The sequence below is a fragment of the Benincasa hispida genome, chromosome 1 (genome assembly GCF_009727055.1).
Source record: "Benincasa hispida cultivar B227 chromosome 1, ASM972705v1, whole genome shotgun sequence".
NCBI classification, from domain to species: domain Eukaryota; kingdom Viridiplantae; phylum Streptophyta; class Magnoliopsida; order Cucurbitales; family Cucurbitaceae; genus Benincasa; species Benincasa hispida.
Window position 1 is genome coordinate 2,745,526 of NC_052349.1, and position 72,089 is coordinate 2,817,614.

General features: G+C 30.9%; 2 protein-coding genes across 2 annotated transcripts; both read left to right on the plus strand.

Annotated features, from left to right (window-relative positions):
* The first annotated feature begins 39,280 nt into the window (after positions 1-39,280).
* LOC120076462 (protein ALP1-like) lies at positions 39,281-39,854 on the plus strand. Its single transcript, XM_039030334.1, has 2 exons — positions 39,281-39,362; positions 39,466-39,854. Exons 1-2 carry the CDS (start codon positions 39,281-39,283, stop codon positions 39,852-39,854), a joined length of 471 nt encoding a protein of 156 aa, XP_038886262.1.
* Positions 39,855-44,256: 4,402 nt separating this feature from the next.
* Positions 44,257-54,383, plus strand: LOC120067038 (very-long-chain aldehyde decarbonylase CER1-like). Its single transcript, XM_039018415.1, has 10 exons — positions 44,257-44,411; positions 44,809-45,032; positions 45,169-45,401; positions 45,505-45,724; positions 49,692-50,067; positions 50,369-50,476; positions 50,555-50,755; positions 51,187-51,285; positions 51,413-51,586; positions 53,991-54,383. The coding sequence occupies exons 1-10, from the start codon at positions 44,352-44,354 to the stop codon at positions 54,168-54,170; spliced, it is 1,875 nt and encodes a 624-aa protein (XP_038874343.1). The 5' UTR covers positions 44,257-44,351; the 3' UTR covers positions 54,171-54,383.
* The last annotated feature ends 17,706 nt before the right edge of the window (positions 54,384-72,089 follow it).

A 72,089-nucleotide genomic window follows, 5' to 3' on the forward strand; every position in this document is an offset into this window, starting at 1 on the left:
ATGACATTTAATATAAATCATATTTATATTAAATTTAACAACTATGAATCTTATTCATAGAAAAAATATTATAATCATATTCAAATATTTATTCCTCCAATCAAACATTAATGTATCAAATACATTATGTCAATTATATCATATATAATTGAATCAATTTAATTATATCATATATAATTAAATTCCAACTAAATCCTTTGAGCTACCAAGGGGACCTTATGGACTTATAGCTTGAAGCTCAAATGGTACGTGAATAATTGATTAAATTCTTTAATCACATTATCCACCATCCATTAACTGTTGGGCACTCCACTAAAAACCGGCAACTGTACTCTTCGCACTACAGATATATTTTTGTGTCCATTGGATATGACCAATCAATAGTATGATGACCCTTCACAAATTGCTCGTAAGTACAGCTGGGCCAAATTACTGTTTTGGTCCTGAAGTTACATATAACTCCTTAAGTACCGTTGATCCCTCTAATGAACAATAGATCATAGTCCCACTATGACTAAAGCCTTCTCTGGCCAACAGAGGGTGTGGCGCCACATTATTCAAGACCCAGAATCAACACTTAAGGAAGAAATTTATCTACTTACCCCTACTTCGAGGAAGGAGTGAATTCCATCTTGTGTAGCTGAGTTCCCAGCTCCCCAATTTGACGAATCTCCAAAATGGTAGGCTTATTGAGTCAGCGATCTTGCCACTCTCAACCATACAAATCAAAGAACCGGCTTCTTATATAGGAGTTCACAATCTACTCAGGATTAAGGTCATGTTACCTATGGTCATTCTAGTGAAATGAAAGTCTCTATTATGAACGACATTATATAACGAGACTAAACATTTCGTGGTCCGGTCTTATACAAACTCCTTTGTATAGAATATCCCCGCTCGCATGTCTAATACATGAATGATCAGGATTAGATTATTTGTAGCACTTTACAACATTTGTAACACGTACAAAGTGGGCCATATATGTAGTGTTACCAGGATAAAGTACCCAGCCTTATCCATATGCTATAGACCATTTAGGTTATCACTTAAACATGATCCACCTGTATGTCTTCACATATATGTTTAAGTTACAACGATAACTATGGATGTTAATTTATTGGTTTGTGGTTAATACAACTAAAATATCATATATTTCATAGACAAAGTGAATAAAATATCAAATATAATTAATCACAGAAATGTTTGTGCATACAAGGTTTACAAACTATAGGACCCTACGAGATTTAGGGTATCAACCCAAACATTTACAACAATTGTAACACCTACAAAGTAGGTCATATTCGTAGTGTTACCAAGATAAGATACCTAACCTTATCCATCTACTACGGACCATTTAGGTTATCACTTAAACATGATCCACCCATATGTCTCTACATACATGTTTAAGTTACTAGATAACCTTGGATGTTAGTTTATTGGTTTGTGGTTAATGCAAATAATATATCATATATTTTATTAAATAGACAATGAGTTTGAATAAAATATCATATATTTCATTAAATAAATAATGAGTTTGTTCAATATATTTATAGGACTCTACGAGATTTAGGGCATCAATGGCAACACTTTTTATCTACAAGAAAATCATCAACGATAAAGTAACTTTCTTAGTACTTTATGTGGATGATATCTTACTCATTGGAAATGATGTAGGGTACCTTACTAACATTGAACAGTGGCTGGAAGCCCAATTCCAAATGAAAGATTTAAGAGAGGCGCATTATGTACTTGAGATCCAAACCATTAAAGATCGCAAGAACAGAACACTGGTTCTGTCTCAAGCAACTTATATCGATAAAATGTTGACTCGATATTCGATGCATAACTCTAAGAAGGGTTTATTACCTTTCAGGCAATGAGTTCACTTGTCTAAGAAGCAGTATTTTTAAACACCTCAAGAAGTATAGGATATGAGACGTATTCCCTATGCTTCATTTGTGGGCATATTAATGTATGTTATGCTCTTCACTAGGCCAAACATTTGTTATGTAGTAGAATAGTCAGTAGGCACTAGTCCAATCCAGGGTTAGACCATTGAACTGCGGTTAAGAATATCCTCAAGTATCTTAGGAGAACGAGAGACTACAAGCTAATGTATGAAGCTAAGGATTTGATCATGACAGGATACATCAACTCCGATTTCCAAACTGAGAAGGATTATAGGAAATCCACGTCAGGATCAGTGTTTATCCTGAACGGAGGAGTTGTAGTATGGCGTAGCATCAAGAAATAATGCATTATAGATTCCACTATGGAAGCTGAGTATGTAGTGCTGGGATCGGTGCCCTAAATCTCTTATAATCTAGTAGTTTGTAAACTTTGTATAACATATTGTTGTTAATAAAATAAGTGTTATTTAATAAGCATGTAATCAATCCAATAAACTAATATTCGAGATTATTTCATGCAGTTTAAACAAGTATGTAGAGACATACAAGTGGATCTTGTTTAAATAATAACCTAAACGGTCTGTAGTAAAGGTTAAGTACCTTATACCTTATCCTGATGAAACTACGGATATGACTCGCTTTGTAGGTGTTGCAAGTGTTGTAAAGTGCTATAAATGATCTGATCTTGATCATTCATGTGGTACAAAGAGTTTGTATAAGACTGAACCACAAAATGATTAGTCTCTTTATAAAACACCGTTAATATAGAGACTTACATTACACTAGGATGACTATAGGTGACATGACCTGAATCCTGAGTGAGTTGTGAACTCCTGCTTATGAAGGCAGCCCTTTTATTTGTATGGGTGAGAATGGCCAGATTGCCAACTCAACAAGCCTACCATTTTGGGGATTCATCTAACTGGGTGCTCGGAACACAGCTACACGAGATGAAATTCACTCCTTCCCCGATGCCGGGGCAAGTAGATAAATTTCTCTCTTAAGGGCTGATTTTGGGGCTTGAACATAGTGGCCACACCCTCTTTTGGCCCGAGAGGATTTGATCATAGTTGGATAATGACTTAGTGTTCATTAGAGGGATTGGTGGTACTTAAAAAGTTAGATGTAACTATAGAGGCAAAACGGTAATTTTGGCCCAGCTGTATTTAAAAGCAATTTGTGAAGGGTCACGCACTGTTGATTGGTTATATCCAATGGACACATAAATTTATCTATAGTACGAAGAGTGCAGCTGCCGGTCTTTAGTGGAATGACCGACAATTAACGGATGTTAGGTAATATAATTAAAAGTTTAATTAATTATCCCCTCTGTAGCTTAACAGTGATTTAATTTAGAATTATTTAGAATTAATTTGAAGTGTTGAAATTAATTGAGGGAATTAATTAGATTAATTATATATGAGATATAATTAATATAATGTATTTGATACATTATAATATAAGATAATATGAGAGAAATTTGAATATGATTCAAATACGATTTATATGGATGAGATTCATGTAATTAAATTTAATATAAATATGATTTATATTAAATACCATAAATAAGTTGAGAGGAATTAAATATTTGAATATGATTCAAATATTGATTATATGAATGAGATTCATATAAGTGAATTTAATATAAATGTGATTTATATTAAATGTCATGTATTGTTGAGAGAAAATATATTTATAGGCTATATTATATTTGATACAATATCTAACAATAGATTATGTCTTATTTGTGACATAACATATAGTTTATATACATATAACAAGATTGTTATTATATGTATAATTTTATTAAATTAATATTAATTAATTAAAGGGAGGGAGTTACAACTTCCTCCTCCCATTTTCTCTCAGTCAATTACGTGGGTTCTGTGAGAGAAGAAGACGAATTTGATTTATCTTCTTCCTAAAAAAAACATTGAGAAAAACAAAAGAAAAACAGTTCTTTCTGGAAAAAACTTACAGAGAAGAAAAGTTATTCTCCTCCCTCTCTTCCTCTCCATCTCCTTTCCTCTTCCAAAGCCCTAAAGCAGAGCCCACAACTCCTGTCATTATCAATCCCTAAGGAGAATACAGGAGGCTCTGTTTGGTGGTGTTCCGTTTGGAGAAGGAGATCCGTTTGTGGCTTGTTCGAGGTATTATTGAAGAAAGTGTTTTTTAAAGGTAAGAGTTTCTGAAACCCTAAGTTTTCCTTTAGTATTGTATGTTATAATTTATGTAAATGCATATCTTGTTTTTGTTTAACTGTAAAACTTATATTCAATGAAAAATGGAAATTGGGATAATTTTACTTCTGCTCACGGATCTCTCCAGTTAGAGTTCCTTCATGTAGCTACTTGTGAAGCAGCAAAGGAAGCATTTTGGCTTAGGAAGTTTCTAAGCGATTTGGAAGTGTTTCCAAATATGAACTTTCCCATCATCTTATACTATGACAACAGTGGAGCAGTAGCCTGAAAGGATCAAATCCCATAACAGAAGTGTTTGTGTGAGCGCCTTGCATCATGCAATTTGATTTTTACATTAAAAAATTCAGTATACTAAAACAGAATATAAATATGTAATTTAGCATGCATTAGGTAAAAAGATTAGAACCACTTTTACCTTTGTAGATTCCCAAAGCTTCATGAACAATCCTCTTTTAAGTTCCAACGAATTGCTCCTCCAACGATTTTGATCACGAACCATTTCTTGAACAATCTCGAGCACTACCACGAGAGTAACATCATTATTCTCCAATATTCCAATAGAGGGATAGGTGGTATCCAACTATTGGGAGAGGAAGAGGAGAAAATGGTTTTGGAGAGTAGAGAAGATTCTCTTTGTAGCTTATGAAAAATTTTGCACAATAAGACTTGTGTGTTTTGTATTGTCATTCTCTGTGTCAGTGTCTCCCATAGGGATCATAGGGAGATCTTTATATAGAGAAGGGTCAAGTCCTTTTCCTAACCCTTTTCTATTTCCCATTTCCATAATTACTTAATTAAAAACACTTATTTAATTTATTAGCCCAATTAAATAACTATTTATACATTTAATTTAATTTAATGTATATATATTTAATTATCATAAACATTGTATGTACATGTGTAATACCCCTCTATTAATCAATTTTTTGTGAATCTAATTCACTTGAATTAATTAATTGAATCTTATTTAAATATTACTTTCCAATTTAATTTGAATTATAGATCATATCCATAATCAATTATATATTAATCACATTAATATATGGTTTCCTCAAATTAATTTGAAAAATTCAAATCATCCCTCTTAAATATTCTCTAGTGAGCTAACAAGTGGACCTGGTGGACCTTTAGATCAGAAGTTCCAATGATATGAGATTAATTGTCTAAACTCATAAACAAAATTAATCAATGTTCATTAACTATGGGTGCACTCCACTAAAGACCCACAACTGCCCTCTTCTCACTACAGATATATTTCTGTGTCCACGGATATAGACCAATAACAACAAAAGTTAGTCCTTCACGAGTGTTCATAACTCCAATTGGGTCAAATTATCGTTTTACCCTTGGGTTACCTCTGATTCCTTAAGTACCAGTTGTTCTCTAATGAACAACTTGTTTATGGCCCAACTAGTAAACATAAACTTCTTTCGGGTAAATAAAAGGGTAAAGCTAGTCCCAAAGACACCATTTAAGGGAACACTTATCTACTTACCCTTAAGGTGGAAATGAGTGAATTCCATCTTGTATTATAATGTTTTCAGCTCTTCACTTAGTTTTATCCCAAAATGGTACGCATATTGGGTCAGCAAACTAGCCACCCTCATCTATATAAATCAAAGAACAATCCCTCGTCAATAGTAGTTCATAATATACTCAAGATTAAGACTAAGTTGCCTAGGTCATCCTATTGAAATAGGAACCTAACTAGTTAACGGTGTTACATTTAGTGGTTACTATTTCGCGATCTAGTCTTATGCAAACTCAGTGCATAGGATACCCTCCCTTGCATGTCAACTACATGAACATATTGGATCAATGCATTTGTATTAAATACAAAGTGGGTCGTATCCATAGTGTTACCAAGATAAAGTATTCAACCTTATTTCTATACTATAGACACTTTAGGCTTTATCTTGAACATTGATCATTGTATGTCTCTACACATAGCTCAAGACTCAGAAGACATCATTGGATGTTAGTTTATTGGATTTATGGTTATTAAGACAAAAATAGACAAACAACACAAACAATAACATTTATTGAATTAACATATATAATTCTTTATTGATGACGGTCAATTAATAATGTTTACTATCTATGAGTTTCAGGGCATAAAACCCAACATAGCCAACTCTAAAGAATCTCGCAGTCATAAACGAGGAAAGCATATTGAAGGAAGTATAAACTGATATGGGAGATTTTGAAACAAGGAGATGTGATCGTCACAAAGATTGCCTCAGAGCATAACATTGTTGATTTATTTACGAAGGCTCTTTTAGCTAAAGTGTTCAAGGGTCATCTAGAGAATCTAGGCCTACGAGACATGTACATTGTATAATCTAAGGCAAGTGGAAGGTGTGTAATGGGTATATGGATGCCCTAGTTTATTGTATTTATTTACCATAATCCTGCCTTTTGGATTTGGATATTATGTACAACCCACTGACTAGAATTTTAGTTCAAGTGAGAGTTTGTTGGATTTTATGTCCTAAAACTTGTAAATAGTAAGTGTTATTACTTGACCGTTGATAAATTGTAGAAATATAAGTTATTTTATCTCTCTCATTAAAAGAATAAGAAAACGCTCTAAAAGTGAGACATTTTTGCTAAAGAATTCATAAAGTAATCACAGGATATGATCATACATCTTCAATGCCTCATCTATCTGAATTTTGAGCTAATGTCGCTATTTTAATGCAGAACACCCACTAATGCAGTCAACAAGAACTATAGAAAACAAACACATGATCGCATAACCAGTTAAGTCGATAACTTCAGGCGATGAAGCACGTTATGATATGGACAATGGAAGTCAAATCTCAGATTGAGTTGGTGGAAAATTAAAAGAACTTCATTGAAGATTCAATGAACTTCTGACGCATTGCAAGTGACGCGTCAGGGTATGGAATTTAATGCACCTTATCAGCATAATCGTGAGTGAGAGAAGATAGTCATCCTCAGGCACCTATAAATACCCATGCAAGATATACAAGAGACACAAAACTTCTAAGAATAAAACTCTGACAAGAATCCTTCTCGTTCAGCTATAAAAACACCCTAGCGAGAGCTTGGGTCTCTTGTGGAAGAAAAGAAGCGCCATTGTTCGATATTTGAGAAAGCAATCATCATTAGAGTTAGAGGAAAGCAAGATATTGTACTCCACGACTTGTTTCTCTATCCATTTCTTTATCTTAAAGTGTATTTATGTTGTATTGTTAACATTGAAAAGTTCAAAGTCTGCAATATGAATACATATTTATTCCATCCTTTGTTCATTTTCTCCATCATTATCGTGAGTAGATAAATTACTTTATGGGTTGAGAAGCATATAGCCAACACGAACTAAGCAAAAGAATTGTGCGATCAACTTGTTTTATGTATGCCTACTTATGTCACTTGTATGAATCGAAAGATTATTCTAAGTAAATTGAATCTAGGTTTGAAAGAACTCAGATTTAGAAATCATAAAACAAGAGGAGATGCTCCCTAGAAATAAATACATCTTTTACATATTGCACTCATCTCATGCATTCTTTAATTGGCCCGAGAGGGATTTCTTTTTATTGGTTGGACCATAAACAAGTTGTTCACTAGAGGAGCACTGTTACTTAAGGAGTTAGAGGTAATCCAAAGGTAAAACGGTAATTTAACACAATTAGAATTACAAACACTCGCAAAGGACTAACTTGCTATTATTGGTCTATATCCCCGGATACAGAAATATATCTATAATGAGAAGGGTGTAGTTGTGGGTCTTTAGTAGAGCGTACTCATAATTAACGAGTATTGATTAACTTGGTTAATGAGCTTAGCCAATTAATCTCATATCGTTGGAGCTTCTGATCTATAGATCCAACAAGTCCCCTTATTTGCCCACTAAAGGATATTGAAGATGAACGATTCAAATTGTTCAAATTAATTTGAGAAAATTGTATATTAATATGATAAATATGTAATTGATTATGGATGAGATCTATAATTCAAATTTGGAAAGAAACATTTGAATGAGATTCAAATAATTAATTAAAGTGAATTAGATTCACAAAGAATTAATTAATAAATATTGAGGTGTTGCACATAGACATACAATGTTTATGATAATTAAATATATATACACTTTAAATTGAATTTAATGTATAAATAGTTATTTAATTAATATGCTAATTAATTAAATAAGTGTTATTTAATTAATTCTGCACAAGGAAAAATTGTGTTCTTGAAGACGGGGGTTGACCATTCTCTATATATAGTCTTCCTTATGACCCTTTTGGGGCAAGCATTTATTGTGCAAATTTTTTCCTAAGCCACAAAAAGAAATCTTCTCTACTCTCCTAAAGGTTTTTCCTCCTAACTCTCTTCCAATAGTTGGATAACACCTATCCTTTTATTGGAATCCTTGATAATAACAAGGTTATTCTCGTGGTAGTGTTGAAGATTGTTCGAGGAGACATTCATGTTCAAGATCATTGGAGGAGTCATTCGTTGGAATATCGAGAGGATCGTTCTAGGAGCTTGGGAATCTACAAAGGTGAGAATGGTTCTTTCCTTTCTCTAAAGCATGCTATTTTACATGTTTATTCTACACATGTTTTGTTTTAGTTCATTGATTTTGTTTACATAAGAATCAATTTTTGAGATGCAAGGCGTTCATACGCTTCCACTCGGGATTCGAATCCCATCAAGGATAACCTGACCGACTTATTTACGAAGTCATTACTTATTGCAACCTTTGAGAAATTGGTGTACAACATTAGAATGCGAAAAATCAGAGATCTCAAGTAATGTTTCCATGAAGGGAAGCAAATATATTATACTTTTTAGAAGTATAAATTATATGAATTGTGTACGTTTTTTCCTTCATTAGGATTTTTCCCATTGAACTTTTCCAAGTAAGGTTTTAACGAGACCTATTTCATATATATAATTGTCATCTAAGTTGGAGTATTATATAACTATTACAATAAAATAGATGCACATCCTTCATGTCTCCATATGTCTTTATACATGTTGGCAATTTGTCTTACAACTACATATTATTAGTGTCCATATAAGCCCACCTCATACTTGCCAAATTTCCTATAAATAGAGGGGGAATTTGAGCATATGACAAAATTTAGGGTTCCGTTTTGAAAAATAGAAAAATCAGCCAATAATAGGATTTATGGTAACTCATGTGACATGCACATGACCACAAATTTTTAAATACATGATTTGCCGTAGTTGTTGTTATTCATGAAACTACAAATACATGGTAAGTGTAAAATCATAAACAAGTTTTAGTTTTGTATATAGGGTAATTGCTGATTTTAACTACCCTCTTGATTTTCTCATGTAGTTAACGTAATCTACATATTTTATTATTAATTTAGATTATGTTTAACCACTTTTCGATCTAATCTCACTTTAATTAAATATCAAGATTTTTCTACCAAAGTGTTTATTGACTTAGGTTTTCTTATGGTTTTTTTCACAAGTTACTGTTTTTGCTATGACTTTACAATTGATTAGACTCCTCTTTTCCTCTTTTCATCGATTTATCGATTTTTCTCTTTTTCTCTTCATTTGCTCTTGTATGATGATTCAATATTCTTTTATTTCATTATTATAATCAGCTTTTTTTTTTTTTTCGGCCAAAAAAGATGAAATCTTGTTTATTGGAGAGAATCATAGTTAAACACCACAATCAATTGGAACTTCCATGGTTACGGGGAATGCCGGAGAATTGGAGTTTGTGATTTTTGTGTGGTGGTTGACTATTTTCTAATGTACATGTGAATCTTACAAATACACTATACATTTGAATAATACTTAAGTAGAAACAGAACCTTTTCTTCAACCTTTTGAGCAAATTATTATCAATATTGGTTTATCTAACTTTTTTTTCAATTGGTTTATCTAACTCTTTTTCAATTGGTTTAATTTTTGTTACCAGATTTTGTTTTATCTAAATATTTTTTCACTAATTTAAACATGTTGTTATCTGCTTCAAGATGTAATATAAATTTAAACGTATTTCTAGTTTGCCCTTGATGGGCTCTAAAAATTAATTAATATACATTTACAATACTGTAACATGAATTTATGAGATTAACTAATCTATATTTATACATATAGTGTAATTGTAATATGAAGTTATGCGATTTTAATCTTGATTGTTATTTAAATTATAGTTTCTCCTAATTTTTCTTCAACAATATCTATTTAAATCTATCTTTTATTATCAGATTCTGTTTTATCTTTTTTTTTTTATTATTTATTTATACATTTTTTATTATATTAATTTTGTGTGTATATTATTATTATTTATATACCTATTTATTATTTTGATAAAATTTGTTTTATATTGTTTCATTTTTTTTAAAGAAAAAACTTAACCCTTATTTCCAAAATTTCAATATATTTATAATTTTCATGAAAAAAAAATAAACACTTTCTTCCCTACATATTTAAAAATATATATTTTTTTAAAAATCCTAATTCTACTTTACCTCCCTCTTACTCATCCTTTTATTTCTCTCTTTCCTATTTCCCATTTGTAGCAAGCTTGTAGTCGTAACATACCCTCCTCACCATGGTCGCATCTTGGGTCACCTTCTTTAGAGCATTCTATTCTTTCTTCTCTCACCATCACTCTTTGCTATATTTCGGTTTGCATGATTGTCAAATCTTCTTTTGCTCATTATCGATTGGTTCTCTAAGCAGCCGCATGCCACCAACAGTGACCATCACACCACAGACAAACCATCGTGGTCGCAGCAGCTAGTTGTTTCTCGGTGAGACCCATATTGGCGAGTTTTTAGATTTCGAACCGTTTCTAAGATTTTGATCATGCTATTTGTTTTTAAGTTTTTGGTTGAGATTTTGCTTCTAGAAGTTTAATAGAGTGTATTTGCTGTTTTTGAGTTGTTTTTGAAAGATTGTCTATTTGTACTCATTGTTAGTCTTTGGGGTAGTTTTGTCATTTACCAATTTGTATTTTATATTATTTAAATTCGTTTGGCTATTTTTACAATTTGGAAACCTTTTTATCATTTTTCCAAATGAAACTTTAAATTTTGTTATTTCTCTTGTTAGTCCTAAATAGAGATATTTGATGGGTTCATATAGAAGTGAATATTGGTGAGAAATTCCAACTTTTTGGAGAAAAATTAGAGAAAATTTTATAATTTCATATTTTTTTTTTATTTTCTTTTAATTAATTAATTTATATTATATTAATATTATAATATCTCGGTATTTTACAACAAATAAGAAATTTTAACTTTTTCAATCTTTTAGGTGGCCTACCTAAATCTCCAAGTTCACGTCATCTCGATTCACGAAATATACTATTTCGTCAACTTATCATCAAATCAATTAAAATGACACAATAAATACAGGAGGGACTAAATTAAGAACTCTCTTACATTTGATACTAAATGAAAAATAAATAAATCAACATTTTACCCATTTGGGTTTAGTTTTTATTAATGTCTATTTATTAATCTAAAAGATATAAAAGAATTATAATTAATTAAGATTTCCTATTTTTTTTCTTCACTATTAATTTTAATTATAAAATTTCATTTTATAAAATTATTTAAAATTAACTAATAGACATTAATACCAATGAATAATCGAGATTAAAAGTGTAAATCTTGAAATATATGAACCAAATTGGTACAAAACTCAAATCTCAATGGAAAAATTGTAAGATATCGAAACTTATGGACTAAATTAAAAGCAAATTCAAAATTTAAAAACTACAAGTATAACATTTTGAAAACTAAAAACCAAATAAAAATATATTCCCGTAATCTATGGGCCATTTAGCCCCCACTTCGATTGGGTGAGGTGGACTAATATAGTCAATGAGAGGATGTTTGGGAATTAGGCCCCCGACTTCAAGTAGGTGAAAAGAGTTATTATAACAATAGTATATAATCTTCAATTAGCTACAATATTACTATTTTAAATTCATCTTCATTACAATGTCTATTATTTCCTACGTATCATCTATTTTCCTATTTATTATCGTGTTATTATTTCTTACTTAGGCTAAAATAATTTGTATCCAAACACAGACTATTATATGCAAGACTAAAATAGTTTGTAACTCTAAAAACAGACTATTATAATCTATAAACAATTATAAATTATATGCTATAATAACTAACTCAGCATCTCAAAACCTCTCAAAACCTGGGAGGAAAATATTTTTTTCTTAAAAAGTACACTTAAAGTTTAAGAACAAAATGAAGAAATTTCTAGTATTATAGTGGTATTAAAAAAATTATATAAAAATATTTAAGAATTACGTGGAGTTGATGTAATAAAAATTTAATAATTTTCAAAATGGAACAAATATTGAAGTAATGAAATAATAAATGAAGAATGAGAATAGGGCTCAAAGAGGGCCCCTTGCTTTTCTGTTTTAGGTATTATCCCAACGCAATTGCCAATAGCTGCTCCCGATGTAGTTGGAAAGCCACCGCCTGTCAAGCCTCAATGCCTTCCAGCTTTTTGTTTTTTCCTCCAAATAAATTTATTTCTTTTTAACCCTTTAAATTCCTCTACATTTATAACTCCCACCAACCTATCGTTTAATTTCTTTATTTATTTTTTTTTCTTAAATTTCTCAAATATGGTTTTCATGGTAGAAAATGGTTCCTGCTTTTGGTTTTAGTTTTATTTAGTTTTTAGGTTTAAAATATTATATTTTTAGTTTTTAAATTTTGATTTCGTTTTGACTTAGTTCCCAAATTTTAAAATATTACTATTTTATCTTTGAAATTTAAATTTGTTTTAATTTGGTGTTTAAATTTCAAAATTTACAGTTTTAACTCCAATTTTCACTAAATAAAAATCATTTTTTGTCACTCTATTAATTAATTTAAAAGAATTAAAATTAATTCAATTTCACTATTTTTCGTCACTATTAAAATTAAATAATTTCACTTCGTATTTATTTTAAATTAATTAATAGATATTAACACCAAATATTAAAATAAATATTTAGTGAAAAATCAAAATTAAAAGCATAAATCTTGAAACTTGGAATGAAAAAGAAACAAACTTAAAGACTAAAATGGTAACGTTTTGAAACTTATGGACTAAATGAAAACTAAAACCAAAATTTAATGATAAAAAAAAGTTATTTCCTTAGTATAAATTAGTACTAAGTTATACTCATTTTAGAGTTTGGTTTCAATTCTATCTCGTTAAAATCTTTTATTTTTATTATTTAAAATTTGAAATGTATTCCTAAAAATAATATAGTATTTTTTAACTTAAAATAAATTTAAAAAATTGATGGAACGATTAATGTAGGTAAAAATTGAGAGGTAATAATTAACATTGTTTACCATATAATTTATGATATCATAAATAGGCGTGACTGTTGATGAATCAGAATTGGTTATGAAAATGAATCAAGGGATAGTAATTTGAATATTTGATTAACAAAGTATATATTTTTAGCGTTTTTATTAATAAAAAATTGTGCTTCAATTAATTAGTCCAGACATAATTTACTTCATTAAAGGTGGGACGTTTCAAAACATTAATCTACCATGTCTAATTGAATTGAACTATAAAAAGTATATGTAAAAAAATATGTAATTTCATATTTTCGTTGTCATATGTCAATATTTTGTAGAACATGATTTGATAATAATTTATTTTCCTATTACAAAGGATTAAAAGAGTGAGCAAAGTGACTACCTATACCATTATATTATTAATTTCTTTAATACAACAGTAAGGTTGGGGATTGAACCTCTGACCTCTAGAGAATGAGATCATATCAATATCATTGAACCAAGCTTACATTTGTTATAGTATCAAAATTTCTTATCAAATGATCCATTTTCTTCATTTTTTTGATAAACTTTCTGTTGTAGATCAAATTAAATTTGAGTGTTGTTGGATTAGTTAAAAAATAACCTAGGGAGATTTGATATTAAAATCTCTTTATTCATATGTAGTTATTATTATTATTTTTAAAGTATAATTAGGGTTGGAGAAATTCAAATCACTGATTTTATGATTTCTAATACACTCACATGTCAATTGAATCGTATTCGATTAGGCTACTTACCAATTATCATCGAAAAGAATTTCAACCAAAACATTAGAAATTTAAGAGGAAAAATATATAGATTTTGAATTCGGTAATGAATGTGGATAAGACAACATAAGGATGACAAAATCTTATCTGATAAATTATGTTACAGACAACCAACAGAAAAAAATTATAATTATGCACTTCAATTAAGTTTCTTAGAAATGGCCACCCAACTTTATTTAACATCGATTTCTTTGATGTAGTTTAGAAGTTTTTCTTTAGTTCAATTTAATTTAAGTTGAATGATACTCTATTAAATTTAATTAAGTACTTAATTATTAATTAATTATGTGTATATTAATTGTTGTTGGAATGACGAAGTGACAAAATCTCCCAACAATGGACCAACTTTTTTCCCCTTCAAGATTATGTCTATACCTATCTTAATTTTCTGTAGATAGTGGAGCTTGGATGGGAATAAAAAGTTTGAAAGCTCACTAATAATTAGATTTTTCAAAAATGTGTTTGGATGGTGAGAACAATAACAGATGTCGCGAAGGGTTGCTGCATCGTGGAGAAACTACTGTCCTCAAAATAATTACATCTCGACCTCAGTGTTAATCGTCGTGCTGGTTGCTCCCAAGATTAACGCAACCTCCAAATTCAGGCGTGCATTCATAAAAAAATGGACTAGAATCGAAAGAGAAGGTTGCTCAGAACAGAAAAACAAATAAAGAAAAAAGAAGAGGGAAGTAAGAACTTTCAGGTGTGTTCCTTCTCTTAGGTCTGATCCCTGTTAAATAGCAGAGGAGAAGAGAAATCAACGAGGCAAATTAATGGCCATAAACAGGAAGATGAACGTTGATACAACATTCATAAACGGATAAATGAACAGTCAACAAAAGGTTCATAAACACTAAGTGAAATATTTAATGTTTTTAATAAGTCGGGTTTTTTTTTAAAAAAATAATTAAATGAATAAGTAATAAAAATTTAGTTTTTTTTCATGCATACGTGACTACTTGAACCCACCTGTCCGACCAGACGAACAAATGGCAGTGGTGACAGCGCATGTGGTGAAAGGATTATACTTCACCTACCAACACACCTTGGACTCACATCTAGAATGTCTTGGTATTCATACCCTCTAGGCAATGCTAAAATATTTTCCCATATAGAACAAAGCTCTCACACTCCCCTTAACTTTTTCTATGGGCTTAAGTCCAAAAGTCATTTTCAACAATCCCCCACAAATGACTGTTATAGAAAAGTTAACAAATAAACAACATAAAAGTTTATTTTGAAAAAAATTGTTCTAAGAAAGTAAAGGAGATCAAACCATTTGAATTGATGCATAGTGAAGTAGGGCAACAACCTTGTTAGAGAGACTGAGTTTGTTGGAACCTGCTTGAAGGAACTCTTAACGAAGAGTATCCATGAGTACGTTTGGATCTTTCCGATTTTATTATGACCGAAATACAACATATAGATTGTAACAGACAGTTATGCAATTTACATTAATTAACGGCACGCTTTGAATACTAACAATACAAAGGAAAGAGTTCTCATACCAGTGAAGACCCTCTTCAAGCTTTGAACTCAGATGCAGTGGACGAACCTCTACCTGCACTCTATCGCCCAGCAAACAGGTCGGTTATAGCAGTACGATCGTCTACATGAACGGCAGCAACACGAACAGTCACGAATAAGTGAACAGTAGCGGGGACGACACCACTAAAAAGGAGCCCTTGGTATTCTCGGAGTGAGAATCCAAAGTGTGGTCTTTGGTGAATTTGGTAGAGATTGGAGAAAGGACAAATCGTATAGACGATAAGCAAGTGGGAGAGAAAATAGCTATCGTATAGCTATGTGCTTATTGTTTAGAAAAAGCTACACGATCGTGTAGGTTTTCTAAGCGATCGTTTAATAAATAGTAGACGACCGTTTAGAAAACACGGCACATTATGCGATCGTTTAGGAAAGCTAAGCAGTCGTTTAGGGACAAGCGTGCGATCGTTTAGGTGATGAGCGACTATCGTATAGGCTCTCAAGTTATACGATCATTACGTTTTCACACTGATTGCGATCTTTTCAAACTTTTGCAAAATGAAATAAATTTTCATTTTATTCTTCGGTTACAATAACCGACTTCGGATTCTCCCACTAATGCATGTCCGAAAGAAGTTTTAGGCTAATTATCATATAATTGATCAATTTAATAATTAATGAATATAATCATATTATATTCTTACCCTATAGTTTGATATCATATATCTACTATAGTAATTTCTCCGCCACATGATATAAATCATATTTATATCTAATTTCCTCCAAAATAATGTATCTCTTATATTTAGTCAATTATATCATATATAATGAACCAGTTCAATTATTTCATATATAATCGAACTCCCTTTTGTCAATTTGAACATTTCAAACGAACCCAAATACTAATTCTCGACTTTATCCAAGCTACCCAGGGGACCTAATGGACCTGTGGCTCGAAGCTCCAACGGTCCGTGAATAGCTAACTAAACTCTTTAGCCACGATATCTATCATTCATTAACTGTCAGACATTCCACAAAAGACCAACAGCTGAACTTTTCTTACAACAGATTTATTTCTATGAACATCAGATATAACCAATCATGAGTACGATGACCCTTCAGATATGCTCGTAAGTACAGCTAGGCCAAATTACCGTTTTGCCCCTATAGTTACATCTCACTCCTTAAGTACCACTGATTCCTCTAATGAACAATACAACATAGTCCAACTATGTCTGAACACCTCTTGGGCCAAGAGAATGTATGTGGCGCCACATCGTTCAAGCCCTGGAATCAGCCCTTAAAGGAGCTATCTATCTACTTACCCCTGCTTTAGGGAAGGAGTGAATTCCATCGTGTGTGGCTGAGTTCCTAGCTCCCAAATCAGACGAATCCTCAAAATGGTAGGTTTGAATCGGCAACCTCGCCACTCGAACCCATACAAATCAAAGGATCGCCCTCAATGGTAGGAGTTCCCAACTCACTCATGATTGAGGTCATGGTACCTATGGTTATCCTAGTGAAGTGAAGTCTTTGTCATGAATGGTGTTATATAACGAGACGTTAACACTTCATGGTCAGGTCTTATACAAACTCTTTGTATGGATGCCCCTGCTCGCATGTCCCCAACACGGATGATCAGGATCAGACCATCTGTGACAAGATACAACACTTGTGACCATTCCACAAAGCGGGCCATATCCGTAGCGTTACCAGGATAAGGTTTCCCTCCTATATCCATATATTACAGACCATTTTGGTTATCACTCAAAACATGATCCACTTGTATGTCACCACATACATGCTTAAGTTACATACTGATAACCAGAAATTTTATGTTTATTGGTTTGTGGTAAAGCAAATAAAACATACAACTGAGCAAAATCAAAATATGAAATAAATATCATATATTATACAACACAAACGTTCGTACAAATTGTTTACAAACTACAGGACACGAGACTTTAGGGCATTAACCTCAACACGACTATCCTCCGACAGTCAAAATTTGACGGCAGCGAAGAGTCACGAACGAAAATCATAAGAAAAACGCAACGTGCAAAATAAGAACTTGTTATAGGTTGACTCGCGGATCTCGCTCTCTATAAGACATTTCGCGACTCTGCCTAAGTGTGTAAGTAGTTCTACAGAAGTGCCACTTTATCTCCAGGATAAAACAACTCAGATTTACAAAAAATACTGTCTCAATCGGAGCTGCACTGGACCTAATGGGTAAATGAGAGATGCTCGAAAACAAGAGTGGAAATGAAAAGGAAGAAGAGGTCGAGAGAGAAAATTTGTGAAGAATGAAAATGAGATGTGTAGACTAATGAAAGGGCTTGCGCCTTTCATAGGCCTCAAAGGCCAATTGCGGTGCGAAATGACAGGGAGAGAGGCACGCAGAGCCATAGAACGTGCGCGTAAGACGCAGACAGAAGACTTGATCGTCGGCACGAACGGAAGACTAAGATATTTTCTTTTAAAATAAATAATATAATAATAATATTATTTTCAAATAAATAATAGTTTTTTAAAATAAATAATCGAACACAATTTTTAAAAATTAAATAATTATCAAATAAATTATATATTTGAGAACTCTTTACCATTTAAGGCCCACATTCCATGTGCATGAATTTGAATTCTTTTTTCTTTAACCAAGTTGTTATGTGTGAACATCACAAAAACACAGTTCGAGATGTCTTTGAAATAGCATTTTTATATATTTATATTTTATTTCCGAATAAAAACACAAGTAAATTGAAAAATACTTTAACTAATCATGAACAACATTTTAATCACTAGTCCCTAGGACACACAAACTATAAAGCCTACGAAATTTATAGTTTTATTATAGCACATGAAATTTTTTTTAAGAACTTTGAATTTAACTAAATAGTCTTTTACGTTGTTTTACCTAGATAATTGTAATTATTATTTAAAATAAAAATAAAATAAAATTTTATATTAATTAAAAAGACAAATGACATCTATTCAAACCTATCTCCATAGTTAGATCGTGAAACATGTTTCATACCTATATTCTAGATCACACCTATACAAGAAAAAAAAATACCATAATTTTGTCTCAAATACATAGTTGTGATGATACAGAGTTGTGACAATTCGTTCAAACATATCTTTACTGTTAGATCATGATATTTCATATTTATAGTCTATATTACACCCATACATGAAATAATATACCACTTGGTTGTGTAAGCCACTTCAATCCAAATAGTTATAACAAAAGATAAAGTACGAATTACGATAAGGGCAAAATAGAAATATAAAAATTATAGTATAGATTTTAAAGTTAAACACTTTGTAAAAGTACAATTTTCTCTGTTCAAAATTTTACTCTACATCCTGTAGAGTAAAAAGAACGTAAAACAACCTTAATTTCAAAAGAAAGATCCCATAAATATTTACTCATTTGGGTTAAAAATATCAAATAGGAGGATGAATTATTGCATTTTAAACATTTACAATCTCCATCGAAATTTGATATACGCGTCATCAACCAAAAATTATGATGGGAATATCTTTAATTATGCATATTTATTTTTGGAAAAAAAAATTAATTGAAAGCAAAAGAAGATTGAATTTGGTTGAATTAAATTTATTGATGAAACTTGGGAAGTAGAAGTTGTGGGCATTTATGAACTTGGTTGGTTTGGAGCAGACCGCTGACCGCTGACCGCCCAATGCAGGCCAAGTCACCAAAACAACCTTTCAACACCAACCCTAATTAATTCGCCATCATTAGAGTAGAGATGTTCATGGAACTAGTTAGAAATAGAAAAGGTTTCTTCGTTCTTGTTTTTACATCCTATTTTAATTCCAATCTCTATAAAATTTTTCATTTAGTTCCGTTTGATGCGAGATTTCTGGTAGGAAAAATGAATTCTTCCTTTATTTGTTTGCTTTTTAAAAAAATTTAATTGCAATCAAATAGATTTTTCAAACTTATTATGCTTTAAGTGAGTCATTTTCGAGAAGATAATATTTCATGTTAAGTAATATAATCCTACTTTCTAAAAATTAAAATTTTAATATTACAACAACATAATCTTTTGATCCACTTAAATATTATAAATTTTGTTAAGTATTATTATTATATATTATAAAAGGGACCAAAGTCGAAGGAAAATATAAACTTCATACTCGTTCCTGTTTAGGGAAAATGGGTATCTCTACCCATGAGATATGTCTTTCCTTTTTCCTTTCTTGTTTCTTCCTTTCATTTTTAAAGTTACGTTTTTTTGTGTTAAAAATGTATTTATTTTTTATAGTTATGCTAAAGTATGAGAATGGAGATTAAACCATCCACATTAAGAGATTGTTTGGAGGAAATAATATAAGATATGGGAAGTTCTGATGTCTAGAGAGTTTTGATCAAATATGAATGATCGAGTATGATCGAACATGTTTAAGCATTGAGATGATATACGATACACGGAAGGAAAATGAAGTGAAATACAAAACACGTTTCGAAAATGAAAATAGATTCATAAACAATTAAAATTAGTGAGATAGGATAATGGGCCTCCAAACAGATGATATAGGATGTGGGGATATATCATCTCATATTAACCCCCAAACAATCCTTAAAGATGGTAAAATGTATCTTATTATTAATAAGATTACGTTTTACCATTCTTATAGCATCGAAGTTAATGACTTTTTGTACTTCTTTTAGGATCGAAAATCAAACCCATCTCATTTATATGTTCATTGATGTGATTGCACCACAATTAAAATTGTTTAGTTAAGAACATTGATCATCCTTAAACTTTAATTTAATAAGTTATATAAAGTCTTGATAGCGATTTAAGCCGTACTTTTAGCAGCCTGGTAGTCTTTTTCGCACATTTATATAACATTTAATCGTATTCAAAAGCTTAAAATTGGAAATTTAATTAATATAGTAAATCAACTAAATAAATAAAGATTTAGAATAAGCTAAATATATATTAATGATTCATACTAATTGTGAAACGTCAATTTTAACTCTATTTTTTATATCAAAATATAAAATATGAATAATTATCTTTAAATATATATAATTATTCATAGTGTTTTTCAACACATGTTAAGTTATCCATTTATGCATATCTCAATAGTTAAAATATTAGTCAAATCAAATATAATTCAATTGACATACAGATATCTATAGTAATTATTGTAGGATTGTATCAATTGCAGTGTGAGAACAAAGATCATCTAAGCATTCAAATTCACTAATTTTGGCATAATATAAAATATGTTACTGCAGAAAAATGGGTTTCAAGACATACCATTAGGATCACATCATATGTAGCACTTTACAACTCTTTGTAACAACTACAAAGTAGGGCGTATCCAATGGTGTTACAAGAATAAGGTACCCAACCTCATTCATGTACCATAGATCATTTTGACTATTTACTTGAACGCGATCCACTCTTATATCTCCACATAAAGTTCAGGTACTCATACAATAGTCATGGGTCTTAGTTTATTGGATTTAGACTTTCATACAATTTATGAGATCAATAACAAGTATATTAATAATAGAAAATGTTTATCATTTTACAAACTGCAAGTTTTTAGGACATAAAACCCAACAATACTCCCACTTGGACTAAAACTCCAGTGGATCAATATATACAAATATATACAATGTTGAGTTTACATGGAGAGAATGAAATATACAAATACAATAAACTAAGGCATCACAATACCCATCAATTCTCCCACTTGCCCTAGTGATACAAAACTCGTAGACCTAGTCCTACTAGGTGACCCTCGAACACTTTAGCCGAGAGGGCCTTCGTAAATGGATCAGCTAAGTTGTCTTGGGAAGCAATTTGAGTGACAATGACGTCTTCTCTATGTACAATCTCCCTGATGAGATGGTACTTCCGTTCGATATGCTTTCCCCTTTTATGGCTTCATGGTTCCTTTGAATTTGCAACTGCTCCACTGCTGTCACAATAGAGAGTGACAGGCAGGTGCATGTTAGGAACTATTTCCAGATTTGTCAGGAACTTTCTGAGCCATACTGCTTCTTTTGCTGCTTCGATTGCAGCTACATACTTAGCTTCAATTGTGGAATCCACAATACAAATTTGCTTGATGCTCCTCCACACAAATGCTCCTCCGTTCAGAGTGAATACTAACCCCGAAGTTGATTTCCTCAAATCACTATCGCGCTGAAAGTCAGAATCAGTGTATCTAGTAAGGATCAGATCCTTAGAACCATACACGAGCATATAATCTCTCGTTCTCCGAAGATACTTGAGAATGTTTTTAACAGCAGTCTAATGGTCATGACCAGGATTAGACTGAAATCTGCAGACAGTTCCTATGGCATAACATATATCAGGACGAGTACACAACATTGCATACATCAAACTCCCAACTGCAGATGCATATTGAATTCGATTCATCTCCTCAACCTCTTGAGGTGTCTTAAGACTCTGCTCCTTAGACAAGTGAATTCCATGCCTGAAAGGTAAAGATCCTTTCTTGGAATTTTGCATTTTATATAGACAATATCTTGTCTATATAAGATGCTTGAGATAATGCCAAATGTTTTGTTCTTGTGATTCCAAACTACTTAGATTCCAAGAGCATACTGCGCTTCTCCCAAATCTTTCATTTGGAATTGTGAAACCAGCCATCTCTTAACGTCAGCTAGATATTCTACCTCATTACCAATGAGTAGAATATCATCAACATACAACACCAGAAAAACGACAGTTTTGTTGATGATTTTCTTGCAGACATAGGGTTCGTCAATATTTTGTTCAAAGCCATAAGATTTGATCGCAACGTCAAATCTCATATTCCAGGATCTAGAAGCTTGTTTTAATCCATAAATGGATTGATTAAGCTTGCAAACTTTTTACTTTTGACCCTGCTGTATAAATGTAGTGATAAAAATTTATTTCTTTTTATCTAATGCGTTGTTTATGAATGATTCAAGTTCTTGTCCCCGGCAACGACGCCAAAAACTTGATAGACGAAATTGTTTATCTTTATCTATTTCTTATATCTATAGCCCAAAAGTTGTAATGATTTAAAATGAGTGAATGAATGTTGATGGTTCTATGCGCTCATGTTCTTTGCGATAAATATATGTGATACTACGTTCTGAATGAATACGATGATGATAATATGTTTCGTAGTATGCGTTCATGTAGCGCTTGTCACAAGTTTTCTTGCGTTGGAACAAAGTATAATTCCAATGCAAGTTTCTCAGATTGACCTGAGGTCGAACACGAGGATTTTTATTATTTAAATATGATACTAATGTGGTATATGCGACCGATTAAAATAAAGAATAATGAATTGGTATGCAGAAAAGTAAATTGCGTTAAAGAATAAAATGCGATGGTAAATAAAGTGTGATAAAGTAAATTGCGATGATAAAATAAATGACTAAACTATTAATGATACACAAGATGGAGAAAAGGGATGATAAAAGTGTGGAAAAGAACATAGAGATGATAATGATTACGATAATGATATTAAATCTAAGGATAAATGTTTGTTACAAATCGTGAATGAAAGATTAAAGATAGATGAACACAATAAATGATTTGGAAAATAAGAACAAATACGGAAAGAGTGTCAATGTTTTGACACAAATCTCGATCGGAGACGTTGTGCTTGCCGGCGTATGGATGAAATGGAGTGGAAAGCTTCCCTCTCAGGTTTGCTTTCCAAGTAGAAGTGGCCTCTTGCACAGAGCTTCTTCTTCGGGAATGGAAAGAATTTCTTGCTCGGAGACTTACCTTTCAGTCTTGTCTCGTCGTTCTCTTGGATTTTCTCTTCAGACCAGCCTGTTTAAAATTGAATTTGAGGAAGCTATTTATAGACCTTGGCTCCTGTATTAGTGGTACCACTTTGTAAATCTAATAATTCCTGCAATGGCGTAGTGGAAATGTCCGCTCTGCTTCACAATCAATTTGTCGGAATCGTGCAACAGAAAAGCTGTACACTTGTCAGAAGTCTATGCGAATGCGTTGCTCTTCTCATCTTGGATCGATCGTCGCATGCGGTGTAGTTGTTTTGATCTTTTATCGATTGCTGCATGTGGTGGAAATGCGTTGATCGCTTGAATCCATGATCGATCTCGCATGCGTTGCAATTGTGTTGATCTTTTTCGTTCTTGATTGATTGCTGCATGTTGTGTGGATGTATAGATACTCTTTTCAAGATAGCCATTCAAAAAAGCTATCTTGACATCCATTTACCATATCTCATAATCATAAAATGTGGCTATGGACAAGAGTATTCTAATATACTTTATCATGGCAACTGGCGAAAATGTTTCTTCAAAATCTAAACCCTCTCTTTGGGTAAACCCTTTTGCCACAAGTCTAGCTTTGTAGGTCTGTACCTTACCAGCTTGGTCTCACTTTCTCTTGTAGATCCATTTGCAACCGATGGGTTTTACCCATTCTGGTTGATCTACAAGATCCCAAACAGAATTGAAATACATAGATTTCTTTTCAAGGTCCATGGCTTTAATCCATTAGTCTTTGTCCACATCGTTCGTTGCTTGATTAAAAGACAACAGATCCTCTAAACCATCATCTGGTATGATTACTTGAGCTTCAGTTAAACCCATGTATCGGTTAGGCTGTTGCACAAAACCCTCCTACTACGATGAGGCATTCTCAACTCTTGAGAAGGATGTGAAGTATCAATTTTATCAACAACTCTTGTTGACGGAGTTCAAGGGAGATCAACATGTTAATTTTGACAACATGTTGAATTCATCATGTTGATTTTGACAACATGTTGAATTCATCTCGATATTTTTAAATCATGCAATGTTACGCCATATATTTAGAAAATCATTCAATTTGGTCCTTATTAAGGGATGTCTTAGGCAAGCCCAAGTTCAAGGGGGATCAGGAGGCGACATTGGGAAATACACGTCTCAAAAGGAAAAAGTCATAATCTCGGGATCTTGGTTAATTAGCTAAGTTGATGAATATATACCAATCAAGAAATAATTGAGCTACGTTAGGTTTGGCTCCCTACAACCTTGAGTGCCGTAAAACACCTTGACATTGCCAAAGCTACACATAGCCACATGTGACTGTTAAATGAATGACATTATTGTTGGAACGTACCAGCACGCAGCGGAAGCGATAAGGATCCATAAGCACTCTAATTCATTAATTTTGGCAGAAACAAAAGCATGCTATAGCATAAACAAATGGGTTTCATGACATATACCTTTGTAGAACTTCCTTAAAGCTTGAATCCAGCTGTAGATCTCTCTAAATCTTGATGTAGACCACCCCAAGATCTTCCCTACTATTCTTTTGGTGCTCTAGATTGAATTGTGAAACTCAAAATAAGCTAGAATCAAGGAAATTTGGAGACAAGATCACAATAATAACCCAATGAAGAACTCTTTCTTCTCATGAATTTTTCAGCAAATTTTTGTCGGTTGCATTGTCTCAAAATCACTTCAATCTGTTCAATATATTGCAGACGATCATGCAAAGAGAATAGCTACATGAGATGCAGCTCATACTTGGAGAAAATGAAGACTTAGATGGTGGGTTTAGTGTAAGCAACTTGAAGAAGTAATGGAAAAAGCCAAATTCAATTTTGTGTATTTCTTTCTTTTTCAATTTTTCATAAATTGATTTCATAAATCAATTTTATTTTATAAAATTGAAAATATTATCAATTTTACAAAAATAATTTTCCTAATAGAATTAATAAATAATTATTTAAACAATGTAAATAATTCTAATTAATTTAATATCAAATATTAAATTAATTTTACACAATTTCATATTCAAATATTTAAATCATATTTAAATATTATATCTCCAATTCTGTTAAATTCTAATTTGAACATTTCAAATTAACTTATCACGCTACTCTAGAGCAAATCTATTTACGAGCTAGTAGGGGGACCTCGCGGATCTACAGATCATGGGCTCCAACGATCGAGATTAATCGGCTAAATTCATTAGATCGAATTAACCCCCATTCGTTAACCAATGGGTAATTCCACTAAAGCCCATAGCTGAACTCCCCCAGTGTAGATATATTTGTCCACTCGATATAACCATGATTAGTATGTTAACCCTTCACAGGTTGTTCGTAAATGGGGTTGGGTCGAATCTCTATTTTACCCCCGAAATTACCTCTTCTTGCTTAAGTTACACTGATCCTCTAATGAACAATTAATTTTTGATCCAATCAACAAATCGAATCCCTCTCGGGCCAACGAGAGGGTGAGGCCTCTTGTTCAAGACCCAAAATCAACACTTAAAGGGAACAACCTCTCTACTAACCCTAATCGGGTAGGAGTGAATTCCATCTTGCAGGGCTATGTCCCCAGTTATTTATCCGGTCTTATCCTCAAAATAGGAGGCTTATTGAGTAAAGACGTTGGTCTACTCTCACCGTTTGCAGATCAAAGGATAATCTCGGACAAACGGAGGTTCATAGTTAACTTAGAATTAAGGTCAAGTTACCTAGGTCATCGCTTTGAAATAGTCAGTCTTAAACAGTAAACAATGTTATAAAGTAAGAGTGACTGGTTTCGTGGTCTGATCTTGTACAAAACTCATTTGCATAGGACGCCCCTATTCCTCATGTCATAACATGAACAAATTAGGATCACTTCGTTTGTAGTACTTACAACTCTTTGTAACAAGTATAGAGTAGATCGCATCCAATTGTGTTACCAGAATAAGGCACCCAACCTTATTCATATACTATAGATCATTTTTACTATATACTCGAACCTGATCCATTTGTATGTCTCCACATAAAGTTCAAGTACTCATGTAATAGTTAAAAGACTTTTTGGTTTATTGGATTTCTAAAAGACAATATATTCAATAACATATTCTTGAATTTCCAGAATAACTTCTACTGTTTACAAACCACGTGTTTTAGGATATAAAACCCAACAAACTCTCATTTGGACTAAAACTCTAGTGGTAACTTATATATCCCATATATAAGATTGAGTTTCTGAGTTTTATAGAGAAATATAATAAACTAGGGCATCCCATATCCATGGTTTACCATTCGGTATCCCATACTCGATATTTCTCCCACTTACCCTAGGTTATTTAATCTGGTATTCCTAGTCTTACTAGGTGATTCTCAAACACTTTAGCCGTGAGAATCATTGTAAACGTGTTAATGTACAATATGCTTCTTATAAAACTATATGAGGAATGCATCTAATTCTCAATAATGACCAAGAAGCACATTTTCCTCCCACTACATTGAGGTACTCTCAGCTTTTTTAGTAAGACGTGTCTGACCTGTTTTAACAACTTTTGTTAATAGTCAAATCTAGAAATCTTATTAAACTTTCTATATTTTGATCTAGCTGTTTTTAAATATCAGAATATTTGCAAATGGCTTTTAACAATTTGATTCTTAACAGAAGTTGCTATAAGATAGAATGAACATATTTTTCCGATAATGAGCATTCCATTCAAGACAAAAATATGTACATTATGTTCTTTACATGATCACAAAAACAGGTAATGTCATCAAGCAACAACTTCTTCCACTGGTCAAGCTGAGTAAGCGGTCTTCAGGAACTAAGTTGCCTATTTAGCTTTGTCTGCTCTCTTTTCAGCAAGGTATTTAGGGCAATTTCTCTTCCAGTGCCCTTCTTTGTTGCAGTGGAAACATTTCCCATTGTCTGCAGCGGTTTTGTTGCATTTCTTGCCAGCAAGTTTCTTTTTCCCTTTCCCTTTGTCCTTCTTCGTGGGAATACTCTTACTCTGTGAAGATGAGGTAACATCAGGCTTGAAGGACGTTCCTCTCTTTTAAGCAGTAGCAACATTTACTTCTACTTCTAGAGCCTTAGTTCTCAACATAGTCTGGAAAGCCTGCAACTCATTCAACAGAGTAGTCAAGTTGCATTTAATTTTATTCATCAATGCATTTGTACAGAATTACAGAGAACTCTTTGGAAGAGATTCTAGAATAAAACCAACTTGACTTCACTCATCCATAACAACGTCGTTTACTTCTACGACATTAAAGTGGACTATCATGTCCAGGACATGTTCACGAATTAAGGTCCCCTCTTTCATGCGGTTGTTGTAAACGTATTTGATAGCATCGTGCCCAGGGTGAAGGGCGATTGTCCAAACATCCCTCTCAGAGATTCCATAATCTCTTTGGCAGTACTCATATCCTCGTGTTTCTTCACCAAAACATCGAATAAGCTGGCGAAGATATAAGCACGGGCTTTGTCATTCGCCCTGATCCATCTATCAAATGCTTCCCGAACATTTAGTTTTGAGTTAGAGCTTGGAACGGGAGGACATTCCTCTGTTAAGAAAAATCGCAAATCGTCTATCACAAGTATGGTGTTCAAATTTGATTTTCAGGTCACATAATTATCCCTAATGAGTTTGTCCGATGCCAACAATTGTATTATTAAACTCGTCATTCTGAAATTATAAACAAATTCTATAAGTGAATTGCTTTTAAATCCAATCAAATTTTAGTAAAGTAATAATGTACCCATAATCATTATTTTTGCGACGATACTTAAGTGATTTAGAACAATTACTACCGAGGGGCAGTCAAGAATTCCTTCACAAAAGCAAGATAATTCATGACCAAATACTATCTCCAGAATAACTCGTATTCCGATAGTTATTTAGTTATCGTTTTCGGTCAAGATTTTTATTAACACTTAGTAATTCTTGTAAGTGTAGACTCGCAATTTTTAGATCCTACAGAATAGTATGAATATGCCTCTGAAATAGAAGACAATACCCAAGATGGAACTATAAGACCTTATTCATTTTACTAAAGCCTAGGTTGTTTCGAATCCTATGTACAACCCTCCTTTGGGATCATTGCGGTCAACGATTAGCTAGTGCCGCTTAAAAACAACAACAGACGCAACATAGGAATCTCACGGTTCAAACTAATGGAGGAGACCGTAGGATAATGTTGACATATTTCTTTCACCCACTTACTATGAACAACTTCCCTCATTCACCTTGTTATTGACCCATGCAAACACTTTCCGAATGGAGCAATTGCGGTAAAAGCACGAAGCCGAGCATGGATCTCACGGTGTGAACTCTTTCGGACGTGAGAGCTAATAAATTTTAATCTCTCACTAAAGTGTTCTAAATGTTTGGGTATATTTATACTTAGGTTCTTTTCGGCTAATAAAAACAACCCTAAGTCTAAGTGGTTTATCCAAGTATAACACTTATAAATGGATTTAAACCTACGATGTCTAGGTGATAAACCGTTTTCATTACCTCACACCGCTCACGTATGCTCATAAAATCGATTACCAATGCTCAATTATTCGGACAAAATCCCTGGGTAGGAGGTGTTCCGTAGACCGTCAACTTAAGTACCCCCAGCCTTCGACAGGACTATATATTGGTTGAGTTTTGTAACCCACTTATTTTAACTATTAAAACAAGTGGTTAACCTATGTGAGCATGTAACTATTCTTTGTTATGGATTTTAAACGTCTAACCTAACAGCTTACAAAATTTTAGACATGCTAAACATCCTCAACAAACAACAAAAGCATTCAATATCTAATATAACTTGTATTAAATAAAAGAAACCCTAACATGCATACTATATATTATAACATTTTATAACATACTTTCAATACATGTAACATAGGCTACCTATTTACGAGCTAGTAGGGGGACCTCGCGGATCTACAGATCATGGGCTCCAATGATCCGAGATTAATTAGCTAAAGTCATTAGACCGAATTAACCCTCATTCGTTAACCAATGGGTGATTCCATTAAAGCCCATAGCTGAACTCCCCTCACTGTAGATATATTATGTCCACGCGATATAACCATGATTAGTAAGTTAACCCTTCACAGGTTGTTCGTAAATGGGGTTGGGTCGAATCTCTGTTTTACCCCCGAAATTACCTCTTGTTCCTTAAGTCCCACTGATCCTCTAATGAACAATTGATTTGTGATCCAATAAACAAATCGAATCCCTTTCGGGCCAATGAGAGAGTGAATTCTTTTATTCAAGACCCAAAATTAGCACTTAGGAACAACCTCTCTATTAACCCTAATCGGGTAGGAGTGAATTCCATTTTGCAGGGTATCCCCAGCTATTCATCCGGTCTTATCCCTAAAATGGGAGACTTATTGAGTAGAGACGTTGGTCTACTCTTACTGTTTGCAGATCAAAGGATAATCCCAAACAAATAGAAGTTCATAGTTAGCTCAGGATTAAGGTCAAGTTACTTTGGTCATCGCTTTGAAATAGTCAGTTTTAAATAGAAAACAACGCTATAAAGTAAGAGTGACTGGTTTCGTGGTCCGATCTTGTACAAAACTCATTTGCATAGGACGCTTCTATTCCTCATGTCATAACATGTACAAATTAGGATCACTTCGTTTGTAGTACTTTACAACTCTTTGTAACAACTATGGAGTAGGTCACATCCACGTGTTACCAGAATAAGGCACCCAACCTTATTCATATATTATAGATAATTTTATACTACATACTCGAACCTGATCTACTTGTATGTTTCCACATAAAGTTTAAGTACTCATGTAATAATTAAGGGACTTTTAGGTTTATTGGATTTCTAAAAAACAATATATTCAATAACATCTTATTGAATTTTCAAAATAAGTTCTACAATTTACAAACCACGAGTTTTAGGACATAAAACCCAACAATTATAAATAGCCTCATTTGACGACCCCAAATAGAAAGAGTATGTATCTCCAAATTGGAGCTTTGACTTTACTTTTGTATACCTAGAAGAACTACACACTCTATGTAACTTAGGCATCAGACTGCGATATACACCACATTGTCGGCTCGAAAAGTAAGACCAAACTAGGAGAAGCAGACTACAAGTCAAGCCTACTAGAGGCTTGCAATGGTGACGAATACATGCCAACATTCATTACGCACCTTCGTTAACTAGTTAACAAAGATGTTGACATGACATTTTTATAATAAAAATGGCGATATATTATTTTTGTTATAAAAAGTTCTTTTTTTTCTCCTCCGGCCTATTAAATAAATACGAGGGTTCATCTCAAAGAACAGTCAATATATACTGTGAGATCTCTCCATTTTTTCAACATAAAATCTTTATATAAATAAAATGAAATGTTTTAGATTTAAGAGGGGCTAGAAACCGTGAGCTCTAGGTAAATTTTTCATTGCTCTCTTCTCTCTTGTGATCCAACAGGACAAAAAAAGAGAAGAAAGGAAAAGAGAGGATGAAGAGATATATGCCATATAGGATGAATAGATATAAATAATAATATATTTTGTCACCTCATTTATGCCATATAGTCAATAAACCACTTTTTAAAGATTAAAGATATAACCATTAGATATTTACATATGTTTTATTTCAAAACTTAGGATCTAAGTATATTATTTTCCTGATTAGTTGTCCCCTATTCTTTACGAGGATTTTGATTAGGACTAATTTGTTCCAGTTAATGAAGTTTGTTTTTTTTTAAGAAAATATTTTTTATTTAGAAAAAATATATATTTTTTTTTTGGTCCTTAGTCTTCACATATATATTTTTTATTTGGTCCTAAAATAATTTTGAAATGAAAATTTAAAATAGTGATAAAATAATGAATTTTAATTATTTTAAGTGTTTGGCCTACTTAGTGAAGTTAATAAATTGACTTGGTCGAGAGTTTATGTTGAAGTTAGTAAATTTTTTTTAGGGTGTAGAATTATAAGATTGAGTTTTTCGATAACTGTGAAAAGTAGATTAAAATAGTAAGATGAAGAGAGGAAAAAGGAGTTCCATGATAAATGGAAATAATATATATATATATATAAATAATAAAAAAAGATTGAATTACTCGAAAAATGTGCAAGCTCAATAGTATTTATAGGTGAAGTTGAGTTGTTTACATCAACTTAATAAGTTGGTAGACAAAATGACCCTTAATTCTTAATTCTTTTAAATTAACTAACAGACAATAACACTACAAATTAAAGGTAAGTATATAGGAAAAAAATGATTTTAAAAGTATAAATTTTGAAATTTATAAATCAAATTAAAACAAAATTAAATTTTAATAATAAAATTATAACATTACGAAAACTATAAACTAAATTGAAATCAATCTCAAAACTTGAATACGAATAGTGATATTTTAAGATTTTTGAACCAAATGTAATTTAAATAAATACTCTACTTTACATTTTTACGCAAAAGGAAGATGAGAAAAGGGCCACTAAGAAATTGTGTAAAAAAAATGAAAAGCAGCATGGTGAAAATGAGGGACTGACAATTGAAGCCTGACAGTACCGACTAGTAGCATAAAAAGGACTGGTCAGCTCGGGCAGGACCACTCATTTAGCCGTCTAATGAATTTTATTTTTCCATTTAGTTGGGTGCCTGCCCATAGGGGTAGTTGGAGACTAAATTTTTTACTTTTCACTTTTCACTTAAAAGTTAAATTTTAGGGTCTTTTAAATATAAAAAATATTAAAAAAAAAAAAATACTTTTGAAACTTTTTTATTACAATGGGTAAATATTTTTACAATTTTTCTATTTATAAAAATTTTCTTTAAATTTTATTTTAGTTCAACGATGTGTGAAAGTGATTTCTTTTTATTTTTTTATTGTTTTTTTTTACGTTTTAGCCGAGGCTATAATATGTACTACTAAAGTGAAATATTATCAATCTAATATCTATTTTTTTTAAAAACTTATATTACCACACCTTAATCAATTGAGAGTTATATTTAGTTGACTTACAGAAGTTTAAAATTTAGGTTAAAATTCTAGGTTGGTTATTTTGAAGTTGGTTCAATTTTAATTAATTTATTTTTAATAAGTCTTAAATTTAGTCTTTATTATTTATTTATTGTTAATTTTTTTTTTTTGAAAAAAACCCTTTTATTGTTTATTAGTATTTTGATGATAAATTTTGAAAATATATCCACATATTATGTTTCATTGAATGAAAATTATTATTATTATTTATCCAATTTTGATGGACTAAATTTATAATTAATTAAAAGTACATGAGCTAAAATATCATACACTCTACGATACAAAGATTGAAATGATATTTTGACCTATAATTTATTAGTCGAGAATAGTAAATTTAATAAATCACTTGTTTATATTAGCTGTAACTAATTTTAAAAATTTTAAATATGTATAGCTTTATACTGATATTTTCTATTAAGGGTGGAAGATGTTCGGCTTCCCAATATTAATGTTAAAATAAGAATTTTTTTTTTTTTTTTTACAGATAGTCCCTTTTTGACGGACCAAATGAAAAATGAATACCTTTTTAAATTGAATGAAAAGTGATCTTTTGCTTACGTTAGCATCATGTAAACCCATTTGACCCTAAAAACCATTTTGCGTGCTATGATTCATGTTTCTTTTATATTTGATACTCGATTCTCGATGGTTGATGGTTGATGTTTGATACTCTATGCTTTATGTTATATGTTTTATGCTATATACTAGCTACATGTTACTCGTTCCTTCATCCTCGATCTTTGATGCTTGATACTTGATGTTTTGCGCTCTTTTCTATATGTTATATGCTCTATCTTATATACTAATTACATGTTACTCGATTCTCGATTTTCGATATTGATTCAAAAGCACAAAATTAATTAATTTTTAAAAGAATATCTATTTTTCATTTTTACTCTTTATTTTGGGCCATTTATGACCTTTTCCAAGGTAGTAGATTACTAGTACTATAATGGTATGATATCATTATCGTATCAATAATTACCGTAACGTTTCCAAGGTTGGGGGATTGGATCCAAATGGGAAAACGATACAATTTTTATTTCTCTTTCCAATACCCAATACAATTCAACAACGGCACGCAAGTCCAGACCTATAACTAAGGTGACCTAACAAATAATATTACTTTTGTGATCATAAAACAATTTTCCCGATAAATATTTTTATAAAAACATTATAGTGAAACATTTTCATACAACCCTTTCATCTTCTTTTATTAGAAAAAAAAAATATTTAAAAAATATTGGAATACTATCGGTTTTTTTCATATAATTTTAAAAATACATTCAATAAATTAATTTGAATCTAATTCAATTGATTAGATATATATACTCTTATCAAGAGGTTAGTTTTTTAAATTGAAAACTAAATAATTATCCCATGGGAGTGAACATTTATTAACCTACCAATTTAATTATGTATAGTGTACATTGTAAATATTAAAGTTGTTTTAGCTATATTTCTAAGCTTTAAAGTGCTCTTATAGTCCAATTTGATTTTTTTTTTTTAAGTACAAACTTAACCACTATAATTTGACTCTATTTTTAGGTACGACGGACCTAAACACTATACTACATTTAATTCCCTTAAAAAGTATATAAATACTTATTTGTAATTTATTCAACTAATTGGAATATATCACACAATATTAGGGCTGTTCAAAAAATTCGATGGCCCCAAAAAATCGATCAATCCAATCCAATTCGTGCAGTTTGAGTTGGGTTATCAACTCATTTGGGTTGAGTTTGGTTGGGTTCAAATAAATGAAAATTTTATAGATTGAGTTGGTTCATGAGTTTACTTAATATAACCCAAATCAACCTGAACCAACTCGAATTTATTATTAACTTTAAAATATGTTTTTTTTGTTGCTTATAACACAATTATTTATACATATATTGATTTATTTTTATTTAATTCCAACATTTTTTGAATAATTTATTCTTCAACAAAGTAGCTTCTTTGCATTTTAGAAAGAAAATTTTCACTATATAAATTGAAATTGAGTTGTTAATCTTAATTTAATATATAAAAATAATTAAATTAGATTTTTACATATTTATGTTTTGCTTCTTTTTAGAACAAAATTTTGAATAAATAATCCGATTAACTCGAGCCAATCCAACCAAAATATTTCATGGTTGGGTTGGATTGGATTTTATTTGGGTTGAATAAATTTACAACTCGAACAATTGGGTTGAGTCTAAAAAATCTTTCAACTCAACCCAACCCATAAACACCCCTACACAATACTTTGCTTTTGAGTCAATATTTTTCAACTACGATAATAAAGGCTAAAATTAACATAATTCAAAATATAAATAAGACTTTACGAAATTAAGCACTAAATTCTTAATTAAAAAAAATAATGGTAACAAAGTTAAACTTTTATTAATAAAGGCTAAAATTAATATAATTCAACCTTAACTTTTTATTAAAAAAATATATTTTTATTGTATTAAAAAAAAACTATGTTCTTATTACATAAATGACCCACATCAAATTGATAAATCCTAAACTAATAGTTGTATCAATTTAAACCACTTTCATAAGTGTATCAATTTAAACCTTGAAGTTCCATACATGTATCAATTTAAATCCTAAACTTTCATAAATATATCAATTTATACATTAAAATTTCATAAGTGTATCAAAATAAAACATAATGGAAGGTTTAAATTGATACACTTATAAACTTAAAGATTTAAACCGATACAATTATTAGTTGAGGTTTAAATTGATATAGTTATTAATTTAAAATTTAAATTGATACAACAATCAAAGTTCAAGAATGTAAATTGATTATAATAATTAATAAAATCTATTGTGTAATTTTATTTTATTATTGTTGGGAGTGATTTTGGATTAAAGAGATGGGTTGAGAGGACTAATTGGAAGAAATAAAACCAACAACAATGTACTTGAGATAAAACAAAACCATGAGGTAAGCCTCCTATTTTGGTAGATGGGGCATGTTCTATGGATATTCCGAGATCCCAATTGACAAGACATCCAACCTAATTCTGTTTCAAAACCCTAATCCAAAGGCTTTAGGTCAAACTTTTGTTATGAATACATTATTATAAACTCCCATAGAAGTAAATCAATAAACAAACTTAACGTTGTAGATCATATTTTTCATTTAAATAAATTTATTATTGTTATCACGTGAATGTTAAATCTTTTTTTTTTCTGTTTGAATTTTAGAATGAAGAATTGTTATTACAAATAACTCACTTCAAATTATTAAAATTATTTTTTTTCCAACTTATCAAGTAATCATGCATTACGATATTAATATTTTTATATTAAATTACCATTTTGTTTCTTATGCTTTGAAGAATATTCAATTATAGTATGTTTTTTCAATGGTCCAATTTAATTTTTGTACTTTTAATAAATTTTAAATTTAGCCTCTCAAAATTAATTTTTATCGAAATTAATTAAATAATAATAATAATAATAATTGTCATGTAAAGAAATATATTTTCAAAATTTATAGTAAAAATGTCAATAGATAATAAAAAGTTTTTACTAAATCAACAATAAACTAGCATTGTCGATTAGATTTAAGATTTATTGAAAGTAGATGAACTAAATTTTGATAATTGAAAGTTTAGAGACTAAAATTGAACTAAAATAAAATATAAATAAAATAACTAAATTTGGAATAAATAAATAAAATTATAGAAAATATGAAATTAAAAAATCTCTACTTTCTCCAAAATTCATGGAATTTCCACCAATGTATCTTACAAAACCCACAAAATGTCACTATTTATAGGTAATTTGGCAAGTAGTCACTATCTATATTACTATGCCATGACTATATCCATAAGATGCATGTCTAAATTTTCATACACAGTCAATTAAATATCTTAATGTAATTGCATTTACCACTGGAGAAAACGTCTCCTTATAATCAATATTAGGTTTTTGTGAAATACCTTTTGCAACTAGTTTTGTATTATATCTTGTGATCTCATTATTTTAATTTTTTTTCCTCATAAATACCCATTTGTATCCCACAAGTTTGACACCGTCTGGTGTTCAGACTACTGGTCCAAAAACCTGATGTTTTGAAAGTGAGTATAATTCTACTTTGATTGTTTCTCTCACTGAAGCCAATCTTTTCTACGTCGACATTCTTCAACGGATTTTGGTTTAGTATCCTCATTTTCAGATAAGTATTAAGAGCATCATTATATGCAGAAATGTTTTCAATAACTATATTAGTTCGGTTTCATCTTTCTCCTCTCATGACATAGTTTATTGAATCTCATAATTATCTTTAGGTATTTCACCTTCCTCACTTGTCATGTTATGACTTCATGGATATTTACATCCTCAACCAAGTCTTCTTGACTATTAATTATTTTTCTTTCTCGAGGATTTTTATTTTTGGAACCCACTGGTCTACCACGCTTCTGGCGTGTTCCAAACTCATTTGTGTCAACTTGCTTGTTGGGATATCAATTTTTGCTGGAACATTTGCAGCCGATATATGTGATTTAGGGGGTGTTTGATAAATGGGTATGAGTTATTGAGTTAGGTGGGTATTTATTACCCATGTTTGTTAAGCCCATCAAGAAAACCTATGGGTTATTAAAACCCCTTTTTTATCCCCTCAAAACTAGGACCTTTTATATTAATATGGTTGTTTTCAAAACTTATTAGGGAAATAAGGTTGTTTCGAAACTTATTAGAGAAATATTGTTGTTTTGGGAGATCGAGGCTAAAAGTCGAGAGTTGAGGATTCGATTAATGTAGAGGTCGAACATTGAGAACTCAACAAACAAAGAAAAACTTGGAAACAATATGTATATTAGGGTTGTCGAAATTGAAGTTTTGACATACATAGGTCGAACATTAATCGAACGTTGAGAACTCAACAAACAAAGAAAAATTTGGAAACAATATGTATAAAGGGTTGTCGAAGGTTGAAGTTTCGACATACATAAGTCGAAACTTCAATCTCGACAAGTGAAATCTCGCTAATTTTGTGATGAAGATCTTGCTCTAAAGGAAATCTCGCTAATTTTATGATGAGGATTTTGCTATAGAAGGAAATCTCGCTAATTTTGTCATGAGGATCTTGCTCTAAAAGGGAATCTTGCTAGAAATGTGGGTTGAATCTCGCTGGTAAGGTGAGCATTGCTAGGAAGGAAATGCTTGATCTCGCTCATGAAGATCCTCATGAGCGAGATCCCCATTGTTTTTTTTTAGTATTTGTATTTACTTGACTTTACTATTTGTATTTACTTGACTTTACTACTAACGTGGCTGTTACTTACTTTAAACTAACATTCAAATTAATTTCACTCTTTAATTAATGAGGTTAAATTAATTTCACTCTTTAATAATAAATGCACCCAACTGTCTCCAACAACCACATATTTCTCTCTTTTCTATGGAGACAACCACTTATTTCTCTCTTTTCTATTTATAGATGACTTTTGTTGGTTACTCTTTAGTTCAATTTTTTTTTTGTTTGTTACTCCTTAGTTCAATTTGTTTTATTTTATTTCTAATTTAACTATCATTATTTTGTGTTTCTTGTAGGGTCCAAACTAATTGCACAAATCATTCCTAATTAGTTTGAGGAGGTTTGTTATTTTGAGGTTTATAGTATTTTTTTTAGGACTTATTTTTTTTTTTTTTTTTATGGAAATATGTTATTTGTTAATTGTTGATCACATTTTTTTTGGGAATACTAGTTCACAAATTTTTTTATTAATGGTTGGCGATGTTATATTTTTTAATCTGATACTTCTCAAATTTTTTTATGAATTATGCGTGAAATAGTACTGTTATGTAATTTTTTTTTAATCTAATAATACGTTCACTTCAATGGGTGAAAAACAATGAGGATCTCGCTCATGAGGTTCTTCATGAGCGAGATCCTCACTCATGAGAATCTTCATGAACGAGATCCTCCTCATGAGTGAGATCCTCATTGTTTTTTTAGTATTTCTATTTACTTGATTTTACTATTTGTATTTACTTGACTTTACTACCAACATGGCTGTTACGTTATTGAAGACCTATTTTATCTAATAATACGTTCATTTCCCTATAAAGATGGATATGTTGAAGACCTCTTTTCGATCATGAGAATTATTTCGCACTCTCAAATATAGTTGTTCATACTAACCACGTTATTGAACAACTACCGAAGGATAGAGAGACAACCGACATATGCTAGACACTACATTAGGCAATTGACCTTCTTTCGCCTAATTTACGAGAGTGACTTGGCATGTCGTGAAAACACCCGAATGGATAGACGTACCTTTACGATTCTATGTATATGCTATGGTCGACTGGTTGTTTAGAACCAACAAGATGTATGGAAATCGAAGAGATGGTTGTGATATTCCTACACATTTTTGCACACGATGCCAAGAATCAAGTGGTACGCATAAACTTTTCGAGGTCTAGTGAGACAATTTCGAGATATTTCAACGCAGTTCTTAGGGCAATCTTACAACTTCACACTGTTTTGTTAAGAAAACCAGAACCGATCACAAATACATGCACCGATGGAAGATGGAAGTAGTTTCAGGTACAAAAAGTACTTAGTTTTTTATATGAATATGCCATAAATATGCATGCAATGATAGATTTTTTTTTTAAATTCATTCTGATCACTTGAGAGACAGAATTGTCTTGGTACGCTAGACGACACATACATTAAAGGGAATGTTAGTGTCGTCGATCGACCTCGATATAGGACAAGAAAGGGAGAGACTGCCACAAACGTTCTTACGGTGTGTGATCAAAATGGGGAGTTCATCTTCGTTTTGCCAGGGTGGGAAGGGTCTGCAGCCGATTCAAAAGTTCTTAAGGATGCGGTTTCGTGACCGTACGGATTGAGGGTTAAAAAGGGTATTATAATAACCGTATACGTTATTTAAACATGCATACATCCCATAACACATGTGCATGACATTTCGAAACGTGTACAGGATACTATTACCTATGTGATGCTGGATACCCCAACGCTGAAGGATTCTTGGCACCGTATGGAGGGGAACGATACCATCTCTCTGATTGGCGTGGAGTAGGAAACGCACCGACAACTGCAAGAGAATTTTTCAACATGAAACATTCTTCAGCAAGGAACGTTATCGAGCGAGCGTTTGGGTTACTAAAGGGCCAGTGGGCTATTCTTAGGGAAAAATCATTATACCCAATACAAGTTCAATGTCGAACAATAACTGCATGTTGCCTTATTAACAACTTGATCACAAGGGAGATGAGAATCAGTGCAATGCTTGACGTGCCCGATGAGGAGAATTCTGCATCAGTTGGTCTTGATGGGGATCATATTGAATTTGTTGAATCATCGGAGTAATGGACCAAGTTCAGGGATGACTTAGTGGTTGAAATGCTTACTTAATGGAAAAGAGCCTGATTATTCAATGTTCATTGCTTACTTTTCTTTTACTACTGAATGAAATTTAATTATGGAACATTCTAAGTATGTCGTGAAAATGTTTTGTGCCAAGACTCTATGTGAACAAGTTAAATTGGAACATATAATTTCAGCAGTTTATCCTTAGTTTGTGCATGTGTTTAATTTATAGCATCTTTTCATTCAACAAATGTATGCATGCAACATAATGGCAGGTAATGATAAGAGGTCTAAACACGTATGGTCGGAGATGGATGACGCTAAGTTGGTGGAAGCTCTATTGTATTTGATGGAGACTGGTTGGAGGTCTGACAATAGGACATTTCGACCAGAATACCTACAACACTTGTAGCGAATTCTGCATGAGAAAGTGCCCGAGTGCGCACTGAATCAGATTACCATTGAGTGCAAGGTGAGGAGTCTGAAGAAATAATACAACGCAGTATCAAAGATGTTAAGTTAGTCGGGGTTCGGCTGGAACGAGGAGTTCAAATGTGTCCAGGTCAAGAGGGAGATTTTCGATCTTTGGGTTCGGGTAAGATTCTAGAAAAAAAAATGTAGGAGTACGTGTTATAATATAAATGTTAATAATGTGTATGTGTATCAATGCAGAGTCATCCCAATGCGAAAAGGATGTGGAACAAGTCATTTCCACATTACGATGATCTCTCCATCGTATTTTGGAAAGACAGAGCGGTAGGGCAATTAAGTGAGGACCTATACGTGATGGCGACGAATGCATTCAGAAAGTTTGAAGATGAGATTCGACTTGGATCATAGGTCTGTCACACACCTGAGGTTCGCTAGATAGAATCACCATTAAATCAAGATGAAATAGATAAAGAGCCAGCAGAGCAATCTACAAGTAGAGCGAGTGTACCTGTCGAGTCATCTCGAGGCAGTAAGAGGAATAGGCCATCATTCCAAGCTGAAATGATCGACATCATGAGATCGACTATTGAAATACAGAGCACACACATGCGTAGACTTGCATCGTGGCAAAAGGAGAAATATGAGTTGGAGTTCGGGCGTCAGAAGGAAGTAGTAAATGCCATATACAACATTGATGGCCTGGATGAGGATGATCAGGCCACCCTTATTGATCTCCTTGTCACAGACATTTAGAAGACAAATTGCTTCCTTGCAGTACCAGAATATGCACGGAAGAGGTACTGCCTCCGTCTACTAGGAAGAAATATATAGACTGACCACACCCTTATATTTTGTTTATACTTCTTTTGGATAACAGCAAATGGACAATGGACTGTTATGTCGAAAAGAATGATAACTTTTGCATACGTCATGACATGTAATTTTTGTTTTTGTATTATGACACGAATATTATAAGTATCGAAAAGAACATATATTTTGTGATTTTTTTTTTAAAACGGCCACATGTTCTGTCGGTTCATATTATTTTTGTGATCTTATGAAAAATGTTACTGTACTACATCACATTCTCACCATCATATAATCAAATGAAAGGTAATTATCCAATGTACAATTTCAATTCTAAATATACTATCCATATTATAGAAAAATAAACTGTATGATATGTGAAATAATAAAGTTAAGTTAGCAAGATTCAATATATATACATACAATATACCAATTAGTAATTGAGATAATTACCTTCAGTATATATACAAACATTCAATATATATACATACAATATACAATATACCAATTAATTGAGCAGCAATATGAAATATATTTTGTTCGTATGTTTTACTGATTGAAGAGAATTAGAATTATTACAGTTTTTGAAAAGAATATATGAAAAATAATCTATTATGTTCTACAAATTGAGAAAAAATTTGAGATTGTCCAGTTTATGTCATAAATGATTTGAGAAAATATGTGTATATTTGAAAATTAATCAACAATAGCAAAACATAAAACTAAAAAATAAAAGAATGAAATAAAAAACAAACAGAAAAAAATAAAACTAATCTCATTCACAAAAAACTGCATCAGATCCCCAACTCAACTCAACTCTGCACAATAAACACAGACAATAATTACCAACTTAACTCAACTCTGCAAACAAACACAAACAATTTAACTCCCCAATAATTTAACTCTTCAGATAATAATTACCAACTCAACTCAACTCAAATCTTTATTTTTATCACATACCAAACACTCCCTTAGTTACTTTCTTTGCATCTATAAATGCATATGGTAACTGATTTGCTATATTTTGTAAATGAATTATCTTATGAACTTCAAGTCATTGATTTATACGAGGATCTAAATGAGACAATAACAATACATTTCATGTAATTTATGTAATTTCTTTTTCCAACTTCTTAATTCCTCCCCTAATCTTGGAAAATTTTGTCTCATTAAAATGACAAAGTAAGTCATGCAGTAAATACATCACCCATCGGGGTTCAAGATATTTAATAATTGATGAGGAATCATATCCAATATATATTCCTAACCTCCTTTGAGAACCAATCTCAGTACATTATGGTGGAACAATTGGAACATATATTGCACATCCAAAAATTATCAGATGTGAAATATTTGGCTCAAGGCCATAAACTAATTGTAATGACGAGTATTTATGATAAGCTACTGACCCATGTGTATGAATTACACTGCATGGAAAATAACATGTCTCCATACAAATGTAGGAGGTTTAGCTCTCATAAGCAATGATCTAGCAATTAACTACAGACGTTTTATGAATGATTCTGCTAAAGAATTTTGTGTATGAACATGAACCATAAGATGTTCAACACTTACCCCAACTGACATACAATAATAATAAAAAATTTGGGATGTAAATTTACCAGTATTATTAAGACGAATGGTCTTAATGGTAGAATTAGAAAATTGGAGAAGAAACCTAAGAGTTTTAATTTTATCTTATATTATTGATTTTGAATTTGAACTAAAATCAATGATAGAGACGATTCTGAAAGATTGATATTGAATGAGTTTGAACCATAATACCAATGATAGAGACGATTCTGAAAGATTGATATTGAATGAGTTTGAACCATAATTTTCTGTCGAATGTCAGCCTATTCATATGTTCATTAATTTATTATGGATACGAATGTTTAATTGACATTTTATTATAACATAGGAAATAGACAAAATATAATAAAAATATCACTAAAATCTATTAATATAGGAAAAAGAAATATTAGATGGAGGTTGCCATATTGTATTTTACTTCTTCATAATAACTATAAGATCTAATTCGAAAATATTTATACCTCCAATAATCAATAGATACAATTTCGAAGTATTTTTATAAACGATATAAAATATAATTTTTTTTTCTATATTGTGCCAGCCTCTTCAATTTTTATATAAATTTATTTTTAAGAATGAATAAATGGTGAACAGTTACGTGTTAATTTTAATGTTTTTGAATATTCGTTTTTAAATACTTTTAATATTTTCCAATTTCCAATTCTTCCTCAATAATACAATAACAAGCACAAATCTTCTTTTCTGCATAATAAATACTGAATCCCCAACCCAAATCAGCCACCTCTTACGACCTAACGCACGTTTCTAGCAGTAAGATCAAAATTTGTTTGATAATCATTTTATTTTTTATTTTTAAACATTAACCTATTTTCCCTTCACTTCTAACCATAATTATATCTTTTTTAAGTAGAATTATTAAATTCTTACCCAAATTTCAAAAATAAAAATAAAATTTTAAAAGCGGCTTATTTTAGTTTTCAAATCTTGGTTTGATTTTTTAAATTATGGGTAAAAAATAGATAACAAAAAAGAAATTTGGAGATAGAAGTTATGTCTAAAGGTTTAATTTTCAGAAACAAAAAATGAAAAATCAAATTGTCACAGAACGGAGCCTAAATTATTCGGTGAGACCGTCACAATGTAGCTGCTTTTTTTTTTTTTTTTAAATAAATATAAAAGATAGAAGTATCTCAAACTTATATTATGCTTTAATTAAAGAGCATGCATATTTTAAAATTTGCATCCAACTTATTATTTTGATGATTTGGCCGAGTTCTTGGACAATAATTTGTTCAATAAGTTAAATTGCAAATCTAATCTTTATAGTTTAGAGAAATTTTAGATTTAATCTTTATAATTTATAATTAAAATTTAGTTTTGTTGATTTGATCCCTTATTAACCGTCCTTATTCATGTGGCATTATCAAATTATAATAAATTATTATAAATTTTAAAATTATTGGTCAAATTCTAACTTAAAAGGATTAAATTACACCGATGTTGATCCTAGTGGGCAGATTCTACAATTTCTAGGTTTAGAGGGACACTTTTAGAAAACGAAAGAAACTAAGGGGGCAAATACGAAATTGGGTAAAAAAGAAAGACAAGAATCGGCTGTTATAAGGGAGGCACAATACAAGAGGCGGTTTCAGAAATCTTCACTAAAACAGAATAGAATCCGTAGCAGTGTGAGTTTCTGCATTCATGGCTTCCACTCCCGGAATCCTCACCGATTGGCCATGGACGCCGCTTGGAACCTTCAAGGTACCTTTTATGGAAGTTTATCTTCTTTCTCTTCTTGCTTCGTTATGTATGTCGCCGTAATTTTCTTTTCCGCCATTTTGCACCTTCCATGCCGTCGTTCATGGAAGTTTATCGGAGATTTTTCTCTGCTTGAATGTTCACCATTTGTTTGTGAAAATCTCACATAGTTGATAGAATATTCCTGTAAAATGAACTTCTGATGATCGAGACTTAACGATGATGATTTACTTCAATTATGCCCTAAACTGTTTTTAATTTCAGGTTTGGTTCTTCGTTGTTTAGATATGCATTGTACCGAGAAATTACGAGCAGTATTCTGAATGTGTTTTCGAGTAATGTGTATCTGTATTTCAATCGACAGAGCAATCGAAATGACCTTGTGATTTTTTGGTTGCAGTACGTGATTTTGGCTCCTGGATTTATCTACAGCATCTACCAGTACATGGTGAAAGATGAAGCAGAGAGAGATACTACCTGTCTTGTAATTATCCCGCTTCTTCTGTGGAGAATGATTCATAACCAGATATGGATTTCTCTCTCTCGTCATCGAACTGCTAAAGGCAATGCTCGGATCGTGGACAAGGGCCTTGAATTCGATCAAGTTGATAGAGAAAGAAATTGGTTAGTATTTCCATTCCCTTCCTAACATTCATGTGCTGCAATAGTATATACTTCACGAATTGTTGAACAAAAATAAGAATTAGGCAGTCGTTTACTTATTTTGATTTTGGATTTCCCCCCTTAAATTTGTTGATAGGGACGATCAAATTTTGTTGAATGGAGTCCTGTTTTACCTAGTAACGAATTTAGCTACAAAAAGTCGGAATCTACCTCTATGGAGAACAGATAGTGTGGTTATTACATTTCTGCTACACGCAGGTCCAGTGGAGTTTCTTTATTATTGGCTTCACAGAGCTCTCCACCATCATTTTCTCTATTCTCGCTATCATTCTCATCACCACTCCTCCATTGTTACAGAGCCAATCACTTGTAAGCCATTATTCTTCTTTTAAATTAGCTTTTATAGTTCATTAATTTAAGTTCCAAATATCTTGGGCGGATGATTTCTTCTGAATTGGAGATAATGTGGCAGCTGTGATTCATCCATTTGCGGAGCACTTGTCGTATTTCTTGCTCTTCGCTATTCCAATGTTGACGGTGCTGTTTACCGGAACCGCTTCTTTAGCGGTGTACATCATATACCTTACATACATTGATTTCATGAACAACATGGGGCACTGCAACTTTGAGATCATCCCCAATCGCCTCTTCATCCTCGTTCCACCTCTCAAATACTTTCTGTACACTCCATCGTAAGTTTCTCTCTTTCTCAAGAAAATTTCTCCTACATGAATCCTTAATTTGACACGTGTACATTCTTCTTAAAGAATACATACCTACATTTGAAGCTATATTCGTGACAATTTTTTAATTTTTTTTTTTATAAATTCTGATAAATTTTTCTCTCTTTATAATTGGAAAGGATGCATAAAGATTGGGATAATTTGGACTGCAATCTAATATTACTCTAAAATATTTTGAATAATACTTGAATGCATCTCATCTCTATGGTTTCCTCTCTCATCACTCATACTAAATAATAATTAAAATATTTCAAAAAATAAATAACATAGACAATTTAGTAGGATGCACAAATATATGTGCTACCTAGGATGCACCGACTGAGAGTGAGATCTATAAAAAATAGGATGCACTCAATTATCATCCAAATTACAAAAATATCCTTTCAAAATTGTAATAGGAGCCTTGACCTTGAGAAAACCATTTAAGACTACTTTTTTAGGTAGAATTTGGTTAGAATGGTAGATAAAAATTTGAACTCAAAAGGTGTGTAGGTGACCTGTAACAAAATTGAGATCATAATACTGTTTCATGTCACTCCTATCTATGCCTAATTTTTAAAGTCTTAAAAATATTTTTACTATTAAAATAGTTTCGAAATATTAATAAAAGGTAAGGAAATGGGTGTGTCTGTATTAATTACAATCATCGAAAGAGTATGAGTATTTTTTACTATTAAAAGATAAAAATATTTTTACTATTAAAATAGTTTCGAAATATTAATTACAATCATCGAAAGAGTATGAGTATTTTTTAGATAGAAGAAAATGGGTGTGTCTGTATATGTATATATATTTATATATTTTGCAATTTAATGGAAAATTTCTTGCACTTTACATATTCCTCTTGTTTCGCTCTATTTTTTTTAACAAAAATATTGTAATTAAAATATGGATGGGAAAATTGAACTTTTAATCTTAAAGTCGGTAGTACAAGTACTATGTCACTTGAGTTACGATCTTGTTGACTCTCTTAAATTTTCTCATACATAACATCTTGGAGATTCAAAATAATAAATAAAGATATCAGGTATAGTACACCTTTCTCTTATTATTGAAAAAAATGCGTGCATTTATAACTTTATTGTCAATTTTGTAAATCACTTTTGTTTTAATTTTTTCGTTTTTCAAGCTCCATAAATGTAGGAGGGAATAATCTTTGACCTAAAAAAAATAGTAAATTAAAAGAATCTAAGTTCCATACTCAATTTTTCTATACATACATAAAAACAATATTTTAAATTTAACAAATATCAATTTTTAATTGAGCCTACTAGAGATGCATTAAAGATGGGTGCAATAGTATTGTTCATTGGTTTGATTATTTTTCTTTGTGTTGCTATCCAATTTTATTTTATACCATGAGTGTTATAATTTTTTTTTTTTTAATTTACTCTTTTTAGATTTGATCTCCCATAGGAAACTCATTATGGTTGATTTTTATCTTGCATCTACCAAAAAAAACTTATGTTATCAAATATTGACTTGTATCCTAAGCTACCTATTTTAAGCCGGCAAGTTTAGTTTAAGCTTTTATGACATCAAAGTTTAGAATCAACATTTGTCTAAAAATACTAAAAACAAAAAAAGGTAGATATGAAACTTTACAAAGGAAAACAAAAATAAGAAAACGAGAGGAAAGGAAAAGGGGAAAAAATTAAAAAAGACAAATTACGTTTCTTTGAAGGTTTGGCATGCATTAAATAAGAGACAGCAGACAGCCACATATACATTAATGAGTTCCATAATATTTTTCTGTTTTTTTCCTTTAGTTTTCTTTTTCTCTTAATCGTCCGTCTCTTTTCATACATATATATAGCTGCCTACCAATTAATACGACCACGTGGATACAGAACCCGAATGCCTTTTCGTTTGAGAATTCAAAAATAATAATAATTATACTTCTCCACTTGTTTGCAGTACAGTTTTGATTTTATATAAATAGAAATTACTTTTAGTTTTATTTTTAGTAAAAATAGAATACTACTTTTTTTTTTTTTCTCCTTTGTTTTGTGCACACTTCAAATTACATCTTATCTACATGAATTAAGGGTGTTCGTGTGTTGGATTGGGTTGAAAAACTTTTTGTCCTTTGGATTGGGTTGAAATTACTTTTATTTTTATTTTTAGTAAAAATAGAATACTACTTTTTTTTTTCTCCTTTGTTTTGTGCACACTTCAACTTACATCTTATCTGCATGAATTAAGGGTGTTCGTGTGTTGGATTGGGTTGAAAAACTTTTTGGATCTAATCTAATTATTCGGGTTGTTAATTTCTTTAACCCAAATAACCCTTTTTAAAAGATCAACCCAACCCAACCAAACCATGAAACATTTGGGTTGAGTTGGTTCGGGTTGATCGGGTTATTTTTGTTCTAAAAGAAAGTAAGTTGTTAATATGTAAAAATTTGATTTAATTATTTTTATATATTAAATTAAGATTAACATCTCAATTTTAATTTATATAATTAATATTTTATTTTTAAAGTGCTAAAAAACTTTTTTTAGGAGTTGTTGGAGAATAAATTATCCAAAAAGAAAATGATAAAACTTAATAAATATATATAAATATGATTGTATCATAAATAAAAAATATACATTATAAAGTTAATAATAAGTTCGGGTTAATTTGAGTCATTTTAGGTGAACCCATGAACCAACTAAACTCACCAAAGTTTTTTTTATTTGAACCCAACTCAACTTAAATGAGTTGATAACCCAACCCAAATTGCATGAATTGAGTTGGGTTGATTGGTTTTTCGAATTATCGTGTTTTTTTGAATACTTCTAATATGAATAGATGAAAACTTGGCTGAAGACTACGGTTAACACTATTTATATGACATGTGGGCCATATGGGGCAACAATTTCTATGGGTATCACAACTATTAACTAGTTCCATGTGTTAATATAGTACCATTTTCCTCCTTTGCCCTTTATTTTCTTATCACATTTTGATTTCTTATTTTTTTTAAAAAGAAATTTGTTTAGTGCCTAAGATTTTGTTTAAAAATTAAAATTTGAAAAATGGACGAAATGGGAGATAAGTTACTACACAAAATTTAGGGAACTTGGTACTTTATCTTCTAAAGCTAGGTTCAAATTGGTTGTATGAAAATTAATTTAGTCTTTTGTTATCTTTTTTAAAAGAAAAGTTTAGTGTTTGTTAATTGTTTTTGTTTATTTGGCAGATATTTGAATTGAGTTTTAAATTAAAGAGTCATAATATTGAATTTCAACTTAAAGTAATAATTTTTAAGAAAATATTTAAGTGCACTTGTTTTTTTTTATTAATTTGTTTAGTGACAGTTTTTAATTAAAAAATAAAATTTTTAATTATTATTTTATTAGATACATTCCTAATCATTGCTCTATGTTTTAAAGGTTTATTCTCCATGCAAACAAAAGTAAAATATAAGGTTCCAATTTGGTAAATATGGGGAAAACTAAAACGATCTTTTTGATAATTTAAAGAGAAAACAAATATTTTAAACTTTAATTAAACAATAGAAAACTTCTTTCTGATAAGATTAAATCCAGTAATTTGGATTTGGCTTTGATTAAAATTTACAACATTTTTTTTTTAAATTAAGGTTTAAAATTTATTTTAGTCTTGAGCATTTGCGTGATTGTGTGTATTTTATTTTTATTATTTAAGAAAAGTATTCGTTCTAATTCCATCTCAAATTTTTAATTTGTAGACTTTATATAATAGAACTATTTTATTCCAAAAATTTATCGATTACAAATTGTTTATTTATTTTTCTAGGGGAAATAAAGTCATAGAATACATAATATATTAAAACGTATTTTTCAAGAGTAATATTAAAAACTCGAATTCTACATTATGAAGTGATGAAAGTTTATGAGCCTTAATTTAAAAAGGTTGATGGAATGAAAATTATGTTCACAACGGCAGGTTTCATTCGCTGCATCACACGCAATTCCGGACGAACTACTCCCTGTTTATGCCCCTCTATGATTACATTTACGGCACACTGGACAAATCTTCAGATTCCCTGTACGAAAAATCCCTGAAGAGAGAGGAAGAAGTTGCTGACGTGGTTCATCTCACTCATCTTACAACTCCTGAATCCATCTATCATCTACGGCTAGGATTTGCTGAGTTGGCCTCCAGGCCCCACACTACCGCCTGGTATACGTGGTTCTTGTCTCCCATCACCATCGGGTCCATGCTGTTGACTTGGATTTATGGCCGTACATTTGTCGTTGAGAGGAACCAATTTGAAAAGCTCAAGATGCAAACATGGGCCATCCCTAAGTTCAATGTTCAGGTTACATTAATTAACATATGATTTTGTGTGCTGTCTGATTATTATTGATCTCTTTACTTTTCAAACTAAAAAGTTGAGTACTATCTAACTTTTCACACTACCTTCTAACATTTATGAAGTCTATGAAATTAAGACTACCTGGTTGTTAGCTTGGCTTCCCAACCATATGCTGCCACAGATTTTTTTTTTCTTTTTTTTTCTCAAACGTTTTGGATTTCTTTTCTTATGATGTGGCTCATTGGTTTCATGATTGTGTTTAGTTTAGTCTCTAACAAATGAAGCTTTGAACTTATCTGTACAGTACTTCCTTCAATGGCAAAAGCAATCGATAAACAGCTTGATTGAGGATGCTATAGTAGAGGCAGATCAAAAGGGTTGTAAAGTCTTGAGTTTAGGTCTCTTGAATCAGGTATTCAACTAATTTCTTCACAGATCTCTGATCATAAATTCAGTGGAATGCTAACAAAAATTTTGGAAGAAATTGCAGGGAGAGGATCTAAACATATATGGAGGGCTTTATGTGCAAAGGAACCCTAAGTTAAGAGTCAGGGTGGTGGATGGAAGTAGCCTGGCTGTGGCTGTAGTTCTCAATAGTATCCCCAAATCTGCCACCCAAGTTCTCTTGAGAGGCAAACTTACAAAAGTGGCTTATGCCCTTTCTTATTCTTTATGCCAAAGAGGAATTCAGGTCTGCATTTATTTATTATTATTATTATTTTATTTTAATAAAAACAACAACTTTTATTAAGTAAACATAAAAAAAGTATATGGGAGCTCCTTTTACAAGAAGGGACTCGAACTATGCAAAATAGTGCTTATAGTATAGTTATAAAAGGTCATTGAAATCAAAACCTATATAGAGACATGAAAGTGAACAAGGAGCAATCTTCCAAGAGTCCCTTTCCACATCCCTAGACACCCTTTTATTCCGCTCCCCTCAGAGGACCCATAAAATTACACACGCCTCCGCCATCCATAAAAAATGACCCTTCTCTCCAAAAAGCGGATTGAGTAGGTCAGCATTTAAAATGGACCTCTTTTCCTTATCCCTTTATTTTATCTGAGTGAATCATTTTGGTGAAATGAACTGAAAGTTTGAGTTGATGAATCATTGTGCAGGTAGCTGTGTTACATGAAGAAGAATACAGGAAGCTCAACAAATCATTCAACACCAAGTTTGAGAGCAATCCAGTGCTTTCAAAAGGCTATTCTCACGATGTAACTTCCAGAAATTACTTATAATCTTTTCACCTATTTTCAAGATTTCATATGAAGAAACGTTCAATAACAGAACCCATCAACTTCTTTTTTTCAAGTAATAATCTTACCAAAAAACTTCATGCAGATATGGTTAGTAGGAGATGGACTGACAAACGAAGAACAACTGAAAGCACCAAAAGGAACGACTTTCATTCCCTTCTCGCAGTTACCTCCGAAGATTGTACGCAAAGATTGCTTCTACCACTGCACCCCTGCATTGAAGGCCCCTCGTTCTTTGGAGAATGTGCACTCTTGCGAGGTACACACTCGACAACTTTGCTCATAAATATGGTTTAGTTAAAGAATATTAGAACGTTCCAACTTGAAACCAATCTATCAATTAAAAGTTCTTAATATATGTTGAATTAACAATAAACCTTTTGGTTTAGTAGTTGGTTAATCTGGTAGAGTAGAATGCCCTATATTTGTAATGTTATTTCCTTAAAATTCTAATTAATATTTGTAGTTTACATGTTAGATTTTGTAAATCAAATTAAAATTTTAAGTCCACACATGTCATGTAATAGTTTAGATCATATGGGCAAGAAGTCTAGAGTTCAAACGAATTTAATGGTTGTTAAGGTTAGCACTAAAGATATTATATGTTCGTGATATTCAAATGAATAATTTAGGTATATTTTACTGAGATTTTCATAGGAGATTTATACAAAAGAGTGAGAAAATACAAAAGGAAAGTTTAGCTTAATTTCCTAATCTGTAACCTATTTAATTTATAACACATGGTGCATCAATTTAAAGATCGCAATGATTGTAGCAAAAGTTTACTTTCTAACTTCTTACCTGTATAATATTTCAATTTTAAAAATGTAACTTTTAAAATGTTAATACCTTTATTCAACATTTGAACCTAAAACAAGCAAAGGGAGGCGCCAACTTACCTCTTTGCTTCTATTTCTGAATATCAAGAGTCCGTTTGATAACGTTCCCGTTTTCTGTTTCTTGTTTCTTGTTTCCTTTTTTTTAGAACAAGAAATAGGAATATGTTTGATAACTATTCATGTTTCCCGTTTCTTGGAAAAATGAAAAAAAAAAAAATTGTTTGATAACTATTTCTTGTTTCTTATATTTTTTCCTTACATTTTTTCCCCATATTTTATAGTTTAAATATAATCTAGTTATATAAAAACATATATAGCATGCATTAAAGTATAAAAAGTAGTTATCAAATATTTAAACTATCGAATGCACGTAAGTCCTAATGTAAAATTAATATCGATAATACAATTGCTTCTATCATTCATACGTTGCTAAAATTTGATTTACAAAATTATTTCTCACTCAAGTCATTTGTTTTGAATTTTAAATTATGTAGTATCAAATCTAAATCAGTTTTATTATTATATAAATGTCGTGGTTGTTAAAATATTAAAATGAACTTAAATAAATATCTTAGTAAACAAAATTTATATTATTATAAAATTAAAATTGGTTTCGTATATCAGAGAAATTTAAAAAATATGAATTTAAAAAATATATAAAATGTATTTTGCAAAATTTAAAATTTAAAAATATTTATATATACATATTGAAAAGAAAAGTTATTTTAAATGATAAAACTATGAAAATATTTACAAATAATAGCAAAATATCATAGTCTATTTGTGATAGACCATGATAACCACTGAAATTTTGCTATATTTGTAAATATCTTGGTTTACTTTCCTATATTTATAAACAATCCTATTAAAAATTTAAAATTTGAAAATTAAAATAATATATATATCTAAATATTTGAAAATTTAAAATTCAAAATTAAATTTACTTATATTTGTAAATATTTTGGTTCATTTTCCTATATTTGAAAACAATCTTATTGAAAATTTGAAATTTGAATTAAAAATATATATATCTAAATATTTGGAAATTAAAAAATTCAAAATTAAATTTAATATATTTATATATTTTTTGGTTCATTTCCAAAATAACCCTAATTGAAAATTTGAAATTTGAAAATCAAAATAATATATAAACTTAAATATTTGAAAATTCAAAATTCAAAATTAGATTAAAATATAGATATTAAAAAATAATAAAGAAAATAAATATAAATAAAATAAATAAATAATTATAAAAGAAATATAAAAAATAGAGGAAAAGAAAATAAACATAAATAAAAGAAATATAAAAAAATGTAGAGAAAAAAGAAATATAAAAGAAATAAAGAAGAAAATAAATAATTATAAAGGAAATATAAATAATATAGAGAAAAAGGAAATATAAAAGAAAGAAAGAAGAAAGTAAATATAAATAAAAGAAATATAAAAAAATATAGAGAAAAAGGAAATATATATATATAAAGAAAAATAGAATAAAAGAAAGTCTCATGTGAGATTTGATTCACGTGTTTTACAGCAATGAGCCAAGTCTCCATTATAATATATTAAAGAACAACTTTAAATAAAATAGAAACGGAACAAAATTACTTTTTGTAGTTCCTCAATTATGGCTCCATTTTTAGGAACATTTCTCAAATTTTGGAAACATGAAATAAGAATGATTATCAAACAGGTCAGTTTCTTGAAAAACGAGAAACGAAAACGTTATCAAATAGACTAGAAGTTTGATTCTCTATCTAAAAGTATATAAGAACCTTTCAGAACATATATGGTAATAATAAAAGTTACCTTGAATAATAATCGCAGAATTGGCTGCCGAGAAGAGTGATGAGTGCATGGCGTATTGCGGGTGTGGTGCACGCTATGGAAGGGTGGACGGTGCACGAGTGTGGCTACACCATGTCCAACATTGACCAAGTCTGGAAGGCAACTCTTCGACACGGTTTTCAGCCTCTTACCACGCTCACTCCCTGTGACTCCATGTAATAATCATCTCATTAATTACCTTAATTTATATATATGTTTTTACATATAAATGTGTGTGTGTTTCTGTTCTGAAAATATTAATTATTGGCGGAATAATATCACTCTACGAGCCTATGAGTATTGTATGAATCTAAGATATATAACTCACTTTTATAATTCAACGTGTATCCTCTGCCTTTAATATGGCTACTAATGGTGATGTTTATGCAACAATTATTAGTGTTCTGGTCAAATACCTGACACCATAGCCTTTAATGTTTTTCATTACACTCTCATTTAATTCTTCATGAACTAATCCTAATCCCTTTCTGACTTTAATTATAGAGGGAGAAATTATAGCTTTGAACTATGCTTTCAATTATGATATTTATTTTACAAATATAATCAACTAAGTGTTGATGTAATATTTTTCTTACTTCAATTCTAAATTAAGTTGGTGTGATTCGGTCATATGGTTGAATAGATTAGATAATAAATGTCATTTCGTGTTTATTTATTAGTATTGACAATGTTGACGGAGTGGAAAACACAAATTAAATTTCATAGATTATTGAAACTTTTTTAGAGTATAGACATTAAATTAGTCTAAAATATTTTTCCATCGCCAGAATGGACATCTTTTCGAGATTCAAATCTCTTTCTACTTTCATTTACTTTACTAAAAAATATTTTCACATGAACCCTTAAAAAATTACTTCGCTAACTTTGGGGTGCATAGGCATCTTTAATTGATCGGAAAGTAGGGATATTGGTGTCTTTTCTCACATAAAACTTAAAGTAGAAAAACCAAAATGACAAAAAGTTTAATGTTCGTTCACAAAATTCTCCTAACTTTTCAAAACATGAAGGGCAACTAAAAAATGTCTTTAAAGTTAAAACAACGTAGATAATATTTAGAAAAGTAACTTGTATAATTGACAAACAATAGTCTAAGCCCATCATTATTAGTTCATTGATTTGAGCACCTTTCCTTTTGTTTCACAAAAAGGAAATTGTCCTAAACCGATGAAACTTGAAAATTGCTTAACAAAAATCAATAAACTTTGTTTATATCTAAACCTAGAGAATTTAAAATGGAGTGGTAAATCCTATTAACTTGGTTGAGATAAGGAAGTTTGTGAATATTGCAAAATTGACTTCTTTATTTTCGTATTTGATTCAGCTTCATGAAATGATAACATGTGGAAGATAGTTGTTGGAATGATAAATAGATGTTTAAAACAGCCCATTTAGGTCTCGTGTTGTAATATTTTTGTCCCGTTTGATAATCATTTATTTTTTTTAAATTAATCCTTCAAACACTATTTCTACCTCTAAATTTCTTGATTCAATGGTGGAAGGAGTGTATATAGATTTAATTTTAAAGTATTAAAAACAAAAAAAATAGGTCCCTTTTGATAGCTATTTGGTTTTTACTTTTTGAAAATTAAATATATTTCCTCTCAATTTCTTATTATGAATTTCATTTTTTTTAGTAAAAGAATTGAATGTTAGCCAACCTAAAAAAAAGTTTTCAAGATATATATATATATATATATTTTTTAGTTTTCACTTTGCTTGATTTTTATTGGTAAAAAGTATATAACTAAGCAATAAATTTAGAGATGAATGGATGTATATAGATTTAATTTAAAAAAACGGAAATTCTTACTTTATAACAAAAGTTTTTTAAAAAAGTATTTGTACTTTTAGAATTTTTTACTATGAAGTGCAAATATTTTCAAATATTTTTTTATATTTAAAAAACTTCTTAAAAAAACCTAAAAATAAAAAAGGAAAGGATTACTAAATATGATCTAATAATCACCTAACACGGTCTTAGATAACGTAACATGTTTATCTTTTGACTATTTGAGTTAGTCTAATAAAATTGCCTCATGTCTATCAGATTAAATAATTAGATTTTGTATCTATGTAATGAAACAAATTAATTCGAAGACATGTCGTCACAACTATTCAATGATCATGTAGGCTTACAAAATCAAATAATGTCATCAGACCATTTGGATCAAAATCAAACATGCTGAATCCTTAAGCCCTTGGAAAACTTTATAAAATAGAAAAGTAATGGTAATATGTAGCACTTTTAAAATCAATAATTAAATATATATCAATAATTTTAAAAAATTATAAATATAGTAAAATCATTGCCGATAGACTAATCTTAGTAATATAGTATATCTCTGATAAATTATTGTTACCTATATGGTCTATCATTGATAGACTTTGAGAACTGGATCTTAATTTTACTATATTTGTAAATTTTTTTGCATTGTACTGTATCTGTAAATATTTCGATTCTGATTGCTATATTTGTAACTATTCCGGTATAGAAAAGTCATTTACACTCCGCTTGGTAAATATTTAAATTTTAAAAATTAAGCTTATTTTATCTAAATTTATTACCATGACTTTCATATTCCTTAGAGTAAAAACGTTATAGTCTTAACCAAATTTCAAAAAAATAAAAAGTTTTTTAAAATATTTTTTTCCTTAGTTTTCAAAAACTTCAATAGAAAAGATATAACTAAACAAGAATTTAGAGGTGGAAATTGTTGTTGGTAAGCTTAATTTTTAATTGATAGAAAACTAGAACTATGGTTCCGCTTGGTAACAATTTCGTTTTTGAATTTTTGTTTATGAATATGAAACCTATTTTCTCTCATTTTCTTATCATGATTTGTATCAATTTTAAATAGAAGAGTTGAATTCTTAGTCAAATTCAAAAAACAAAAACAAATTTTTAAAAATTACTTTATTTAGTTCTCAAAATCTGACTTGGTTTTGAAAATATAGATAAAAAGTAGATATCAAAGTAAGGAATTTAAAAGTGGAAGAGATATTTATAAACTTAATTTTTAAAAACTAAAAACAAAAAATCAAAACTTACCAAATGGATCTAAATAGTTATGAAACGGGTTGTTATCATTTCCATTTGGGGAAATCTACAGAATGATTGTACAATATTCATACTATCAACCCCATGATTTGAGGTTCGATCCCTCCACCCCACACTTTAATTATAATACCTCTTCAAAATAGCTAAGGGAGGGGATACCTCCTTACTTACTTTTCCAACTTTGCCCCATCCAAATTCAATGCTTCCATCAATTATTGTTGATTATATTTTTCACAATTTTAGCAAAATCCAATTTTTATCCTCTCTTAAATTACTTCACTCCATCCACGAATCATGATTTCTCAGTACCAAACTGACACGAATATAAAGAAAAAAGGCATTAAAAAAGTTTGATCCTTGAAAAGAGCTAAATGCATAACTTTTTTGTGGTAGTGGAAGACCTATGATTGTATTCGCTTGCATCTTCCAATGCAATGGTGTTTTGTCAGCTCTCATTCATAGCTTCCCTTTAGATTTTCCCATATACGCAACACAATAACAATTTTTAGGTTATAATGTTGATTGTTTCCAAGAACACAAAGTGGATGAGCGATTTGGGTTTTGCAGGGTCAAGAAAAAGTAAAAAAAGTACGTGGTGATTGTCGATTATTTTGTCAATTGCTTAATCGTGGTCATGAGTGAAAATGCTAAAGAGATCTTCCTTGAAATTGAAGGGTTGGACAAATTTGATGGCTCATTGTTTATACTGGCTCTTGCAAGACATATAGCGTTGGAAGCGTTCCTAATTTCATTGAAAATATGTAAACACCTTTGAAATCCTAGCCAAAAGAACTGAAGATGAAAGAAATGTGTTATTATCCCTCTTATAGAAATAAAATGTGTTTTTGATAGGAGATTTTCAATGAAACATTGTAAACATTGGTATTTGCATTTTTTTTTTCAAATTTATCAGAGCCTTCTTTACACTATTTTTTTTTTATTCCAACACTTCATAGATTTTGGATGAGTTGCAAATACAATGTGCGCTAAATGTTTTTGCCTCTATTATTCTTCTACCATTTTTCCAATTTTAAGTTAATTTTAAAAGTACAAATACTAGGTATTTGCATGTTTTTCTCAAATAAATTAAATTCTTCTTTACATTATTTTTTTTTTTTACCTTTTGTTATTCCAACACTTGAACACTTTGATTTTCAATGGATTACAAATATCATAAGCTAAATGTTTTTGTCTCTATTTTCCTATAGTTCAGGTGAATTATCATTGCAAATACCATGTATTGTATTACAAATGGTAATTCTTCTAAAATTCATTAAAATATTATTGTTCGGTTTAAAATAATTTTTTTTAAGTGAAGATTAGTCAAATATCGGTTGTCATAATCTTCCTTAATCAATTAGATACAAATTTAATTATAAATAATTTTGTTGACCTTTTTGTTGTTGAATGATTTCTTCATTCATGCTATTTTGTTTGATTTTAGTTCTATTCAATATTTGTTTCAATCATTATTTTATAATTCATGATTTCATAATTCCGTGATTTAATAAATTTTATTTTTTAATTTGCTTCACAATAGATATATTCAAAATTCAAATTTAGGAGATTTTAAGTGGTTTGATTTATGGTCAGATTTTTTTTTTTTTTTTTTTAAAAAATATACCATATTCATAGGGATTTGGTAGTGGGGTATTTTTATCCATGGTTAAATTTTAAATAGTATTTAAATTAGTTTAAAAAAATTCTAATTGTGATCATTTTTCTAAAATGTAATTCTATCTTGGCCATTTGTCCAATTGGCCCTATATTTAATCCTTCATTTTGAAAAAGAGCCCAAAGGGCAAAGAGTTTTTAAACTGAAATATAGCCAACGTGAATTAAGGAGATTCCTCTTTCTTTATTTTTTTTTGTCTCTTACCCGTTAAGTTAATTGAATGGCAACCGTTAAAGTAGCAAAATCTGTAACCCAAAAATGTGTTCTAATTTGAAAATTCCATTTCAAATCTCAAGTTTCTAACATATTGATTTACAAATCATTCATCCAAGATTCAAACTAAAATTAAAATTTTAGGGTTTATCTTTCTTCTTTGTATCACTCGCAAACTCCAATTACAATTTTAGAGTCTATGATCTATACAATTTCTTTTAGATCAATTTGGTTTTTCAATAATGCTTTAATTGGCAAATGGACATTTTGCTTACCCAATGTTAAATCTTGCTGTCACAACCTCACCAACTTACTTGATCAAGTATTTTACTCGTTTGAATTCAAAAAAGGGAAAAACAAAAGGAAAAAAGATCAAAAGAATTTATTATGTGTGTAAAGGTAAAACATGACTATAAGGATTAGATTTAAACTAAGGCCTTGCTTGTAAACGTAATTCATCAATAGTTATCTAAATAGTGGATCCCATTTGATTAAATTTGTTGTTGTTTATCAATGTTATGTGATCTAATGAAATGCAAGCCCCACTATTAACTTTGCAATCAACAATTGTAATTCTATTGTGGAGGAGATAATCGTCAATCCAATATGTTTGATTATCACGTGGGTCAAACCCTCTTTTATACTAGCTTTTCATCATTTATCCTTTTCATTAAGTTTTCCTATGCAAGTAAACAACATCAATGAATCTTTTATTACGATTGCATCAGTGTATGGTAATCACAATAAAAAAATTCTTATTCACTTTGTGGTTGAGGCCCATTACAATTGATACATGAATATAAACTCATTACAATTGCGATAATTTTGATTAGACATTAGTAAACGTGGCCTAAGCACAAGTTATTATGTCCAAATTTAATGTTGTTAATTTTGTATATTATTATTGAATAATTATTTGAGTTCAATACAATGAAATAGAGAATAAATAGACATCAAAAGACCATAATAAAGGAAAAGAAACCAAGAAAATAAAAATACATAAAAGGAAAAATACTATAAAGGAATAAACCCCTAATTTACTTTAACACCCTTCCTCAAACTCAAGGTGGTAGAGTAACAACGAACTTGAGTTTGTGAAGTGGCCAAGCAATCTTGCCATACAATCTTGCCATACCAAGCACAAGAAGCTTGCTTAGGACCATACAAAGCCTTCTTGAGTCGATATACAAAATTTAGAAACTCATTAGAAATAAAACCATGAGATTGATCCATGAAAATGTCTTGATTCAACTTTCCATAGAGGAAAACATTCTTCACATCTAACTGCCACAATTTCCAATCTTTGCAAGCAAGTAATAAAATAATTGTTCAGATGGTTACCATTTTAGCAACAGGGTTGAATGTCTCTTCATAGTGTAAACCATATTGCTATGAAAAATCATGAGCTAGAAGACGAGCTTTATACCTGTCAATAGTACAATCAAGATTTTTCTTTAACTTGTAAACCCATTTACAAGTAATTAACTTGACATTTTTTTGGCTTTGGAACAAGTTCCCATGTGTCATTCTTGCTTAGAACCAAGATTTCATCATTCATTGCTTTTTCCCATTCAAGAACTCTTTTAGCTTCATTATAAGACTGGGGTTCCAAAAACAAGATACAAAGGGAAAATTATTTAACTATACCTCATAATTAGATAAATAATTAGGTCATGTTCTCGGCGTAGAAGACCTACGAACAATAATTTTAGTATCTTCATCTACCTCAACATTTTCTCCAGGATTAACATTAATCCCCTTCTCATTCGATACATCATCGATAAAGAAAGGCGACATGTCAACAACATCTTCTTCTTTGAATTTGTATCCGTTTGATATGACGAAACTGTTAGGATTTATGTCCTAAATATCGTATTTTGTGCAAATTTGTAAAAAAATTGTTAATTAATAAATAATGTGTTTATTTCTTGAATAAAGTATTCTATTATTTGCATAATTCAAACTCCAATAAACTAAAATCTGAGGTTATTTAATCTAACTTGTTTACATACAAGTGGATCGTGTTCAAGAAATAACCGGAAAGGTCTATAGTATATGGATAAGGTTAGGTACCTTATCTTGGTAACACTATGGATACTACCCACTTTGTAAATTTTACAACAACTGTAAGTATTACAAACGATTTGATCCAAATCGTTTATGTGATGACATGCAAGTGGGGGTATCCTATATAGTGAATTTGTATAAGACTGGACCACGAAATATAATCTATCTTTGTAACACCGTTAAATGAAGAAATTTATATTTCAAATGATAACCCTGTAACTCGATCTCAATCATGAGTGAGTTATGAACTCCTGCTCATAAGGGTCATTCTTTGATTTATATGGATGAGAGTGACCTTAGTTGCCAACTTAATATGCCTACCATTTTAAGAACGATACTGAGTGAAGAGCTAGGAACATAGCTTCATGAGATGGAATTCACTCATTCTCGACTTTAAAGAAAGTAGACAGATTGTTCCCTTAAGTGCTGACTTGGGGACTTGAACAATGAGACTTCACCCTCTCACTGGCCTAAGAGGGACTTTGTTTATGTTTGGACCAAAAACAAAATTGTTCATTAAAGGATCAGTAGTACTTAAGGTACAAAAGGTAACTATAGAGGTAAAATGGTAATTTGACTCAGGTGTAATTACGAATAATTTGTGAAGGGTAGACTTAGAAAATATGGATAAATCAATGGACATATAAATATATTGCAGTTCATAGGAGTATAGCTATATGTCTTTAGTGGAGTGCCTCATAGTTAATGAATTTAATTAATTTAACTAAAGAGTTTAATTAATTAATCTCATACCATTGGAGCTTATAACTGTAGGTCCATTAGGTCTCTTTGCTAGCTCACAAATGGATTAAACAAGAATTTTAAATGGGAAAATTTTTGAAGAGTTCAAATTATTTTTGTAAAACCCAAGTTTTAATTACCTCACTTAAGTATGTTTAAGGATAAGGAATTGAACATGGAAACGTTTAAGTATGAGAATCTCGACTCTCGGGTGTTTAATAAGCTAGCCTTGCAAAAACAGAAATTATGGCTAAGTGTTGGTCGTGGAAATGGTGGTTGAGCATCGAGTAAGCACAAGGCAGGCATTGAGTAAATGTCGCCGAGCATCCAGTATGAGCAATCGAAGAAGGGTCGAGCGTCGAGTATAAGCGATTGAGGAAGGGTCGAGCATCGAGTCTGAACGATCGAGGAAGGGTCGAGAATTGAGTATAAGCGATCGAGAAATGCGAGCATCGAGTATCCCATCGAGTATTTAGCAGAGAACCATCGAGTAATGACCCTTTTTCATCGAGCATCGAGTTTGCTTGAAATGTTTAGCTTTAAACTTTTCTTTTAGTTATCCGGACAGATGGCTTAATTTGGGCCCTTAATCTCCGATAATGGGTGAGGTGGCTTAAGAAGATTTGATGCATAAGGGTTGGACGGTAGTATAAAAAGGGAAGAGAACTTGAAGAGCTTGTTTTGAATGTTATTACTCAAGGCTGAACGGTAGTATATTCAACTTGACTAGTGGGAGAAGTTGCTGCTGATGAAGATGTTATTACTTGCTTTTGTAAATCTTGTAATGAACATATTGTACATATTTTTGTTTTGAATGAAATGTTCATTTTAAGAAAATATGTTTGTTATATCTCATAGTTGTTGGGATTGGTGTCCTATTTCTCCTAGAGTCTCGTTGTTTGTAATGATACACATTATTTGATGAAAATAAATATTATTTCATTCTGAAATTTACTCATATCCAATAAACAAAGCTCCATGGTTATCTTATGTGAACTTAAGCATGTATATGTGATATACAAGTGGATCATGACTTAAGTGAGAACCTAAATAGGTGTGTAGTATAAGCATGAAATGGGATATCTGATCTTGGTGATATTACGGATACGACCTGATGGAACACGAGACATATGCAGCGGAATTAGGACCTAATTACACTCTAATCGCTTTTAATTTAAAGGAAAAAACATGCAATTTTGAGGGGAAAAAAATAGTAATTAACTTATCTTTGAAGCTCCCGAAAACCGCTTTTCCTTGCTGAATCTCGACCTGAACTCTTTCGAACCACCACTAGAGTTGACCTACTATCCGCTTGACTCAGAATCGAGTTGTGGGACCCGGTGGATGAAAAAAATCGAGAGAGAGAAAGAGATGGAAAAAAGAAATGGAATTTTGGATTAGGTTTGGGTTTTAAATTTTTCTCCAAAAAATGTGATTTTTCTAGCCCAAATTTACAAAAATTTTTTAGCAAAATGGAAAAAACTTTTTTCATTCAAAATGAAAGCCTATTTTATAGAAAAAAACCATGCAACAATTGCATGAACCAAATCCATAAAAACCCAATACCTATAATCCACTATCTTAGTGGCCTTAATGTCTCCACTATAAGTCCACACCTAGCCCACTATTTTGTTAGTAGAATTATCCAACAAAAGTTTGGATTTTTCCACTAACTTTAGTCAAAGGGCAAAATAGTCATTTGGTCAAAGTCAAACTTTGACCAAAAAGTCAACATTTTGACTTTTTATGATTTTTCCGTGTTGACTAATTTTGACCTCCTGAGCATGAATCTGCATTCATTTTCTCAAAATTCAAATCACATTTGAATATAAGGTCAGTTAAAATTTGACTTTTTAAAGTAAAAAGTCAACTCTTTGACTTTTACATCCTTGACCATTTCCATTATTTCCGAACTTTCGAATATGAACATATTCATATTCTTGATATCTAAATCACATTTAAATATTAAAGTTGTATCTCTAAATTGTTAAATCCGACCACTATATCACATATACTTGTCGGTTTCTCTCTCTTCATCTAATTCGAACAATTCGAATTATTCTATAATACTATTCTAAGTTTATTCCATATGAGCTAGTAGGGGAACCTAATGGACCTATAGATCATGAGCTCCAACGATCCAAGATTAGCTGACTACACTCTTTAAATAGAGCTAATCAACATTCGTTAACTAACGGGTCATTCCACTATAGTCCCGTAGTTCCACTCCCCTCACTATAGATATATTTGTGTCCATTTGATATAACCATGATTAGTAAGCTAATCCTTCACAGGTTGTTCTTAATCTTGGTTGGGTCATAAAAATCGTTTTACCCCCAAGACTACATCTTATTCCTTAAGTTCCACTGGTCCTCTAATGAACAATTGGTTTAAGGTCCAACCTATAAACCGAATTCCTCTCGGGCCAAGGAGAGGGTGGGGCCCCTTATTCAAGACCTGGATTCAGTACTAAAGGGAACAACATATCTACTATCTCTATAACGGGTAGGAGTAATTCCGTCTTGCATCCTATGTTCCCAGCTATCCACCCGATTTTATCCCTAAAATGGGAGGCTTATTGGACCAACGATTATGAGCTACCCTCACCTATGCAGATCTAAGGATAATTCCGAGTGAACAGGAGTTCATAGTTAGTTCAGGATTAAGATTAAGTTACCTAGGTCATCAATTAACGAAATAGTCAGTTTTATACATAAAACGACATTTAAAACCCATTGCATAGGATGCCTCCACTCACATATTTCTATATGAACGATTCAGGATCTCATCATTTAACTAACTACAAAGTAGGCCGCATCTATAGTGTCCCAGAATAAAGCGCCCAACTTTATTCATATACTATAGATTATTTTGGCTATATATTTGAACTTGATCCATATTATGTCACTTCATAAAGTTCAAACTACATTAAATAGCCTCAGAACCTTAATTTATTAGATTCAAGATTACAATTTCAATAACAACTTTATCGAAAAACAAAACAAAATATGTTTATTAATTTACAAACTATGAGTTTTAGGACATAAAATCCACCCACTTGGACTAAAACTCCTAGTGAAGTAGCTCAATATTGAATTTAAATGAGAAACATATGAGTACAATAAACTAGGGCATATACCCAAAAGTTCTCCCACTTGTCCTAGTTTACAAACATCGTAGACCTAGACTCTATAGGTGACCTTCAAACACTTTAGCCGTGAGGGCCTTTGTAAAAGGATTAGTAATGTTTTGCTCAGAAGATATCTGAATTACTACAATGTCTCCACGATGTACAATCTCTCGGATCAGATAGTATTTGCGCTCAATATGCTTACCGCGCTTGTGGATTTTTGGTTCTCTTGAATTTGCAACTGCACCACTATTATTACAATATAGGGTGATAGGCAGAAGCATATTTGGAACGACTTCCAAATCTGTCAAAAATTTCCTTAACCATACTGCTTATTTTGCTGCTTCACAAGCAGCTACGTATTCAGCTTCCATTGTGGAGTCCACAATACAGTTTTGTCTCACACTTCTCCACACTACTGCTCCTCTAGATGTAGACTTTCTAGCATCTTTATCGATTTGAAAATCAGAGTCAGTGTATCCAGTAAGGATCAAATCCTTAGTACCATACACAAGCATGTAGTTCCTTGTTCTCCTAAGATACTTGAGGATATTTTTAACGGCAGTCCAATGATCATATCCAAGATTGGACCGATACCTACTGACTATCCCTACCGCGTAGCATATGTCAGGTCTAGTATATAACATTGTATATATCAGGCTCCCTACTGCGGAAGCATAGGGAATGCGTCTCATATCCTCAACCTTTTAAGGTGTCTTAGGACATTGATCCTTTGACAAATGAATTCCATATCTGTAAGATAACAGACCTCTTTTGGAATTCTACATCTTATACCTAGACAACATTTTGTCTATATAAGTTGTTTAAGACATGACTAGTGTTCTGTTCTTGCAGTTCCGAATAATCTGAATCCCAACAACATACTGCCATTTCCTAAATCTTTCATTTGAAACTGCGTTGCTAGCCATTTCTTGATATCAATTAGGTAACCTACTTCATTCCTAATGATTAGAATATCATCAACATATAAAACTAAGAATGCTATAGTAGAATTGACGTTCTTCTTATAAATACAAGGCTCGTCAACATTCTGTTCAAAGCCATAAGATTTGATCGCAGTATCAAATCTTATATTCCAAGATCTAGTAGCTTGTTTCAAACCATAAATTGATTTTTGAAGCTTACAAACCTTTTGTTCTTGACCTTGTACAATAAACCCCTCTGGTTGAGCCATATAGATATTCTCCTCAAGATCGCCGTTTAGAAAGGCTGTCTTGACATCCATCTGCTAAATTTCATAGTCATAAAAGGTGGCAATGGATAAGAGTATTCTAATCGACTTAAGCATGGCAGCGGGATAGCAAGCTTCTTTATAGTCCACTCCCTCTCTTTGGGTATAACCCTTTGCCACAAGTCGAGCCTTAAAAGTCTGTACTTTACTGGCTTGGTCTCGTTTTCTCTTATAGATCCACTTACAACCAATTGATTTTACATCATTTGGTTAATCTACAAGTTCCCAGGAAGAATTGAAGTACATAGACTCAATTTCGAGGTCCATGGCTTTGACCCACTGATCACAGTCCACATCTTTTATCGCCTGTTTATAGGTCGATAGATCTTCTATGCCGTCATCAGGTATGGTGACTTGTGTTTCTGTTAAACCCAAGTAATAGTCAGGCTGATGAACAACCCTCCCACTACGTCGAGGCATTCTCAACTCTTGAGAAAGATGTGACTGACCAGATGTACTAGTTTTATCTGTGACTGACCAGATGTACTAGTTTTATCTACTACTTTAGTAGATGAACTAGCTCTATCTGTAACGATTTTGGAAATTTCGTTCAATACTAGTCTATTGCGAGGTTGATGACTTCTTATGTGGTCTTCCTCTAAGAATGTACTTTCTTTGTCGTGGAATTTATGTCATATTAGAAAATATTACATAGAACTTTCGTTCAGAATTGGTCTTGATTACAATATTAAATGTAACTTTCGTTCTAAAACATTACAATATTTTTATAAAAATTTATTACATTGGAAAAGTTAAAAAAAAAATAGAGGGAATATTTTCTTTTTCATTTTCTGTATTTATAGTACAACTATTTTCAAAAAGATTAATTTTATGTATTTATAATTATTCTTTATATAAATAAAAAAAACATATATTTTTTTATTCTATTCCAATTTGCAATTTTCTTTTTAATTTTACGGAAAAGTATAAGACAAAATAAAATGAAATAAAAATTGAACCAATTTAAATTTATAGATGGAATTCTAAATTGAAACTTAAAATGAACGTCAAACTATTTACAACAAATCAAAGTCTACAAAGAAAAAAGTCCCCAACAATGTTAATATACAAGTGATAAAAATACAAAACCACAGTGCATTACAAATGTTCACCAAGTCAAGCACCAAGTAGAAGATTATAATGAATATTACTTTGAACGTAAAAAACGAACCTCAAAATAGTTTCGAAATGTATGTTCGATTAGTTTGGTCCCTGCATGGAAGAAAAATAAGTATGATTAGACTAAAGGGTAGGTCAATACGACTGAAGTAGAAATAATATATACTAGAACATATCTTTTGATTATATTAGGAGTGAATGGTATTCGAGATAGTCCACACGTAAGGGCAAAAAATTGATGTTGCCTGACAAAAACATGAAAACATTAATGACAGATCTTACTTGGAATATAAGGAAGGAATCAAACATACCTTGTTTAAGGCAATCTATCATTTGTTAGCTACCTTATATAAATGGAATAAGGTTGAAGTCAGAGGTAGAAGAAGAAAACAAAACATATTGCAATAGAGAAACCACACATATGAGAATATAAACGGTTTTGGGAAAACTTGAAAAAAAATAAGTTAGAGCAGGGACATACCAACACAGTGTATTAGAGGAGGTTGTGGAGAAGTCTAAAAAAAATATGAGGAGGAATTCGAGAATAAGTAGAAGATACAAGAAGGATGGTTGGCGAGGAGAGTTAGAACCTCAATAAGTTCAAACAGTAAATTCATTAAACTCATAATAAAGAGAGTAAACTCAAATATAAATAATGTAAGTAATGATCAATTCAATATTAATTGTAGGTAGTTACCATAAAATAAATTTGTTGAAAATGGACGTAATTATAATATAATATCTCACACATAAATGGATATAAAAATAAAGATTATAGACATTAGTATTTGGTATAGATCTTTCATTGGAACAAATCCAACTCCAAACAAACAAAATAAATAATTACAATAGTTATAAAATTAAAATTCAATTTAAGTGTATGAAAATTGAATATAGTTGAATACTGAAAACACTTTCAATGGATACAAAAAATCCATTGATTAAAAGAAAAAACCAAAAAAATTGACTATGTATGGAGGAAGAAATTACAAAGTAGTCCACAAAACATAAGAAAAAACAGTGATGCATAATGTTTTAATCTAATTATCGAAATGAAATAAAATCAAATAAGAAATCATATTAAAAAAAATTAGAGTGCAAAATTTTATAACAAATCATCATCGGTCTCAAGGAAAAAAAGGATAGAAAACGAATCTGTTGTAGGGTGGGTTCGACCCCCACCAAGCTTCAATAACATGGTTGATATTCCCTACCAAGAATTTATTTTTCGTCCAAGTTTGATGGAAAAGTAGAAGAAATGGCAAGGGAAGGACACATGGTTTATTATTGAAGTGGCAAGAGGCAATCTGGAAAAAAAAAAAAAGTAGGGAAGACAAAGACAAACATAACCTATATAAGCAAGGGAAGAAAGAATAGGGACGAAGAAGTAAATACGATATAAATGTGAAAAAAAAAATAACAGAGACTTTGTTGTAATAATATATTAGAAGTGAAAGAAAATCATAAGAGACGAAGAACAAATTATAAAAGTAAACTCTAGTCATAAACATGCAAGCCAAAAAGATGTCCAAAATGACGGGAAGCTAAATAAGAACTAAAACAAACCTGACAAAGTACAGAGGCAACAATAATCAGAAAATCAAGCATGCAAGAACGAATAAAATATGAGGGAATCCAGACGAGAACTACAAATCCTAAGTTACAAACCAAGTATTCAAAATAATTTTAGACCTAAAAAAAAAGTAGATTTGCAAGCCAAAGCGATGCCCAAAATGACGGAAAGCTAAATCAGAATAAAAATGAATCCGATGAAATACAGAGCCAACAATAATCGAAAAATAAAACATGCAAGAATGAATAAATATGAGAAAATCCAGACGAGAACGTACAAATTCTAAGCTAGAAACCAAGTATTTGAAAAGATTTCAGATCTAAAAAAAAAGTTAGATCTAACAAGAAATTGTTCAAATCTACTACAAATAAATCTACTAAAAAAATAGTGAAATCTACCAAAAAAAAAAAAAAAAAGAAATAGTTGGATCTACCGAAAAATTGTTCATATCTCCAAGATCTAAAAGAATAGCTACACAAAGAAAATCGAGAAACGCAATGTTCAACAAGAAAATGCAAATATAGAATGAAGTCTAAGAAGAATACAACCCATGCGAGCTAGAGGGAGGAAGAAGAGACGAGATGAAAGAAATAAATTGAACGGCAAAAGAAGAGAGAAGATGAGAAGATAGAGAGGAGAATAATGAAAAGGCATGAGGGGAAGAGAGAGAGATAATGGGGAGAGGAATTAAAACGCCTGGAAAAAATAATGTGAAATGGGGAGAGAAAATGGTTGGTTAACCCACCATTTTCTTTTAAACGGGCATTAAACACCGGGTGAGCTTTTTAAGCCCACCCAACCCAATTTTAGTGGGCTATCAAATAGCCCCTTAGCTATTAGTCATATGTTGCATATAAATCCACATATTTTTAATTAAAAAGAAAAAAAAAGTTATAACCCAATAACCCAACCCAACCCAATCCAACCCGAATTTTAATGATTGGGTTGGGTTGGATGGAGACATTATTTGAGTCATTTGAGTTACCAACACAACCAATCTGAATTTTCGGGTTGGTCCTAAAAATACAATCAACCCAACCCAACCCAACATATGTACATCCCTAGTAGAAGAGCATGTATAAGGAGTAGTTGGTTCGAAATTGTGTGTGATGCAACGAGTGAGACATGTAAGAAGAATATTATCTTTAAAAAAAATATATTGAATTTTTAAAAATATTTGCATTTGATCACTAGGGGATGTTTGGACATTGAATTAGTTATTATAGTCGTAGTCGATGATTATTATAGTTGGTGAGTTATAATAGTCAATAGGTTGTAATAGTTAGTGTTTGGAATGTAGACTATTTTAGTTTGGATTATAATAGTTATCAATTGTTTTTTTAAAAAAATTGTACATTTGGCCAATGAATTTTTAAGAATTTTTAAATTTAAAAGGTATAATTATGTTAATTAATGAAAAAAATACTTCAAATATTTTTAAATTTATTCTTAAAACATGATTAAAGTTTTTTTTTTTAAAAAAGGTATTTTTTTAATTTAAATATTAAATTTCAACTCATCACATTTTCCTTGAATATGTATAAAATCAAATACATTTTTTTAGATATAAAAACCAAATAAATGATAATGTTCACTTTTTTTTCTCCAAAAAAAATGACAATGTTTACTTTTAAACAATTTTTTAAGCAAAAATAGAGAATATGCATTAAAGTTCAATTAAGGTAACGTTTAGGACTATTTTAATTTTGAGAAAGTGCTAGGGACTATTTTCTAGGGTATTTTTTTAATTAGGAACATTATATTGATTTTAAATAAATAAAGATATATTTTAAGGATAATTATTTTAAATAGAAAAACTACTAAAAATACTTTTAAATATAACAAAATGTCATATGATAAATAGTGATAAACACTTATAAATATTAATAGATGTCTAAAAATTTTTCTCAACAAGTCCATAACATATTATAAAAACATTTTGAAAGCAATAAAAATTTTAGAACGTTAAAGACCCAAATATTTTTAAAATTATTCGTACTATATATCAAGATTTCACATTTGGACTTCCCCTCTTTCTTTAACCCATTCAAAAGATTATATGGATAAGTAAATTGATTATAAAAGCACAATTATTCATGGAATCTAATAATAATAATAATAATAATAATAATAATTTAAGTGTTCTAAAATCTACTAAACCCTAGCTGAAGTGAAAAGTGACCAAAATCCTAAATAATTTGCCTAGACAAACCTTAACATCATATGATAATGTAACTTTCTCCTGCGGACATTTTAATTTTTATTAACATAATAATAACAAAAATAACGGAGAATTTTTTAAGAAAAATTAATTAGCTAGACGTACAACTTGGTAGGAGCACAACAAAAATAAAAATAAAAAATTGAAAAATCACACCAATCCTAACTGATTCAATGTTTTGATTTTTTTTTTAATATAGAACTAAACATATTGATTTGAATTTGGAGAAAATAGGCATATTGGTTTGAATTTGGAGAAAATAAAAAAGTATTGATTTTAGATTGATTTTTATTTGAAAAACCAATCAAAGCTGAACCAAATCGAGGGTATATATATATCCTTAAAACTAAACTCTAACATTAAGTATCATTTAGTATTTTAATTAAGGTTGCTTGCAAACATAACCTTTTGGACCAAACTAATTGTAAATATAACATTAATAAAAAATAATACAAATATGGCCATATTTGAGTCCAGCCAATACAAAAAGACTAAAAAACCCATGAAAATGTAATAAGCCCACGATCCACGATCAAATCCTGCACGACAATTTAGGTTATTGTTTAAACAAGATCCACATATATGTCTCTACATACTTGTTTAAATTTACATAAAACAACCTCGGATCTTAGTTTATTGGATTGAGTGAATGCAAATAACACTTATTTTATTAATAACAATATGTTTATACAGAGTTTACAAACTACGAGATTACAAGGAGAATTAGGACACCATTCCCAACATATCACATATTGTTCAAGCTACATAAAATAACCTTGGATCTTAGTTTATTGGATTGAGTTAATGTGTTCTAAATCTCAAATATACTGCTTATTTTATTAAATGAAAATTTGTATTTAAAGGTTACAAACTACAAGATCCACGAGATTTAGGATAATAAATTCAATATCAATTGTAGACTATTCTGCAAATTTAAACGGAGAGAGAGGGTAATTGCCCTCTCTATCCATTCTTCCACTCTCCTGCAATGCAGAAGAATTTAATTTAGTTTAATTTAATTAGATTAGA

Coding starts and splice junctions, on each gene's coding strand:
- LOC120076462 (XM_039030334.1), top strand. CDS start 39,281: ATGGGGAGTTCATCTTCGTTTTGCCAGGGTGGGAAGGGTCTGCAGCCG. Junction 39,363..39,465: donor AAGGATGCGGTTTCGTGACC/GTACGGATTGAG, acceptor AAACGTGTACAG/GATACTATTACCTATGTGAT.
- LOC120067038 (XM_039018415.1), top strand. CDS start 44,352: ATGGCTTCCACTCCCGGAATCCTCACCGATTGGCCATGGACGCCGCTT. Junction 45,402..45,504: donor TGTTACAGAGCCAATCACTT/GTAAGCCATTAT, acceptor ATAATGTGGCAG/CTGTGATTCATCCATTTGCG. Junction 50,068..50,368: donor TCCCTAAGTTCAATGTTCAG/GTTACATTAATT, acceptor TTATCTGTACAG/TACTTCCTTCAATGGCAAAA.